The 69792-nt window shown below is 38.2% G+C and overlaps 7 protein-coding genes and 1 long non-coding RNA gene across 14 annotated transcripts; 4 read left to right on the top strand and 4 right to left on the bottom strand.

Moving 5' to 3' along the window:
• Positions 1-1977: 1977 nt before the first annotated feature.
• On the bottom strand, positions 1978-5268 carry LOC133721506 (probable protein phosphatase 2C 34). 2 transcript variants are annotated; one of them, XM_062148136.1, is made up of 6 exons: positions 4794-5268; positions 3608-3919; positions 3174-3494; positions 2964-3081; positions 2647-2870; positions 1978-2367 (listed from the first exon to the last, which is right to left on the bottom strand). In XM_062148136.1, exons 2-6 carry the CDS (start codon positions 3854-3856, stop codon positions 2155-2157), a joined length of 1125 nt encoding a protein of 374 aa, XP_062004120.1. In that variant the 5' UTR covers positions 3857-3919; positions 4794-5268; the 3' UTR covers positions 1978-2154. The 2 variants fall into 2 exon arrangements, with proteins under 2 accessions (XP_062004120.1, XP_062004121.1); XM_062148137.1 differs by lacking the exon at positions 4794-5268 and adding an exon at positions 4656-4676.
• Positions 5269-8894: 3626 nt separating this feature from the next.
• On the bottom strand, positions 8895-11719 carry LOC133721889 (CST complex subunit TEN1). Its single transcript, XM_062148654.1, has 4 exons — positions 11561-11719; positions 10780-10936; positions 9312-9465; positions 8895-9232 (listed from the first exon to the last, which is right to left on the bottom strand). Exons 2-4 carry the CDS (start codon positions 10881-10883, stop codon positions 9113-9115), a joined length of 378 nt encoding a protein of 125 aa, XP_062004638.1. The 5' UTR covers positions 10884-10936; positions 11561-11719; the 3' UTR covers positions 8895-9112.
• A 13057-nt stretch (positions 11720-24776) lies between these two features.
• Positions 24777-25709, top strand: LOC133722715 (putative F-box protein At3g16210). The gene has a single exon (XM_062149589.1). It carries the CDS (start codon positions 24777-24779, stop codon positions 25707-25709), a length of 933 nt encoding a protein of 310 aa, XP_062005573.1.
• Positions 25710-28538: 2829 nt separating this feature from the next.
• On the top strand, positions 28539-32158 carry LOC133720174 (ABC transporter G family member 11). Its single transcript, XM_062146365.1, has 10 exons — positions 28539-29222; positions 29332-29621; positions 29942-30113; positions 30224-30346; positions 30442-30570; positions 30658-30852; positions 30944-31030; positions 31116-31388; positions 31482-31589; positions 31673-32158. The coding sequence occupies exons 1-10, from the start codon at positions 28824-28826 to the stop codon at positions 32015-32017; spliced, it is 2121 nt and encodes a 706-aa protein (XP_062002349.1). The 5' UTR covers positions 28539-28823; the 3' UTR covers positions 32018-32158.
• A 167-nt stretch (positions 32159-32325) lies between these two features.
• On the bottom strand, positions 32326-39404 carry LOC133720173 (phospholipase D zeta 1-like). Of its 3 annotated transcripts, none has more exons than XM_062146363.1 (20): positions 39060-39403; positions 38525-38629; positions 38196-38311; positions 37976-38117; positions 37725-37895; positions 37374-37544; positions 36872-37114; positions 36661-36777; positions 36421-36560; positions 36146-36295; positions 35773-35929; positions 35155-35688; positions 34799-34909; positions 34102-34248; positions 33793-33990; positions 33591-33692; positions 33239-33370; positions 33043-33108; positions 32877-32938; positions 32326-32791 (listed from the first exon to the last, which is right to left on the bottom strand). In XM_062146363.1, exons 1-20 carry the CDS (start codon positions 39240-39242, stop codon positions 32542-32544), a joined length of 3297 nt encoding a protein of 1098 aa, XP_062002347.1. In that variant the 5' UTR covers positions 39243-39403; the 3' UTR covers positions 32326-32541. The 3 variants fall into 3 exon arrangements, 2 of the variants coding, with proteins under 2 accessions (XP_062002347.1, XP_062002348.1); XM_062146364.1 differs by having other exon boundaries at positions 38525-38626; positions 39060-39402; XR_009851719.1 differs by lacking the exons at positions 32326-32791; positions 32877-32938 and having other exon boundaries at positions 33042-33108; positions 33239-33360; positions 39060-39404.
• A 1741-nt stretch (positions 39405-41145) lies between these two features.
• Positions 41146-43304, top strand: LOC133723498 (uncharacterized). Its single transcript, XR_009853076.1, has 3 exons — positions 41146-41544; positions 42002-42102; positions 43074-43304. It is a non-coding gene; the product is annotated as an uncharacterized LOC133723498 (long non-coding RNA).
• A 753-nt stretch (positions 43305-44057) lies between these two features.
• Positions 44058-46577, bottom strand: LOC133723798 (protein-tyrosine-phosphatase PTP1-like). Of its 2 annotated transcripts, none has more exons than XM_062150663.1 (2): positions 45433-46577; positions 44058-45327 (listed from the first exon to the last, which is right to left on the bottom strand). In XM_062150663.1, exon 2 carries the CDS (start codon positions 45270-45272, stop codon positions 44211-44213), a length of 1062 nt encoding a protein of 353 aa, XP_062006647.1. In that variant the 5' UTR covers positions 45273-45327; positions 45433-46577; the 3' UTR covers positions 44058-44210. The 2 variants fall into 2 exon arrangements, with proteins under 2 accessions (XP_062006647.1, XP_062006648.1); XM_062150664.1 differs by having other exon boundaries at positions 44058-45320.
• A 3691-nt stretch (positions 46578-50268) lies between these two features.
• LOC133719900 (uncharacterized) lies at positions 50269-58929 on the top strand. Of its 3 annotated transcripts, none has more exons than XM_062146091.1 (8): positions 53294-55943; positions 56076-56130; positions 56427-56491; positions 56986-57379; positions 57496-57726; positions 57808-57900; positions 57998-58102; positions 58193-58929. In XM_062146091.1, the coding sequence occupies exons 4-8, from the start codon at positions 56987-56989 to the stop codon at positions 58718-58720; spliced, it is 1350 nt and encodes a 449-aa protein (XP_062002075.1). In that variant the 5' UTR covers positions 53294-55943; positions 56076-56130; positions 56427-56491; position 56986; the 3' UTR covers positions 58721-58929. The 3 variants fall into 3 exon arrangements, 2 of the variants coding, with proteins under 2 accessions (XP_062002075.1, XP_062002074.1); XM_062146090.1 differs by having other exon boundaries at positions 53295-55943; positions 56427-56462; XR_009851535.1 differs by lacking the exons at positions 56986-57379; positions 57496-57726; positions 57808-57900; positions 57998-58102; positions 58193-58929 and having other exon boundaries at positions 50269-55943; positions 56427-56463.
• Positions 58930-69792: the final 10863 nt, after the last annotated feature.

Genomic DNA, 69792 nt, shown 5'->3' with positions numbered 1-69792 from the left:
ACTCATCCTGAAAGAGAACAAGAAATTAGGGTTAGTTTCGGAGCGTGAAAGGCTACCACGAAAACATATAAAATTTCTGAGTGTAGTCGCTTCCAAGAAATTAGGAATTTCCAAGCGTAGTCGCTTCCAAGAAAATCCGATTCCAAGAGGGGTTTTGGATTAGATCGAAACAATGATGTATGTGGTCGATCTTTTTTCTTCTCAACAAACTCTAAGTTTGGAGGACTCTACAAGCTCCAAGCTTGGAGTGAGCACGAACCCCCACAGTTCGGCTATTGGTCTCCCCTATGAAGAAGAAAGGGGGGTAGAAGAAGGGATGTTGCAAGTCCCCGAGAAAAGAAGAGAAAAAGGAGAAAAACTCAAAAACGGGAACTTTAATCTCAAAGACTTACTTGTTGATTCAGGGCTTGAGAACACGCGCATGTTGGAAAACAGGCTGCGGGGATAGGCTGCTGGTGCTGCAGGGCCGCGGGGGCAGCAGATACAATGCGCGCAGGAGGGAGCAGCAAACGCAGGGGCTTCTAGGAGCTGCTGGGGCAGCGGGTGAGCGTAGGGCTGCGGGGGCAACAAGCGAGCTTAGGGTTGCTGTGGTCGCACGGTCGCGGGCGAGTCACGGGAATGCGGAGTCGCGGGGGTCGTTGCAGATATGCTGCGGGGATGCCGCGAGGCCGCGAGGCAGCGAGGATGCTGCAGGGCTGTCGCGGGGCAGCGAGGAAACTACAGAGATGCAGCGGGGTTGCGAGGACGCTGCGGAGATGCCGCGGGGTCGCTGGTGAGTCGCGGTCGCAAGGGCAGGCGAGTGCGCGCGAAGGTGGAAGGCAAGCAGGGCTTGCGGGTGCTACAGGGGCAGCGAGGCTAACCTGGTAGGGTTAGCGTTGAGTTACGACGCGGGGGCTGCGGGGGCAGTAGTAGCGCAGGCAAGGCTAATCCGGTGGAGCTTGATCAATTTCTGGGGTTTTGGTTTCTAAAGCTAGGGTTAGGGCTCGTGCTGATAACGTGTTGTAGAGAAACTGAAATTGAGAGGAATTTGCTGTGTATTCTCATTGATAATAGGGGCCTCTTTATATAGAGGATTACAATGCATAGAATCTCAATCGTACAAGAAAAGTAATCATACATTGAATAGGAATCTAGATCCTTCTAATTTAACCCTATTACCACTAGGTCAAGTAATGAGTTTGGGCCAAACACAAATAGAGATATCCTTAAACACAACCAAAATTTTTGGTTTTTAATCATAACTACCAAATTCGGTATTTCGGTTTTCGGTATTACCAACTTTAGAACAACTAATTCTTTGTAATTAAAATTAGAACGAACAAAACTTTATTCTTCAATTTATAGTCGTAAACTTTGTACTCATCTCCTAATATTATAGCTTTCTTTTGTATATATGACATCAAGTTTGAGTCATTTTCAATAAACTAGGTTATTTAATCATCTTTGACTAGGTTATTTAAAATACATGTACTATTAATGTAGTATATGTAGTAATGTTCATACTATTATGAAAAAAATTATGTTTATTTCTTAATATACATGTATATGTATTGAAAACCATAGTATATAATATTTAGATAATCGGTAGATTCAGTATTTACCAAAACTAAACCAACTTTTTCGGTAATTTTCGATTTCGGTTTTATCAGTCTCGGTTACCAAAAAGTCGGTTTACCAAACTTAAAAAAATAGCAGCCCTAGAAAAAACCAAAAAGAAGAAGAGTAACGATACGTTACTTTCAATAAAAACCGTTGTTATTTTAGTGAAAATTAAGCACTTTTAATTTGAATTAGTGACTCTTTACTTCTTTAGTGCAAAGGACCAACACTTTCTTTTTTTGTCCGATATGGTATAGGACCAACACTTGTACTGCAACCATTGAAGCTGATTACCATCTTGCCCTTCGTGCAATTCATTGGAGCCTTTTATGCAAAGCATATTAAAAACTCACTTTTTCTATGTGCAAAAGAAAAAAGTTGAACGGAGAATCTGGTACTTTTAGCCAAAAATATGAACACTTTTAATGCATGATATTGCAAATCTATCATGCCAAAAAATCGATAATGCTCCAATCGAACTATGGTCCGTAAATAACAAGTTACAAGATAAACAAGGAGCTCTCGATCAGCTAGCAATAATCTTTGCTCATTAGCCTATTTAAGTGTAATAATGGGGTGAACTTGCTGAGACAAAGAGGAAGAGTGAAAGAAGAGGCAAATAGCGGAAATGTCATCCATTGCATAACCCCTCCTCTTCTTCCTCCATGCTGCAGCTGCACATTCCACCAGTCGCTTGGCACACTTTTCCCTCTCTGCTGTTGAACCCACAATTTCCACTGCTTCTTCGTTTGAAATCACATCCCAAACCTACAAACAACGAACTTGAATCAATAACAACTACTAAGATTGTAGAAGCACTTTTTACAATGCTTTATAGAGAAGTATGTGACAGGTGCTTTCCTAGTTTCCCAGATAGTGTTTTCAAGTGAATTTCCTAGAAGTAGTTTTGACAAACTTGTGAGTTGTAACCAATGCGCTTTGCGCAAGTGTTACTGAACAATGCCAAAGGGAACTCGATCACAATTCACAAGTAGCTAGCTGCCTTTCTCAAATTGCAAAGTATTATTAGTTCTGTTTTGTTCATACCCCATCAGTTGCTAGCACAACAAATTGATCTCTGCTTGTAATGTTTCTGTGAGTAACTTCAGGCTCGGAAATAAGTCCAAAATCCTTGACACAGTAGTCTCCGAATGCCCTAGACATTGCTAGTCCTGGTGATTCTTCATAAGGTAGCCACAACCTATGAACTCCTGTTTCATCATCTAAACTGAAAACTCTCCCATTTCTTTGAGTTATTCTCTCAGCCTCCTCTGCATATATACACAAAAGTACAAGAAACACGTGTAAAAGTAAGTATCAATTTGCTATATTTCTCATTTCTCATAAAAGAGATAGACACTGACCAGGTAAATTGGGCTTGAAATCAACAGTAAGCTGAACTGCCGCCAAGCTTCCATCTTCTAAAGTTGTACCCAAAACAGCTCGAGAATCACCAACATTTGCTATGACAATAAGATCACCCTAAATCCAAGCAAAAGAACAGGATATACTTTTATTGATGCATGCTAAATTGTCAATAGTGATGAAAATAACAAGAGCAAATGAATTAGTACCTGTCTGACAATGGTGAGACCAGTGGTACCGCTGTAAAAGGAATTGATTTTGCGATCTTGCTCAAGCTCTTGATCAACAGCCGCACAAGTTTTTATATAGGAGTGCTTCCATATGTTAAACCTCTGATCATACTTTTTATCCGGTTCCAAGTCCAACTCTTTCAAGTCTGGATCTAGTGAAATTTGAGCTAGTGTCTCTTGCCAATTACACAACAACGAGGGCGGCATTGTGTCTCTGATCCTTTTCGCCACAAAATGTCCCCATTGTCCATGCCCATCAAAGATCCCACAAAACATCATGTCTTGTTGGCACCCAAATTCCTAAGATCAACCAAAACAAATAGTTCAGTGGGGTTTAGTGAGCAAATTGTAAGGTGTCAATAGCCACGTCCAACGAATGATTCAGGTGATCAGTGCTTAGTTAGTATGCTTACCTCCCACACAATGCAGCAGTCCTGGTTGACTCCTTTGTTGCCTCTCTTGCTAAAAACTGAAGCCAAATTATTTGAGCCATCAACATTGACAGTTCCAGAAGTTCGGAGTATCAAGTCATTTTTCTTCGCCTCCTTTGCCATTGCATCTGCAGCTTCTCTTACATTACATGTACATCCAGAACTATTCTTCCCCTTCTTCAATGATAGTGATCTCGCAAATCCACTGAACATGGATGATAAGTGCCCCATTATAACTAGTACTCAATTCCACGCCAACCCAATACCCAATTGACCAAATTGTCGATTCAAAATCTGAACAACATTCAACATTAATTACTTTATAAGCATGTATAGATCTTAGAAAGAGGAAGAAGAAGGCCAGAAAATGCTTCAAATACATTTCATATTTGTAGCCTTTTAGTTTATTTCCATGTATATATTATATAACATTCTTGAGGCACTCATTTCACCTTGAATTGAGTGATAGATAGATAACACTGTGAGGACACATGATCTAGCTGACTCGGAAAGGTGAAAGAATCTCATAATTGCAGAGAATATTCATGCTTATATGGAATTCCAGCATTGGATCGATTCAGAATGTACTTTATAAATTTTTAATAAAAAAACAAACCATATCCACAAGAGCTTGAATGCTACTTTTACTAATCAAATCTTTGGCTGCTAAACTGCTAAGATCCACTAATATAATGGGGAAAGAATTTGTCTTTTCACTTTTTTTTTTTTTTTAATAAATTCCACCATATGCAAACTGTGAAGTGAAGAAAAAGCTCAGCTGACCCAATTGCTTTTTGGCTGAGAAAGCTAACAAAAAATACAAGAAAATAAGATAAACTGAGAATATACGTAGACTCATCTAAACTTGGAAAGCAAAAAGGAAAAAGAAAAATGAAAAATCTCATTTTTGTCATTTTCACTCTTTCCTTAAGAATTCTATGAAAAACTCAGATCAAAATTTTATCAAACAAAATTCAACAAAAACAAGTTTGGCTTGAACCTTCTTTTCCAGCTCAAATTCCTCACTTACCAAACAAACCTAGATATGAAACACAAAGAACTCAATTTGAACTTCTCAACTACCCAAAGAACAAAACTTCTTTCATTTTCTCCTGTCCAAAATACAGAATAAAACAAAAAAAAACCAAACAAAGTTGACGTTAAAAACCTTGATATTCCAGCCAAGTTGGGAGTCTTGGACCACAAAATCGGAGACTAAGCTAGAAACCTTCTGGAACCTGACGCAGTTGCCGGAAAACAGGTTTCACCGACCGGAACTTGGAGCAATTCCGACAAGCCCAGCTGAGACTTTGAGGAAATGAAGATAGAGATCGATCAGAATCCATAGCTGTACCCACCGTGAGCCGCTCTCTCCTTAACCTTGTGAATGATTGTGTTTTTGTTTGGTACTGAAATATGGATGATGATATTTACCGAAGGAGAAGAAAACAAAGCACACAAGGAGCTAGAAGATTTTATACAAATAATGCTCGATACAAACTCTTACGTCCTGTGAGTCTCTGCTAGTTTTGCTTTATGCGCTCCCAAAACTACTTGAGCTTCTTTCCCCATTTATATATGCAAAGGAGAAGTGTTGTGATTTGTACTTCGGTTATGAAATACAAAGAAGTGAATAGTGTACACTGTTACCCTTTTGTTTTGTGTGCTATTGATCTATAATTCAAGAACCGTGGGTGGAAAATCGTATAATCATTTAAATTGTACAAACTAGAACAATCGCGTGATGATAAAGTTAAATGAAAATAATGATAATCTACGTGTCACACTATTTTTATCTCAAATGCTTCTTTGGTAGGAATTATTTGTGAAAGAAGATATAAAATAAGAAAAATATTGTGTTATACTAACGTATCGATACATTAAATGTAGAGTAATTCTTTATCGTAGTAAATCAGCTCCTTATAGTCGTAGACTGACTCGAGATTAGGCTAAATTTGTCTATTAGTGTATGGAGCTAGACTATCTCTATATTAAACTGATTTACTTGACATATAACTACATTAATGTACCGTAAATAAATCTATTAAAATGATTTCCATCATCACTAGTAGATAGAGGTCGAAACGATCTAAATCCTCCTTCATAATATATACATGTATATACATGTGCATGTAATACATTGTTCTTTTTTGGTGTTTATAACTTTATATGCATGGTTCACATGTTATTTAGGTATATATGTTTTCCATATGATCAGACAGACTGTTGAATGATTCTTTTCTGGGTCTAACATAGTTCTAGAGGTTGAGTTCAAGGCAGTCAACGATTTGTGGCCAGAATGAAATATCTACTAAAAAACAGAGGTGCAATAATACCCTAATATATACGAGCTAGTAGCCACAAAATTGGAAACAAGATGAAGAAGCAAAATGTTTAATCAGTTCTATAGAATTCAGCCACAGTTTTGCAGATTATAAAACTGAATTAGGGTTAATTAACTGTAGAATCCTTCAAACTTCAACTTCGGAGCATGTCACATTCCCTAAAATACTAACATGAAAAGTTATATTGAAAATTAAATTTGTTGTCCACTTAATACCGTACACCTGGCTTTGTAGTGACCATCTGCTAATTCCAAATTTCCAATACATTGAAAATGCTAGTCTAAACCATGCATCGGTCCTAATCATTTTACTTAATCTATTCTAAACCCCATACCATAGGCCCCGTACAAGTAATTCATATAAAAATGAACGAGTAGTTAGATGGTTATGGAATATGATTATTTTATTAGTTCAAGAAACGAGAAATCATTATATATTAAATTATTTTTCATTTGATGTATATAATTTCCGTAATTACAAATTTATGGTATAAATTGATAATTATTCACTAAGAGCAATTCCAATAGCATATTTTAATTTTTCTTTATTTTAGGGAAAAATGAACATGTTTTGCCTAAACAGATTCTCTATAACTATCTACATTTTAGGAATAGTGGGGAAATAGAAAACTAAATTTTCTAAATTTACAGCAATCTCTAAAAAAATTTAAAGAATAATTATGGAGATTTTAGAGATTGCTGCACTATTGGAGTTGGAGAAAAAAAAGAGGCTAAAACTTTGATTTTTGCTTGCCTATAATACAGAAATTATAAGAAAGTTGTTAGAGTTGCTCTAAGTTTATATGGTGTTTTGACAATTAAACCCAACGTTAATATTTTAGTGGGCGTCTTCTTATACATAATTAGTATATTGAAAATAACGGAGGATGCTATGTCACCTAAATTCTTTAAATTTCTATGAATATCATTCGTAATAAACAACTAAAACAACATGGTTCTTGAGATATTAAAATTGTTCATCAAACTTAAAGAACTAAGAAGCTTATTATTAAATTTGAAATGATAATCTAGTTTAGAACCAGCATGAACAGGTCCAATTTGAACTCTATTATTAATGCATATTCTCTTATTAGCAAGTAGCTAGAAATTCTGTGTTAACTTAGCTCCCAACCGAACACAATCAAGTCATATTTACACTCAATTTATATGATGTTTCGTATTTTAAACTATTATAATAAAATAGAAACTATTATAATCAATGATAAAATTTAAAATTAAAATAATATTGACAACTTTCCACTCTAAATTTCTCTTTTCCAGTAGAATCATGCGTTATTCCATTGTTTTCCCGATCTGGTAAAGGTCCAACTTGAGAGATTCTGATAGTCTTTTACTCCCATTTGGGTGTGCACGGGTATGTAAAAACAAGCAGAAGTCTCCACAGAAGAAAGCTATTAAAATCAAGCAAGGCTGTAAAGCCTAGGAATGTGGCAGTGGAGAGCAATCATACGTTTGATTACCAAACGGGAAAAAGTTAACAAAGAACACACAGCAATAGCTTATCGCACGCATCAACTCACCTAAACCCCCAAGTCTAAGCACCAGCAGATGAAATGTAATCTAAATCTAGCTATCATGTCCTTAAAAAGTAAAAGGTGAAGGGTCTACCATTACAATGATTCATTGAACTTATACCCGTTATATATGTGTTAGAGCTCAAATGAAGAAAGACTACTGATATCAGACAAGAGAAAAGTGACATTATTACATAACATTTCCGCTCCACCAATTAGTTTTAAGAAACTATCACATTTAAAACACTTCATGCTTCTATAAAAAAAGCATTATTCGAAATATTTTTACTTTCATGTAATTTATATATGCGGCGATAATCTATTAGATAACAGAACAAATTTATTGATCCGACCACGCGATGAAAGCATATATCCAGAAAAAGCTAATATGATTGTGCCTTTGAGTTTGACCATGTGGTTATGTCGGTCCAAGATGATGATTTAGTCATTTAGTCCATGGTTTTTATGATATGACTCATACACATAGAATCCTCCAGTCGGCAAGACTAATCTCCACCACAGAAAATTCTGTGACCAAAAGGTTTTTTTTTACAGTACCAACTTCTGTGACTAGTGGCCCCAAGCTGAGTCAGTGGGTAGTCACCTAATCAGTAAAATCTTCTTTACATTTCCCAAAAAAGGGTAAATCCTCTTTACACAAGGGATATTTTTACCAAAAGTGTGAAAACAGTTAGTCCGTGTGATATTTTGGTGGTACGGACCTAGTCAGTAGAAATTTCGTTTCAATATTTTTGGTAAAAAAGTGTGAAAACAGTTAATCAGGAGATATTTATTGTGTAACACGTGATGTACACGGATCAAGTACTCCGCACCGTTCTGACCACATGATATGAGGACGGCGAGTAAAGTTGGGAAGTGATTACATGGGTCCAGCACCGCGTGTATTTGGACCAATGGATCGGTGCCACGTAGGACACAGCAATCTGGTGCGGGGCGGTGCCCCTGATAAGGACAATAGGAAACGTTAAGGGTAGGTGATGACTTGGGATAGGGCATGCATGAATGGACCTGGGAACAATCCAGGCCAACATTATTGAATTTGCCAATTTGGTTTACTATGAAGGGAAATTACGTTGTTGAGTTGTTTGATGGGTGAGGGTGTGACGGAAAATCGGAATATAATGATGAGTGTATACACTCATTTCATTACGTGACCTAATAATTTTGTGCATCACGGTAGCAACAAAGAGAAGGTGTATACACAACACTATCTAAGTTTATCCATTCTCTCTAAATATGGTAATTTTTTATGCGTTTTGACATTTTGGGAATGGAAAGTGGGTTGATAAGGGTAGAGAGTGGGTTGATGAGATTACAACATTATGGAGATTGTTGCTTGTAAAGAGATGTATGTCACGTCAGTCAACAATGCCACAAAGCTAGTGCAGCTCCTTTTGGTTCCCATGGTTCTTTTAAGTCATGAATGAAGTCTGATTAGAATATTACAATCTTCAAGAGCATGATTCTTCTGGTTACTAAGTCACAAAGTAGCTCAGGCAACACTAGAGCAAATTGATATGAATTTCACTCACTAGTTACTACAATACCTTTGAATCTCCACAAAAGCCTTCTCAAACTAGAACTGTGTTAAGCTGTTGGGTTCTTCAGATGATTGGCTTGAAATTGTCTTAGCAATTGCAGAGACTGATAATAGAGCTTGAGGTCAATGCCATCAACATTTCTACCCACACGTGCTTGCAAGACTGCCTGAAAAATAACAAGCAGACTAGAGCTTATACCATTTCATTTGTTGTAACTTGTAACTGGATTTTTGTATATCGCTTACCTCATTATTGGGTTCAATATGCAGTTCGCCGATGAACTGGTACATGGATCCAACCCGAATGTTAAGCTCTCTGAGGAGTTTGGTGTCGATCTTTAAGCTGTCATTTCCATCAACTACTGTGGCGATAGCTGTCTCAACAGAATACCCTTGTAACCTGCCAAAGAGACAAAGGATGTTAAGATTCCTAATGATATTGCAGAATCCAACTCAGAAATGAAACTATAATTTAACGCTGCAACCAACCAGCAACCATTGTTTGAATCAGTTGACCTATTTCCAATTATTAGTGACATGTTTCTAATTATTAAGCTCAATTAAGTCTAAGATGTGTATCATTTATTACAATTAGCATTAAGAAATGAAAAACGCCTGTCTGCATGGGCACATGGAGATATAGAAGATCATATTTTGTTGGTACCAACCAAGATATTCCCCAGGTCAGCAAAATAATCTTTTAACTGTAGCTTATGACATGAACTACTGTTCTTTAAACTTCTTTAGAGTACAGTACGCCCAGATAACTCACTAGACTCGGAGTTGATAGGGGATTGCATTACATAGTCACAGGCACACAGCTGGACCCTAATGCATAAACTCATATACATTTAGTTAGCTGCTTTTATTTTTCTCTTGTTTCCTGCACCACTGAAATCATCATTCTATATGTATCAGTGGTTCCAGGAGACTTTGAATCTCTTAAAGAACAAGATGTACAAGTCTCGACATTTAGTCAGGACCTGCAAAGTCCAAGTTTTCTTCATTGACACCTTTACTAAAAAACTTCTAGCGAAACTACTACCTCATCATGCAACCACCATAACCAAATCTATATAATGTTGCTCCAAACCTCTGTCAGTGCTACGGTTACAATCACTAGTGTGCAACCATTACCACTAAAGCTGCTGCCTCCATATCATCTACTCATTCAACCATACACCAAAGATATCATCATACATTGCCATCAACTCAAGATACCACATTTACCCTGAGAATATGGTATTGGCCAGTATCTCATTAATCTAATTCATCAAGTCCCCCCCTTATCTGCCAACACTCTACTGTCATGACTAGTATCTCACAAATCACTAAACAACTATCATTATCTGATTGTTACCGGTGCCTAAATAGGCAAAACCCATCACATCTCCAATGCTTCAATTTTACCTCGACTTTATCTTTCTTCTGCCCCATCATCTCCACTAGCTCTGTCACCATTAAGGATGCATCAAATGCTCCTAAGATGAACACAGCCAGCCATAATATGAACTCTTTTACCCAATCTGCCACTACAAATACAATTTGGAGAACGACCTTCCAAGTTTAATCCTAGGAAAATGTCATAATTGAAGGTCCTAATACCAGGGAGGTTATTTATCGCTGATGATCAAAAAGAAACTAAAAGAAAAACACTATGAACATTTATCTAAATTGAAAAGACCACTTAACATCGGAAGAACGGAAGTCTTACTTTCCGGTTACTCTTAGTGAAGCCCCTTGCTTAAAGTATGGTGAAAATGGATGTAGGTCTTGCAATAAAACCAATGCCCCAGATTCCATTGGAGACGATGCCATCAAGTACACTCGCTAACCTTTATTCCAAATCTTTCCTGGAATTCGAGAAGTGCCTGCAGTTGATTACCAAAAAGTACTAGCATCACTGTAATGGTGAGGCAGTCCAAAATGAAAACATAGGTAGAATGTATAGCGAAAGATATGTCCTATGAAATTGAGGTCACACACACGGATAGAGGCGTATTGCAATTAAAGTGCTAGTTACTCACAAAGTTGGTGAAGTTATTTGGGCCAGTCAGATTACTCAAGGCATTGTTTTCAAACCCAGTAAGGATAAGCCACTTGAACTATAACCCAGACCTTTAACAACAAGAACTAACAAAAAAAACCAAAATGGGGTTGTTGCTAATTCATATATTTCATTACTTACAAAACACATTAAACACAGATCAGAAAGCTTATTTCTACACCTTACATTCCCACAACTTAGAGTTCAACAAAACTAAGAATCAATGTCCCAAAGTGTCAGCAAGTTAAAGGTGCATTTAGCTCTTTGGCTTACCATTCTGATATATAAAAGAGTTCACATTTTTCTCCTTGAATGCATTCACCCAGTTCAAATTAACATAAGATACAGTTATAGAATGATTGACATGAGCAAGTTGACCATAACCAAACACCAAAATTCACAGAGCAGTAAAAAGATTGAAACTTTAACCATAGCAACTGATATATACCTTAATTTCTCCGAGTTTGATTTAAAAGGTGGAAGCTGGGTGCGCTGGCAGGGTGGCTTCCAGGGTGGTTCGATGTGACGGCAGCTTCGGAGCTTGTTAGTGGCGACAGACGGGTGGAATTGGCGTCAAGCGACCAGCGTGTTGCTTCGTCGGTGTTCTAGGCTAGTTCTTTGTGGTTGGGCTTAGGTGATTGGGCCATGTTTTTAGGCCAGGCCTTTCGGTCTAAGAGCAAGTGCACCCGTAGTCAAGAAAAAGCAAAGTCAAGAAGTCGAGAATTCGACCAGTCAAGTTACTATTCACTGCCACTGGACATGGGTTTACACCCGTTGTTTTTCTTGCCCGGTCAACACTGTTCATTATTATATAATTTTAGGGGGGTCTCGAAAATCGACTTTTTACACATACATAATTTGGGAAAACTTTCTTCATGAAAATTATAGAGATCGTCGATACGAGTTCGTGCATATGTGGAATGCAAAAATCGGAGTTCGTATGAATTAGTTATAAATTTTTGAAAATTTGAAAATTTTCTATAAATATCAAAAATTTATGATCCTTTTTCATAAAGACAGATTTTTCCTCTTTTCTTCACTTTCACCCCTGAAACTCTCTCTTCTCTCTCCTCCGCGTCTCCTCAGACCTGTCGAGTCCCGACCGACCAGACCCGAGTTTTCCGGCGTCGTCGTGAGTCCTCCAGCAACGGACCCGGGCCATACGGGCTCGGCTTGGCCCGCTCGTCCTCCCCACAGTGTTGCCTCACCTCACCACTCAGCCCAGAAGGAGATCGAAGGCCTCCCACAGCCGTGCAACATGACCCGGCTGGAATTCCAGTTTTCCTGCATCCTCTCGGCGACTGGGCGTCAAATCCTGCCTAATTGCGGCGCCACGCGTCAGCGTCTCGTCCTCCACTGCCTTACTTCAGCGCGTCGACTTCTCCATTTCTGTAGATAATGTGGGTGACGCCATCAGTTGGCCGAGCTGGCAGATGCTTTGGCTGGTCAAGAAAAATGTCAGCCCGTTGCCTTTTTTCTTGGCTTCGGTCAAGGAAGTCATCTTCTTGCCCGGTCAAAAAATCACCGGTGGAAGCATCAGAATCCATCTCAAGGTCATATAGTCAGATTTTTCTTGACTATGCCCAGTCAAGAACTTACCAGTGGACTTGCTCTAATTGGGTTGGGTCTCTTTATTTTCAAGTTGTTTTTTTTTTTTTAATTTTCAATAAGTTCCAACCATTGCTGGTGAGATTTAGTGGATTTCTGTCCCAGTCTTTGCATTCTGTGTGTTTTTTTTTTTTAACTTTTCTTTTTTGAGGAAAACTCATCATGCATTGAAAAAAAACAAGGTAAAATACAAAATAAATTATGTTTAGCTTTTCACAGTATAGCTGATTATTTTACATTTTTTGTTTTTGGTTAAAAGGCTGAAATGGAAAGAATCGTTGATCATTCATTGTTATTTAAACGTGAAGCTTTGGGGATGACAAATCCAATCGTTTTTAGGGAAAAAAAAAAGGGATAATGACCACTTACCCAGAAAATACCAAATACCACCCCATACACTCCACCAACTTATTTTAAACCCCATTCACACAAAATTTTTCTCTTTTTCTCCCAACTATTCCTTTCACTTAAATGTTTATCCCGTAAGTACCCCTCTCTCTTATTCCAAATATTGCTTTTACTATTATTTTCCTTTGATGAAACGTGGTGGGCCCATCTTGAATTTATTTGTCTAAATCATAATTGCAGCTAAATTTCATCCTCTATCTCGAAGGTAAACAGTTAGTTTTACTATTCATAATTTCGATCGTTGACAGACTTGAATTAAATGCTATTTGTAAAAGCACTAGCAAAGAATTGAAAAAAGAAAGAGAAAAGTTGGAAAAATTGAAAGACTATAAAGAACGTCTTAACAGAGAAACTCCCAACTATTGGGATATTATTTATAGACTCCAAACCAGGATCTATAAATTAGAAGAAGATATTGATAATCTTCTATATGTACTTGAAGAGGAACAAAAACCTCTTGACTACCTGAGCATTGGTTAGATCCGCAATTCACTGGTATCAGAGCTTGTAAAATAGCTCAGCAGGGGAATCCCCAATGGGGACAATGTCTGATTTAATAATAGAGAGACTGAATTCTCTATTAAAATCTTCTGATGAAAAATATCAGATCCTGCAGCAAGAAATATCTAGATATCAAGAACATCTAGAAAAAATTCCTGTTATAATCCACCAGTTAGAAAAACTGGAAAACAAACTGGATTATATCAAAGATCTTCCAAAAACGGAAGAAGAAAAGCTAACAAGTGTTAGTAAAAAAATCAATGAACAGCAAAAAACGCTGGATTCTATGAAGACTATACTGAAGGACAAGAAAGTGCCTACAGTAAAAAAGAAAACTAATGGATTCAAACCATTAGAAAGACCAGAGAATCCTGTTCCAAACTTGATTTTTCTGGATCCCTCAACTAGTTCTACTAGTATTCGGTATGAAAACCCGAAAGAAACTCGAAATGTCAATATGATGAGCATCTTCGGGAAAAAGAAAGGAGTACAACTCCTAAATTCTGAAGAATTTGAATACAATGAAATCGAGCATGAGGTAAAAAACGCCTCAATTCCAAAGCTAGATTTCAAACAAATATACAAAAGGGGAACATTTGACCTGATGGACAGCCATCATTTCAAATTGCTGGAATTTACAACCCCCTCTACAACAGGAGAAACAGATCTACTGATGATCACTCCAGATGAAGTCGCCAGAGCCAGATCAAAAAAATATCAATTTATGCATATTGGAGCAGTCCAAGTAGGCATAAAGCTTCTAGCTCGTGAAGGAATAAACTGTTCAGTTCTATGTGTCTTACAAGACAATAGACTGGAAGATTTTCAAGCTAGTCTTTTGGGAACCCTTGAAGCATCTCTGTGCAACCAAGTAGCATATTTCAACTGCTTCCCCAACTTCTCTACCAGCTTGAAAGATGCAGCTCACTGTCTCAGACTGAGAGTCAAGACAGATGACATATCTATGAAAAAGGATATGCAAGAATTGGCAATAGTATACAGGATATACTATAAACTGATGAGTACTACAGTAGAGCCAAAGACAAGGATATCAAACATCCCTGGTCTTACTACTGGATTCCTCACCAGTCAGAAGAACCATTCACAACAGATCCACAAGGTTACTTGGAATGAAGTAACGTTTCCTATTGAATGGAAATTATCTGGTCCGAAGCTACCAGCAGAAAGTGCAAAAGCTAAAATTTATGAAAGCAGAAAGACTGGAGAAATCAGTCTAAATTTTGACAATCACAGAAAAAGTGATGTCTGTCCTGAGAATATCAGGATAAACAAAAATCTTCTCAGAAGATGCTACAGCACTAGAGAAGCTAGTACGCACAAAATCCACTATTGAAGATCCAATTACTGAAGAAGACCTTGAAGCTGATCTAAACAGACCAGTCAACATGCTTAGAGCACAAAAGCTCTATGATCTGTATGAAGAAGCTGAGAATTGTGAAAATCCAGAACGATTAGAAAAACTAATCGAAGAAATGAAAAATTTCAATCCAGGAAAGGAAAGAAAACTCCTTCCTTACCAGGATGTTGAAATGGAAGAAGGAGAAAGCTCCAAAACTTCCATCACCAGAGAAAAGGGAAAGGTAAAGCTCCCTATACAGAAGGCCCCTACGGGCAGAAATGGAGAAAGAAATTCTCAAAGATTTGTCCCAGAGGACAAGATACCCAGTGTACCAATTACCAATTTTGGTATCTGGTTAGATCTGGATAAAACTCTAGACAAGAGAAAAACTCTTGACCAATGGGTAGACAGCCTGATGATGGCATCTGCTCTCACCTTTGGAAAATTCGAAGCTCCTGATCTTCAGATGTACTTTGAAACTACTCTCACAGGAGTAGCCAAGAAATATTATTTCTCTTTCAAAGAAACGGCCAGAGGAAAAGAATGGCTTGAAGATATCAAAGCTTCAAAATCTCCGTATGATTTTGCAGTACCCCTGTACGATCAGTTCTGTGGAGATTCTGCAAATATGAGTGAAAAGGCCAGAGAAACGGCCAAATCAAATATCTATGCTCTCAAAATTTGTGACATGAGATATTTTGAAGAATACTTGAATGAATTTCAAGAATATTACTGTACAATTGGTGAACTAGAAAGCACTGATCTAGTCAATCTGTTGCACAGGAAACTCCCTGAACCATGGAGAACAGCTGTGCGAGAAAGCATAGCAGAAAAACCAATTGAAAGATTTTCAGTTGGAGGAATTTCCGACAGAATCCGGCAATTACTGAAAGAACAATGCAAAGCCAATCTTAGAGCTAAGATGGCCAAGAAACAACTCAAAGGAGTTGAAAATTTCTGTTACGGAATACTGGATATGCCAACCAACTGGGGATGTCATGAATCCAAGTTCCACAGAAAGAAGAAAGGAAAATATTACTCTAAAAAGTTCAAAAAGAGTAATCAAAAAAAGAATTGGAAATTCAAGAAAAGTACCAATTATAAGAAACAACAAAATGAAGATCCAAAAAAGAAATTCTTCAAGAAAAAGAAGAATACTCATCAACATAAACAACCAAGCAAGAAAGCTTGCAGATGTTGGTTATGTAAAGCTGAAGGGCACTACGCCAATGAATGCCCGGAAAAGGGTAAAAGATCTTCTACTAAGGCTCTCTTTGAAGAATATGAGCACATAGTAGAATCTGCAAATATGAAAGGCTACGAAATAGCTTATTCTGATGATGAAGAAGACGACAGGTCAGTTTACTCTGCCTGGTCTGAAGAAGAAGATTCATATGAGTCTGAGACAGATTCTGAAGTAGAGTACTTCGAATCCAGACAAATGAATGTTTTGAGAATCAAAAACTGGGAAGAAAGCAAGACAGAATCCTTAATGTCTTCTTATCAGGTGAACCCTGGTACATTCGTTTGCGACTACTGCTTATGTCATGAAAAGAATGGTCTCCCTATGTTTTGTGAAGAGTCAAAAAAGACTTATCACAAAGAATGCTTCATAGCTGAAGCAAGAAGAAAAACCAAGAATGGGCTTGTCAGCCAACTGGTTGAACAAGAATATGAAGAATATTTCTCTGAGAAAAAAGAGAAAGAAGTAGAAACTTTGTTCCAGGAAACCATGGAACAACCATCTTCCTCGAAAAAGGAAGACATCATCGAAGAAAAAATCAATGACAACTTTGAACTGGTTGAAACACCAGAAAATATAGAACTGGTGAAACCACCAGAAACTGTTCATCTCTTAGCAAAGCAAGAAGCAGCTATAACAGTTATTGAAACATGGGATCTACTTGGCCAACCTTCGGGCAAGTATGATTATAAAGTCAGATATGACCCTCCGTCATGGTTCAGTAATCCAGATAGCAAAGAGATAATTCCTACAGACTGGGATGATACAAAACCTTCTAGTTTTGATAAATCTCCCACTCAGAACAAGGTTCCAGAAGAATGTAAACCATTCATTCCAAAGGAACAAGCTCAAGAAAAGGAGCTTCAGCAATCGAAAGTCGTCTCTACAAGTAGATACAGCAACTACATAGAGATTGGACTAAAATTCCCTGATTATAAAAAATATCATCTACATGCCTTTGTAGATAATGGATCAGGATTTACAGTTGCAAAAAGATTTGCAATTCCAGAAAAACTCTGGAAAGAAGAAAAGAAAACAGCTACTGGTGTTACTTTTGATGGAAGCCATCTCACCATGAATAAAGTAGCAAAAAATGTTCATATCACCATTGGTGGAGGAACATTTACCATCCATAATGTCTGGCAATCTGAAGGCCAAGGTGCAGATTTCTTGTTGGGTAATGATTTCATTCTCCAACAGAGATTTATTCAGGATGAAGAAGCAATCGGCTTCAGAAAGGGAGAACGGGTGTTCTGGGCAGATAGGCTTACTCAAGCCAAAAGTGTGGTAGGACCAAACTTCACTACCCAATATCAGAGATCGCAACAGAATAGTGGTGATCTTACCCCCTACAAACCCAAGTTTGAACCCATACTCCAAATCAAACAACAAGAAGAATTACTTGTTGAAGAATCTTCTGAAGAAGAAGAAGAAGAAACTAGTGAAGAAGAAGAAGCTAGTTTCATCCATGAGCATAACCTCAAGCACTTTCAGAATAAGCTTGAATCTCAGAAAATTCTCACTCTTGAGAAAATCAAGAAACTACTCGAGCAGAACATCGATGAAGATCCTCAAAAGTTTTGGGAAAAAGACCCAGTGGTCTGTGAATTAAGATTGCATGACATGAATGCTATCTGTCATGTCAAAGCCATTCCTCAATACAAAGAGGAAGACCAAAAAGAATTCAGAAAAGATATTGAAGATCTCCTGAACAAGAGATTAATTCAACCTTCCACTAGCCCTCATCATGCTCCAGCATTCTACGTGAGAAATCATGCAGAAAATCTAAGAGGAAAAGCTAGAATGGTGATTGACTACAGAGATGTCAACAAAAAGACTGTCAAAGACGGTTATCAAATTGCTCAAGTAAGAGTGCTGATCAACCAGCTCAGAGGAGCGAAAGTCTTTTCGAAATTCGACGCAAAGTCGGGTTTCTGGCAGGTCAAGATGCATCCTGAGAGTGTGCCTCTCACTGCATTTGGAACACCTCAAGGACATTACGAATGGTTAGTAATGCCTTTTGGTCTGAAGCAAGCTCCCTCCATCTTCCAGAGAAAAATGGATAATATCTTTAAACATGTTGCGGAGTTCTGCGTCGTCTATATAGATGACATTCTTGTCTTCTCCAAAAACAGAGAAGAACACATGAAACACCTCCATGAGGTTGTAAAGCTGATAGTTCAGCATGGAATTATCCTAGGTGAAAAGAAAATCTTCTTTATCCTTGATGAAGTTGATTTCCTAGGAATAAATATCAAGAATGGAGTGATAAAACTCCAACCTCACATCCTTGAGAAAATCTGGAAATTCCCAGATAGAATTCCTGATGCCAAAAGTCTAGAGAGATTCCTTGGTGTCATAAATTATGGAAGAGATTTCATCCCAAAAATATCAGGGTTAACAGCAATGTTATCACCTAAAACGAGTTCCAAAAGAAAATGGAACTTCACAGAAGATGATGAAAAAACTGTAAAGCAGATAAAAAATCTTTGCAAAAACCTCCCTCCTCTTCAACAACCTGAAGAGAATGACGAGATTATCCTCCAAACAGATGCGAGCGATAATTACTGGTCCGGTGTAGTTCTGGCGAAAGCGCCTGGAACTAACATTAAAAAGATCTGTCAATTTTGTAGTGGCAAGTTTAGCCCTGCAGAACTAAATTATCCCACAGGGGAAAAAGAAATTTTGGCTGTTAAGAAAACTATTTTAAATTCTCCAGCTTTCCTTGGAAAACCCTTTACTGTCCGCACCGATTGTGCCAGAGTAAAGAATTTCAAAAATTTCAAACTTGATAAAGCTGCTGATAGAGGAAGACTAGCTAACTGGCAATTATTCCTTAACCAATATGATTATGTTGTTGAATTAATTGCAGGAAACAAGAACTATCTTCCAGACGCCTTAACAAGGGAATTAGCCATGTTCAGTAAAAGAAATGATGACGACGACGAAGGTCGCAATCCCAGAAGCAGAAGAGCTGGGAAAGAACATGAAACCGATGAGGATCCCAAAGAAAAAATCCTCAAGAGGTTCCTGCTAAGTTCAAAAGGCTTAGCCACAACTGATCAATCCCAGGGTAAAGGATTGACTAGCCCGTCTCAAACGGCAGACGGTAAAGGCTCATCAAGACCGTTGACGGCTGTTGCTTTGCCAAAAAGCAAACCTACTCCAACTGGAGTCCTAAATGTCTTTAACTATGAACTTCGAACGTTCAATACTCCTGTGTTCAGAACTGGCAGGAGATTAGCTTACCACCAAAAGGCAATTCTGGATAATCTTTTATTTGCCTTTCAGGAAAGAAGCAGTGGTCTAATGTTTCCAGCTCTCTTTGCATTAGCTGAAGAACTATACGAGAATGCAAGACCACAGTTCGAAGAAATACAGCAGAGTGCTGTTAAGAAAGAAAAAATTAACTTCCTTGAACATCTAGAAAGTGCTAGGGTCCCTATCATGGCACTCAATGAATCAGATTGGCATGATTTCCACAATCTGATAGGAAGACACAATTCAGAAGACCTTGTTCCTCCAACCCTCTTCATTGTCTCAGGATCATACGTTGGAAGATACTTGGTTAATGTTCAGAGTGAACATCCTCAAGAACACAAGCTTTGGCTTGTTGAAAATGGTTTTGTCCATAATCTATGGAGCAAAACAAATGATGATCTAAAAGGATTGCCGCCCATCATTGTCAACACAGTCAAAAATATCAGAAAAAATGACTGTACACTTCGACTGAAGTTCAGATCCACTCCTCCAGAATGGATTAGAAAGGCAAACGGTGAGGTTGAATACATTTCTCCATATCATTATGTGAGAATTATTCAAAGAAAATATCTACAACCTGCCTGTGTTGGGTACAACGGACAACCAAATTCAAGCATCCCATGGATGAAAGCCATGGCCCTGGAATATATGAAGAAGATCATCTCTGAAGATATCAACAATACCTTCCTGGCAGCAGGAGAAAAAACTATTATCACTGCCTATGATCATCCTGACGTAGTCAGCAGTGACCTGTTTCTATCTCTCACCAGAAAATAGATAGACTCAACGATGGCATGCATGCAGTGGATAGAACGTCTTGAAAATGACAACCACTACAAGATGTATGTTGATACAGACGTTGAAGATAATGCCACAACGGATAGAATGGCCCAAGCCGACAACAACTCCTTTGTCTTAGGCCATAATTCTGAAACAGACGAGAACATGTGAAGCAGCAGGTGTAGAAAACACCGAAAGTACTTTTGGACTCTTCCCAAAAGCTACTTTTGCTTTTCAAAAAAGAAAGGTGAAAAACATTTCACCCAAAAAGGAACCTGCCTTTTCCTTGTCCGACCTCCACCAACAGGAGCACTCAGGAAAGCAGGAAATCACGGAGTTGAACTGTATATTTGCTGTTTTGAATTTAAGTTTGGAGTCCGCTCTCTATATAAGGAGCTTGCATTTCATTTGTAGAGGCATCGAAAAAACCACACACATCAAAAACTTCCACAATCTGTAAAATAGTTTAAGAACTTGAGCAGAAGAGTCTTCTCTCAAGAAGTAGCAGTGTGATCTTTCTTTCCTGTCTAGTGTGAAGTGTGCTTCCAGTTACAAGTAAGTACTGTAATCATTCTTATGGATAGCTAAATAGCTTTTTAGCTGTTTACCTGAGAATGAGGCTCTGGATTCTTAGGTTGTAATCATGTTTATATAAATAATTTCAGTGTGTTCACCCACTTCATCAAATTTTTATTTCAACAAAGTTATCCGTTATCTGTTGTTTTACTACTTGTGATCTGCCATTATCATATACTCTCTTTAGGCTCAGATTTCCTTTAGCTTAGTAAAACTTTGCCACAGTTTTGGATAGAAACAAGCAGCAGTGATTCCGCCTGTTAAAGTAACCGTTAGGCAGGAAGCCGTTAGGTGAAAAACTTAGGCATGTTGAAGGCTAGTTTTGTTTTTCTCAAAAATTGGAACAGGGTTTTCTAAGAAAAAGTGAATTTTGAACCCAAAAGTCAGCATAGGATATACTAGGCACTACTTTAGAAAGGACTACCCTTATGAGTATTTTCCCCTAAAAGTTGTGTAATTGGGCAAAATACCTAGATGTTGGATCAAATGGGCAAAATACCATGAGTTTTTGGGCATACGGGCTTAACCCCAAAAAAAAAACACAAGGAATATGGAGATGCTATAGTCAGATCATTAAACCACATGTTCCTGCTTGCCTACAGGAGTAATCAGATTGATACCCCATTTCCAGGTAAGTAAGAGGCATTTTCTTCGTCAGGCTCCAATTCTGAGATTTCGGATTTTAAGCCTTTTTTTTTTTTTTGAGAAATAGATAACTTCATTACTTATCCATTATCAGAAGACACATACATCATAAGTAGTCTCATGCCAAAAGTTTTAGATGGCACAAGCTTCCTAACAAATGACAAGTAACCCTCATTGCAAACAAAATGAGCTCACTTATTCTAAACAAGCAACTAGCAGGAGAAGCTCGTAACCTAGTGAATATTACATGACTCGAAACAACTAGACTAGTAAGTTCGCCTAGAGACCTCAATTGGTGTACAAAAGTACTAGTAAATTGCAAAGAGCCTCCCACGAATGTAAGATCCAAAGGGTCACGAAATGCAGTAGGCCAAAAACAATTCCAAGCCACCAGTCCACTGCCTTGAACCTGCAATTGAATAGCCCACATTTGAACTAAGGCCCTACGACCCAAGCCCCAACTTCTCCTCCTTGTCCTTGAATATGGTCGGAGACTACTCTCTCGGTGATGGAGACACCACTAAAATCCGGCATAGCAGAGATGCAGATCACTAATACTTGGGTCCCAAACCCAGATCTTCCACAGGTCTCGGGATTGCACCACTTCAAGCCCATCAATTGGGCTTAGATTTGGCCTCAACACTTGGCCACTACCATCACCAGGCGCGGAACTACATGGAAGGCTATACGGGCTATAGCCTAGACAACATTTTGGCCCAAAAACCCCTAAGTATATGTCCCTTCAGCCCATACCAGCATACTCCCAGTCTCCCACAGGCCGCAGCAGGTCACTACTCAATAGGTCAGTTGAAGTGAACCCACAAACCGTCGCCGGAAATCGCAGTGAACCCACAATCCAATTTGGGGATCCCTGCTTCACAGGTACAATTACTCTATCTTTCATCTTCATGGAGATTTAAATTTCAATTTGGGGAAATCCCATGAATCTACTCTAAATTTCTGGGTTTGTGGTTTGCTGGTTTTGTAGGCAGACCTGCTTGTGCATTTGGATGGAGGTCAGTGGCTGACTTGCTGGCTTGCTGCTGCATGCTTGCGTGAGATTGTTTGATTTGGACTTTGGAGAATTGGAGTTGGCGAGCGAGTTGCTGCTGTACGTGAATCTGTGTGATTCTGGATTTCTGGGTATTAAATCTCTTACTCTATTAACTTTTTTTTATTCCAAAGACTTGCCGACTTGATTAGTTGATTTGTTTCCTTCTTATGTCTCTGTGACTCTGTGCTCTTCATATTTGCTCTATTAGTCTATTATTGCTTATTTGGTTTCATGGTTTAATTTTTTTTTTTTTTGAAAGTAATGATTTCATTCATAGCAAACACATGCTAGAATGGCCCAATACATAGTTTCCACCTGGGGAATAGGTGCCATTACACTTGAAATAATTCCGTTCATTTTGCAGGAGCCTAGCAGAATAACATAATTCTAAACTAAGAATAATAGCAGACAAAGTTCTCGGTGCCAGTGCGCTCAATTGCGGTACACCAAAGAATTTTGCACCTAGATGTGTAGAATCACCGATCATTCTGTAGGCAAAGTACATAGAGTGTTCCTAATACAAGGATCTTTATTATAATTAGACTAAACTAAAAACATAGCGATGAGTTGAGAGCAAAACCCTAGCCCAATTGAAAGCCCAAAGAGCAGCCCGAAGAGAAGTCACAACCCAAAGCCTAGCAAGTTGATGAGCACCTGGTCCCACTCTCCCCCTCCTTCACGCCTTTGCAGCACGTACAGCAGGCCTCCCTGCCGTCAGTCGAGGCCGCCACGACCACGTCGCCTGCATCACGCCGCCATGACCATCGCCACGACCACGTTGCCTGCACCATGCCGCCTTGACCATCGCCACACCCATGACGCCAGCACCACGCCGCCATGTCCATCAACACCACGACGACGCCGCCACGACCATCAACCGCCCAAGCTCCACCTCTGTACATCACCACCGCCGCGCATTGAAGGCTTCAAATCAGAACCCCGCTGCCCCAACAAACCTGTCAGAGCATCAAGCGGCGACACCTTTCCAGACCACCTAAGCAATAGCCTCAAGACATTCCCGTCCGGCGTACTCACCACACAGCGATGAAGCCGGAGGCTTGCCACGGGCGGGAGCCGCAGGACGAGCAACGAGATGGAACCGGAAAAAAACCTAGTTTTTGTTAGGGTTTCGCTTCGAGAGAGATTGACAAATTTCCCTGAATTAATTAACTTATTGATATCATTTGTTTAATTGCTTTTTTGTTTTTTTATCAGGTAGTTAGTTGTTAGTAACTCACACATCTATGCAGTGGTATCCCAGCGCCAAGACACCTGCACCGACATTGCGGCGGAAGCCAGACTAATCCACTACACCGCAGACGCACGAATCCAAAGGATCCCTCAAATCTGCTGGCCACGGGATGGAGCTGAGATTCGAAAGCTAGACCTGGGGGTTCCAGACTAGGCCGTTCGACCAACACACCACACCACGTTGTTTGTTTAATTGCTTATTTGGTTTCATGGTTTCATTGTTTAATTACTCTGTGACTTGCCGACTTGAATACTCTGTTATGTCTGAAATATAGATATATATAATTTTAATGGTGGTATCTATATAATATTATAGGTATTGAATATAATGACGGATCACCGGAAATCCAAGAGGTACAAAAATCTTCTGTCATGGTTTGCAAATGATACTCCATCTTATGTCCCATTCGTTGTATGTTTTGATTAAAAATTATAAAGGCGTGAGGATGAGCCTCCCACTGGGTTCCAAACCTCCAAAAAAAAAATAAAAAAAATTGGGCACTTCTAATTAGCCTAGACAAGTCTAGGATCCTGGATCCGCTACTGACCATCACTGACGTTCGCTGCAGCCCTGACCATGGTAAACATCAAGGCCGGAACCTGCCAGGGCACAACGCCGTCACCGATAGGAGATGGCCAACCGTTCTGCCGCCAAACCTCGCCATCACCATCGATCATATAAACAAAGTCGTCATCGAAGGTCAGCCAATCCCGATTGTGAAGCCATGCCTTCCACACATCAAACCCCGAAGAAAAGGAGATCAGAAGTATCAAGAGAGCGAGCTTCCTAATTGCCGCCAAGCGTTGAATAAATAGTCGAGGATGTCCACGGTAGATTGGTGGGAAACACCAGTAGGGGGAGGGGGAGGGCGGCCAGAGCCGCATAGGGTTTTTTTTATTTTTTTTATTAAGCCTTCCTTTATATACGTACTATTTGTATTTAATCTAATTTTGTACAACGTCAGGTGCATGCAGAGATGTCAGAGCTTTCCAAATTTGCCGAAGAGATTATGGTGGAAATCATGTCAAGGTTGCATCCCAAATCTCTGATGCGGTTCAAGTGTGTCCGTAGGTCATGGAATGATTTGATCAATAATCCCAACTTTGCAGCCAAACACCTTTCTTCTTCGAAGCGCACCGAGCTCTCATCATCCTCCACCACCATCCTTTTTAGCCATTTTCTCATTGCAGACCTCAACCCTGTCGAGATGGAAATGGTATTGTCATTGTTCAATTTTCGCAACGATTTTGATGGTTGCTTTCTTGAAGATATCCATTTTCCGCATTCGATGGGTTTAGAGTGCAGGGGTGAATTTAAAGATGCTGGTTCTACTTTTCAAATGTCATGTCATTGTGATGGGATTATATGTCTTGCTGGACTATGGAGTATGGACAAAAACCTGCCATTGTTTTATGCAATCCAGCTATCAAGGAATTCAAGCTTCTTCCCGAGTCGCAGCTTGCCCTCTCTAGCTTCCCCGGAATTTTTCCCTACAGCTGCCGTGGGTTTTGGTTGTGATCTCAAGTCGAATAATTACAAAGTTGTTAGACTTATACATAGTGGACGGGATCATAATGATCAAGTAGACTATAACGTTATAGTTATTCCTCCTCCCAAAGCTGAAGTGTACAACCTTCTTACAAATTCTTGGAAAGAAATCAAGAGTGATGGTTTAGTAAAGGAAAATACTATCGTTTTTCCTGATTCGAATGCTCAAACCAAGAGAATATACTTCAAAGGAACTTTTTACTGGTGTGCAGTGGAACAAGAGAAGGTTTTAAAAGTTGCCTACACTGGTGATGATGAGCAAAATGAAACTGAATTAATGAATGCACACATCATTTCGTTTGATATAGGTGATGAAACATTTCATGTTACACATATTGGCTCATATGATGATTGTTTTTAAGTTGGTGGTGTGCTTGGATTGTGGAAAGAATCAATTGCTCTTTGTGTTCGTAGCTGGACTACCCTAGACATATGGGTGATGGATGACTTTGGTGGTGGTAAGGGTTCTTGGACAAAATACTTGGCGTTCGAGCCGCTAGTAAAGATCACATCTCAATTTGCATTATTTGGAAAAAGCGATGAGCAGTTTGTTTTGGTTGCCTGTGATTATTCTGTAGTAATCTTCTACGACATTTGTACCAACAAGTTTAACTATATTCCTCTGAATGGCGCGCTTCTGCATTGCACTCGAGTTGTTGAATATGTGAGTAGTAATGTAGTATAGTATCAGTCAAAGAAGGAAATAAGCTTGATATGGGAGCACAATGGGCATTTATGACACAATGGACTAGTCGTTTTCCAACAGTTCATAGACCTTGATGTTTTGGTTTTGTTACCCATCTATTGGATTCTAAGCGTATTTTAGTTCTTGCTGTATTTTGCATCTAGTTTATTTGAATTTTATTTTCTTGTACTGGTCCTTGGCTGGGTGCCGTCTCCCGAACAATATTGTAGTATCATTTTCTTCTACCGTTCTTTTTCTAAGGAACATAGTTTGACAATTTAGTTTCTGATTCTATCTCTTGTGACGAAGCGTAATGTAAAATTTGGTTGAAAGTTATGATTTATAAAATTGTTCTTTAGTCTTTTTGGATACTAACTATTCTCTAGCACATGCTTAGAGCAAACTAGCAAATTGATCCGCGCGATGCTGCGAGTTTGTTTTTTTTTTTTTTTTCCAAGTTTCATATGTAATAGACGAATACTCGCAATCTAAGAAACATCGGCGCTACTTAGAATATGATTTGTTTTGTTGTTAATAATAGATTAGCAACAAATGGGATCCAACACAAAATAAACTTTTTACATGATTTGTAGAAATTTACAAATACAAAACAAAATTGTTCTCTCTTAAAAAAAAAAAAAAAGATATAGCAGAACTGTAATTTCAGTCAGAAGTCGGGGCAAAATCGTCATTTCCTATCCCGAGTGAACATTGTTCTCTCTTAAAAAAAAGGGAATTAAAAGAATATGGCAAAATTGTAAATTCAGTCAGAAGTCGAGGGCAAAACCATCATTTCCTATCCCGAGTGAGCAGTTGTGAATAGTAAACTCAGCTTTAGTTATATGTATAATTATCAATCTCATGTGTGGAAGCTTCTCCCACCCATCTTTGTTGTGTATGACAAATTTTGATGATTAAGATTAATTAATTATTGATTTGAAAACTTTGCAGGGTAGCGATTAGGACTGGTCAGTGCCAATGAAGCGCACATGTTCTATCAATTCACATTTGGTAATTACCAAGACAAGTTCAATGTCTTTGGAAGCAAGCTTTTGAGGATCCCGAACGAAACCCTAACTTGTTTGAGAGCCTAAGAGCATCTCCAACAGCTTCCCTATAATTTCTCTATTATAGGGAAGCAAAGATTAAAATCTCCAAAAAAATTTCTGCTTCAACTCCAACAGATTCTCTATTTTACAGATTCCATAATTCTTCCCTAAAATTTTACAGATTGCTGTAAATATAGATAATTTTATTTTCTCTTTCATCACTATCTCTATTTTAGGGATAATTATAGGGAATCTATTGGAGCAAAACAACCAAATTTTTCCCTAAAATAGAGAAAAATCAAGATATGGAGAAGCTGTTGGAGTTGCTCTAACAAAACACCCTTTAGTAGACGTCATAGCCGCTTCCTCCACTTGGCCCACAAAACCTGACTCCACTTCAAACTAAATCAAACATACTCACTCCTGTGAGGCCTTCAAAATTATATTCAATTTTCGAATGAATTTTTGCCAATAAGAATTTGACATTGCGATTGAAGTTAAAGGAATCGATTTTGGATGTCATTGTGCAGTCGAGACATAAGAAATGACTGAATTTTTTTTCCAGTGTTCCAATTCTGCGAACCAAACGAGACATAAGAGTATTAACGATACTTTTTCTTTAACCTTACATTAATTTAATAGATATTTCGGCCTCCTTTGTGTGTTAATTGAAAAATAATTTAAAGCATAACTAACATGTTCTACTTTCCTTTTTCCTTTTCTTTGCACCAAAAGTTCTATCATATCTTAGGAGTCCTACTATGAATCTAAAATGGAACTCCATGAGAGGTTGGATTTACATCTATACGACAAGTCCACAGTTGCACAGCACATTTGCACTCTCAACTCGAATAGCGATGAACACCCATTTGTATAAATAGACTGCACGAAGACGCGGTTATATATATGTGACCAATTAACCCTACATTTGAAGCATGAACATTTGTAAAAGGGCTGACTCAAAGGCAAAACTAGACTTGGGGATCACCTCAATTGCCTCAACCACCGGAGTAATTAGTGATTGCAGTGCTAACTGCTAGTGTTTATGATGTGGAAGGGCGGCCAAATGGAGCTGCCCAAGTGCCCATAACACTATACTCCTCTCTAGGTAGAGATGACAGCTCAAGCCTCGAGTATTAACTATTGGGCGGTATGATAGGCATTTCACATATATTCATGGCCATGCCTACATTCATCAACTACTTCTATTAACTGATAGTTGACCCTAGAGTAGATGACTGTTTAAGCCTCCTTTTCAATTATCATGTCCATTTTCCATATTGTGAATCCACCCTAAACATGAAAAATTGGTTGTCGGTTGGACTCGTCACTGCTGTAGCCATCCCAAGCGATTGGGGTCATGTTGGTATTAGTTTTGGTATTAAATGCTCCCACCAATCTCAACCAGAACCCATTAATTGTTGGATAGCAATGGGAGCAGATCATGTTCTACACCACCTCTCTTTTCTTCTTCAAATTGGTTTGTTTCAGATTCAAAGCTCTCTAGCAAGTAATGGAAAACAAGCACCAAATAAATTAGTGGTTTTTTTTCTTTCCAAAACACAAAAAGATTCAAACGTGAGGAGGCGCATTTTGCATGGGATTGGTATAATATTGCCTCTCCTGACCTCTCTCAGTCAATTTCACGCAAACCCCATTTCTTCACTCACGTCTCTCATTCCACACCTTCCTTCTTAAACACAATCACAACCCAGAAAAATTCAGAGAATTTTGAGTACTAATGACGGAGAAGAGAAACCCAGCAGCAGAAAATGCTATGATGGAGATAGAGAGCAGCAAGGCCTCTGGAAATGGGATTGTGGCTGGTGGACTTAGTCCTCTGAGTGAGACTCTATGGAGGGAGAAGGCCAGTGTGGAAATAGTAGGGGATGTGTCGGCGAGGCTGACGTGGAAGGATCTGACGGTGATGGTGACTCTGAGCAACGGTGAGACTCAGACGGTTTTGGAGGGTTTAACTGGTTATGCAGAGCCTGGAAGCTTCACAGCTCTGATGGGCCCTTCTGGTTCCGGCAAATCAACCTTGCTTGATGCTCTCTCTAGCCGTTTGGCTTCCAATGCCTTCCTTTCTGGCTCTGTTTTACTCAATGGCCGCAGAAGAAAGCTCTCTTTCGGCACTGCTGTGAGTCCATCTCTGTTTCTCCTCTGTTTTATGCCTTGCATTTCCTCTGTTTTTGCTCTGTTCTTGATTCATGTGTGTCGTTTATGTGTTGTGGTGGAAATTGGTTTAGGCATATGTGACCCAAGATGACAATTTGATTGGGACTCTGACTGTAAGAGAGACGATATCGTACTCGGCTAGATTGAGGCTGCCGGATAAGATGGGGAGGTCGGAGAAGCGAGCACTGGTGGAGAGGACAATCATAGAAATGGGTCTGCAGGATTGCGCCGATACAGTTATTGGGAATTGGCATTTGCGTGGGATCAGTGGGGGAGAAAAGAGAAGGGTCAGCATTGCTGTGGAGATCTTGATGAGGCCTAGATTGCTCTTTCTTGATGAGCCAACCAGTGGACTAGATAGGTATATATTATATCATGTGCTCTTGTTTTTTAATTACTGGATAAAGTAATACTATTAGTATCTAGTACTTTGTCTATATGCTGTTCTTCAAAAAATTTATGCTTAAAATGTTTTGTCTATATGCTGTTCTTCGTAATTTATATGCTTAAAATATTTTGTAACTAGTATGCTCAGATTGTGAGTATGACTTCCATCTCTGCAAAAAGCTATGTGATTTTTTTTTTGTTATCATAAATTTAGAATTGGTTTCCAGTATATACTGCATTGTTCTGTTATAGGGTGAGTCTGCTAATGACCATTTGGGCTTTAATTCATCGCAGTGCTTCAGCATTTTTCGTAACACAGACACTACGTGCTCTATCACGAGATGGAAGGACTGTGATAGCTTCAATTCACCAGCCAAGCAGTGAAGTCTTTGAACTATTTGATCAACTGTACTTGCTTTCTGGTGGCAAAACAGTTTACTTTGGTCAGGCCTCTGAGGCATATGAGGTGAGTATCCTGATCAGTCTTTACGATCCATCACTAATTAATTTGGTTCATGAAATTATGATTAATTGTGAGGAGCTCTTAGTTACATATTCATTGCAACATGTTTGCAGTTCTTTTCACAAGCTGGTTTTCCCTGCCCTGCTTTGAGGAATCCATCTGATCATTTTCTTAGATGTGTAAACTCTGACTTTGATAAAGTAAAGGCCACACTGAAAGGGTCCATGAAACTCAGGGTACGTACATATAGAACTTTTTCCTTCTCATCTTTCTGTCATACGTAATTTTCACTTTTGATAAAACTCGATACTGGTATCTTATCTACTACCAGTTTGAGGCAAGCGATGATCCTGTGGAGAAGATTACCACCGCTGAAGCTATAAGAGTCCTTGTTGATTCCTATCGTAGCTCGCAATACTCTTATGCAGCTACAGAAAAAGTTGCAGAGATATCCAAAGTTGTAAGTGTTTATGTTAATAAAGTGGGATTTGTGTACTGATACTTGTTAGTTACTACAAAGATTTGACGATTTTGTCATATGCTGCAGAAAGGGACTGTTTTAGACTCTGGAGGAAGTCAGGCTAGTTTCCTAAGGCAGACCTTCACATTGACAAAGCGTTCATTTGTCAACATGTCAAGGGACTTTGGCTATTACTGGCTTAGGCTTGCCATTTACATTGTTGTTGTAGTTTGTATCGGAACCATCTATCTGAATATTGGAACTGGTTACGCTTCGATTCTGGTATGCTATTTGCTGAGTGCCTGAGTAATTAAAATCATATCTATATGTGGAATCTCAAATTCATTCAGGTTTGTCATTTTTGTGACTGCAGGCAAGGGGTTCATGTGCATCTTTTGTTTTTGGTTTTGTCACTTTCATGTCAATTGGCGGGTTTCCTTCATTTGTAGAGGATATGAAGGTATGTCTCTTTATTTGAGACCTAATGTCTACTTTGACGTCATGATAGTATACATAATTTCTGATCACCACGTTAATTTTACCAGGTTTTCCAAAGAGAGAGGTTGAATGGTCACTATGGTGTCACTGCCTTTGTCCTCAGCAACACATTCTCTGCAATGCCATTCCTGATACTGATTACCTTTCTGGCCGGAACTATCTGTTACTTCATGGTCGGTCTCCATCCAGGCTTCGAGCATTACTTCTTCTTTGTGGCGTGCCTCTATGCATGTGTCACTGTTGTTGAGAGCTTGATGATGGCGATAGCGAGCGTTATTCCTAACTTCCTCATGGGTATCATCATAGGGGCCGGAATTCAGGTCAATATCAGAAAAGAATTATCATTTTGGAGTATATTTGTTTTAAGCGTCGAACCATATTGATGAATGTTTGTGGTTTTCTTCATATTTCAGGGCATATTCATGCTAGTCTCCGGCTACTTCAGGCTACCAAATGACATCCCTAAGCCAGTCTGGCGTTACCCGATGTCATACATCAGCTTCCACTTCTGGGCTCTACAGGTAAAACAGCTGTCTTTTGTTGAATATCACTTGCTGATAAATTTGTCTCGAAGAATTGGAACTAAAACATGTTTGAATCTCAGGGTCAATATCAGAATGACTTGGCCGGCTTACTGTTTGACAACGAGACACCGGATCAAATTAAGATACCAGGTGACTACATCCTAGTAAATGTGTTCCAGATTGACACCAGCAGATCAAAATGGATAGACCTTGGTGTTATATTCAGCATGATTGTTGCCTACCGGATCATCTTTTTCGTCATGATCAAGTACAATGAGGATGTCTCACCTTGGATTCGAGGTTATATGGCGAGGAGAAGACTGCAACAGAAAAATGCCATCCAAAACACAAATATTGCCCCTGATGGTCTCACACAGTCCCCTTCTTTGAGGACCTATGCAACTGGTAAAAGATTGACGAGGTAGACAAGATCTTCTGGATACAATTCCACAAAGTTGAAACACTTGCAATATAAACAATGTAGCAAATGCTACAAGATAGAATTATGTACACATTTTAACACTGTTCTGTTATGTAATTTAGTATCCGTATGCTTTATTTCTAAATATGATGATGGATTTGCCAAAATTGTGATGGATGCATTAGGGACTGAGATCGTTTTCTCAATTGCATAAAATAAGCAATTCCGAAAACATTTACGGATTTACCGAGGAAAGAAACATAAAGATACTTCAATAAAAATTAAAAATATTTTAAAAAAAAAAAGAAGAAGAAAAGAAATGTACATTTACATTTTACAACTAGAAATTAATTCTTTACAATATATAAATGCGAACAAGGCGTGAATTTGGTCACTTTCTTTAATTTCTGTTACTATTGTTCTGTTCTGTCATTGTTGTGTGGGACTATATACAATTGTAAGTAAAACACATGGTGCCACTATTAATCATACCAAATTTTTGCTGCCTTCTCATGAAATATAACAGACTTACATAAATACTTGAGAAGATGTATAAAATTCACTTTCATTAAACACTGGTCTCAAATCTTCTTGGTTCATAAACTCTAAAGGAAAGGAAACAAGACGTCCCCTTATATGTTTCAATCTTTCCATTGGATCTGTTTCTTTAATCTCTCCATTCTCCCAGGATTCTAGCTTCTTAGGAGCTATTCCCAGATCAATTGTAGTGTGACCGAGCTTCTCTTTCCAAAAAGCGATGGATTCTCTGAGAGCAGCTCTGTAGTTGATGGAGATAATAGAACTTTTAGAGTGCATAGAGCAAAGAAACGAGAGTAGAGAACTTTGGTAGTATAGTATTGTACCTTGAGTTTATAGAGTCATTCGGAATACAAGAAAATACATCTTGGTAGATAATTGAATTTTCCTGCAGAATATTGGAGATACTATAATTAGGTAAGGGAGCATAGAAGAAAAGCAGAAAGCAAAATACGAAAAACATGAACTGGTTATAGATCTTGCAAGTTTCACCTTTGCAGTCGCTAGCCACAGATCTTTGTATGTTGAGTCTGACACAGGATCGCTGATTTGATTTATCTGAATGATTAAAAATAAAAGAGTGTTTACCTTCAAATGAGGAAGACATACATGAATAACAACTAAAAAAATTTAGGTAGCAAAACTTGAGTAACCATAGAATATCTATGATTTATCAAAGGTTACCAACCTCTCCTGCATGAAGACCCAGGTGTTCAGACCACAGGGAGCACCTAAGACTATAAGAAAACTTTCCGGCCTTCCAAGGCTGTCCGGCCATGGACGATTCAAGAAATTCTTTATCTTCTATAACTACACCAATCTAAAACAAATATAAGAAAAGTATATATAATCAATTGAAACATTTTGACAGGTTGTCCATTCATAAAAATCAATCTATGTGAAACGATCTCAAGTACACCGCACCATAGTGTTTCTTCTCCACAACATTTGTGATTACTTGTGGGGTCACAAATAAAGATCTATGAAATACATTAAACATGCTGAAAGCCAACTTACTTGAAGAAAAACACAACCCATACCTCAGAGTCTCTTGATCCAAGTAAACTTCTGTCATTAATATTTGATGATCCAATCAAAGCAACACGGTCATCTACAATCATCACTTTACTGTGTACATATACCTGCATAACAATTAGGATCCATGGTAAACCAAGTTAAAGTTCATGGCTCATATTGGAGTTTGTTTCATATTACCAAGATATGCAGAATGCGAAAAAGTACCTGACTTGTGGATAGAGGGCCATCTTCAAACAGTTTACCATATGTTCTCAGACCATAGAAAGAAATGTAGTCATGTGTCTTAGGACCGAGCAAAACTTTAAGTTTATGGAGTATTGAATACTTCTCCCAGCAAATGGTTCGATACTGCCAATGCATAATGGCTCTAACAGTTGCTGCACCATAATCATCCACGCCACCCTATTACGTGGAGCCCGCCCCATAAGTACATGAAAAGGAAATACTGTTAGAAAAATATTCAGAGAAAAATTGCATGCCTCTGAATAAAGAAAACAGACCAATAATGGCTACCTGAAAGCCAGGCAAGAGTGGCATGACAACAATAACCCTAAAACACTTTTGTTCTTTGTGTGCTAGAACAATACGCCTGTACAATACTTCCAGGATACGGTTCTGTATAATCTCATCCCCTGAAAGACCTGATATGAAAAATTGATTCTGGAAGCAACCAGCGATCAAGATAGCAAGATGATCAGATTAGAACTCGAAATCAGTACTCTGAACAGAACCTAGTCATATTTAAATCACGAGTATTTGTTTGATAATCATGCATGCTACTCCTATGGTCCTACATGAAAGTACATATCTCAAACTTACTTGACAATTTATCTTAGGACCACATCGCTATCCCCTAGCCCCATCCTTGTCTAAAACAGTAGTCTTAACTCTTAAATATGTATATCAAAATCTCCCGGAAAATGCATGATGATATCAAATTCCAGGCTAACACAACTGTCCAGATTTTCCCACATTCTAAAACTGACCCCTCTACTCTTTTTATTTATTAACTTTTTTAATAATTTAGCAAGTAATCATACAACATTGTTCTTTTATAAATGTATACAGTCACCTATTTTTCTTAGAAAGTTTTCAGCTTCTGGACAAAATGTACGAGCAGCCATAATCAGAAGTGTCATACTTTAAGAGAAGGGAGTTGACATATACAGTGAATTAAAGAACGATCCATTCATCAAGAAAGTGGTCTAACCTCAATATACACAAAGTGTTCTGCTTTCTCGATGAGAGAGCAATAAGCATTATGTATGCTTTCTTCAGTTTGGCTAGTTCCAGCAGACCACTGGCTCACACTTCTAATTACCTACACATCACACTTTAATTTGATAGACCAGAAAACAAAATGTACATAAAGTTTGATATTAAAGATTTAAAGGTTTCTTGTGGGATAATAAAGTAACAGAAAAACAGGAAGCCAGATGAAGAAATTTGAAGGTTTGAATAACACCACTCTAGCGTACGTAAGATATCATTACGGACCTAAAGAGCAACTTAACAAATCCTGATATCTTAGAACCCAAATTCAAAGTATTAAGAGGCATTATTGACCTGACATTTGCATGCAGTACGAGGACCTGTTTGTCCACAGTCATCAGCAGCAACAGCATGATCACTTTCCTCTGAACTTTCTGACCATTCATTTGAAGCTGTCAAGCCAGATTGGGCCACTGAGTTTATATTGGTTCCACTTTCAAGATCCATAGAATAAAGATCATCCATCAAACCATTCATCTGCATATCTGGGTCTAAAGCTTCGACTTTGGGCTTCCTGGAAGATAATGAAACACTACCAGATATCCCATTTGGCTGGTCAACAGGATAATGATGCATCTGCTGGGCACTTAACTTTTGATCTACACCAGGATGTTCCAAACCGTCAGCTTCTTGAGGCAAAAGCAACGGGATATTTTGCAAAGGTGTTAGAGAGGAAAATGAGTTCTCTCTCTGGATCCCATTCTGGGTCTCTTCCACTTTCCTTTTCTCAATGTCTATCTCTCTACTTCTTCCCATGTAATGAGGGATGACCATGTGGTGTTGAGGCATAAGCAGTGGAAGTGCTTGTTCATTTGGAGCTTTGTTTCTCTACAAAATGATTTATTAAGTTAACAAACTTACTATATTAACGAAAATATATGACCATGAGAACATCAGTAGCAGAAAATTTACCTTAGCATGGTTCCACCGCTGAACAAAGTGCCTGGCAATGTCACGACAAGGAGGTCCCCAGAGAGCACAGTGGACATCATGCCATGGCATACGCGGAACTTTTTCACGCTCCAATTCGTCTTTCATTACATCTTCCCAAGAATTTGGTTCAGATTCTCTATCCCAACCAAAAAAAGAAAAGAAAATTATTGCTTTGAAATGGTCATAGAAAAAAAAGAAGAAAAAAGAAGAAGAAGGAGTTCTCTATCCAAAAGTCGTCTGGATGAAATATTCTTTAATAAAACTCCAACAGATATAAATCCCCCTTGTTCTAGCCTTTTAGGAAGCTAAACTGACAATTTCTATGGCAAATTAGAGAAGCATAAAGAAATACCTTGGGTTATAATAGTCCTTCCCTGGCCATACAGAAGGAGGGCAGTCACCCACTTTGTGTTCAACCGTGTCATAACGGCCAAAGCACAAATCTAATCCTCCAATGTAGCAAATCTGATAATCAACAATGACAAGTTTTTCATGGTGTGACCTGTACATTTTCATTAATAATCTGTGGGTCATCATTGAGGAAGTAATAACATAAAACTTGCATGCTAAATTCAAGCTTGACATCAGTTCAAACTACGAAGAGGAATAGGTCAAGATAGTGCATACCATAAGTAAATTCCTGTGGGAAAACGGTCGGGGTAGCGCATTACTCTCACATTCTCATGAATACTTGAAAGCTTTTTCTTACTGTATAAGCTGTTGATCTTTAAAGCAAGAGAAACCTCCTTGTAGAGAAGAATGTAAATCTGCAGATCAACAGCATTGTCAAACTCACTGTGCTCATTCCCATGAAGAATAGATTTCATATCCAGAATGTGAAATAAAATTTGTGTTTTTACTTTTTACCTGAACCCCTTGCTTAGCTTTTGCTTCTAGTAAAGCATCAAGCCTAGAAGAAGAGTTGCTACTGAAAGGACGTCTTAGATACAGTTCTGGGCAAAGCCACCAGCCAGTAATGAATATCTGGAAGCATGTATGAATTTAATGTTTGTAATGTTTGAGACCTATAATCAGTAAAAATATCCATTAACTAGTGAAAACAGGGCAAGAAAAAAACCTCTGATTTTGCACCCTCAATAGAGGAAGCAATAGCTTCAAATGCTGCTTCACCATCTATAAACCACTGAGCTTGACTCCCATCATCAGTTAAACCCCTGGGAGGAGCAAAGGAACCGAAGCGATGAGGATGGCACCAACCTTCATGAGGCCTTAGGCCAGCATCATTAATTGCAGTAACCCAATCTTTAACTTTAGCATTGCTAGTGGTTCTTATCCTTAAACTTTGATTTCCAGAAGCAACCTTTTGACAGTTACATATTGATGTGGTTGTTAGAAATTAATTGAAGAAAATTATATATTTGCTGCTTTAAATAGGAAAAAAACTGCATTTAGTGATCTCAAGTCTCAACACTTGTAAGGATGTAATTTAGCTGAATATTCTTAAAGCAACTTCTCTAATGGATTTCAAAACTGTCCTTTTATATAAGACATCCCTTAAGAGCAGCTAGATTCTCAAACCGTAACCAACCTAGATAAAAGTTAAGTAAAACACAGCTCACCCTAAATGTATAACGTAAAGGGTTTCGTTCCTTTATTTGACTTGCCAAATAATTTTCAGATCCTTTTCCATTTGAGGGTGGAAGAGCATTGAAAACGATAATGTCTAGAAGTTCAGTGTCAAAAGGATCATCCAGTAAGGCCAAGAACCCAGGTTTTAAAACAGCCCAGACCTGCAATTGGACAAAGAATAAATGAATACAAAATCCAAGTCACTACGAAGAAACAGAAAACTGAAGGCAAACATGGATTGTAAACAAGCAAATTTTACATTTCAGAACTTTTTAACAGTTTTGCATCTTTTTACATTGTTTATGAAAAGACTATTCATAGAAAGAGTTCATTGAAAAAACCTTTTGCCAATTGTTGCTACAATAACCCAGACAAAAGCCAGCACAAGATGCCACATCAGAATTAGCCCCTGAAAATTTTGGCAGATGCTTCACCATGACATAACCTTCTTTCGATTTTGGTCCATACTCTTGTAAGAAGGACAACTGTGAAACCTCCAAAAATTTGCAGACCTACAAATCCAAACCACTTCTTACAATAATGTAAAAATGAGTATCTAAGAATCACACCATCAATATAAAAAGGAGCATACCTCTCGACAATTCACTAGATCCATGTTTCCCAAAAAATGGTTCAAATAACCCTGCATTGCCACCTTTGCTAGGTCTGAGATGGACTGCTGCCCTCCTAGTGCTGGACGGATGATGGGCAAAGCGGCACGAGATGGAACATATCTGCAAAGAGATTAAGGTAATAAGGTCAAATTCGGTGCCAGCAGTAAAGAGAATGGGGCATATGAAGACAGAAATCACCTGTTTCTAACACTATCTTCATTATGTAAAGGAACAGTCCCATCATCTGGTTCATCATCATCTTCCACTACTGCCGTCTGATCTGCTATTCCTATGCTGTGGAGCCATTCTTTAACCTTTCAAATACAGTTCCAACAAGAGTTACACGAAAGATTATGCCATTTAAAAATAACAAAATCCTCTACTTATCAAAAAGTTATATCCTCAGTTCCTCACTTCAACTATTAGCACATTCCTAGTGCCATATGCAGGCATATGGTGCAGAATATGAATAGAAAAAGCCTAGAGGTTCGTAAATGTTACAAGAAATCAAGAATCATAAGGCAAACCTGCTCTTGTTTCTCATGGAACTCCTCAATTATTGCGCGTTTCTTCAATGCAAAATGTAGATAGAGAACTTGTGATGCTTTCTTCAGTAACCGCCACTTGAACTGCTAAAGCCGAATACATTCAGAACATAAGAATCTACTACTTGCATCGAGAGGAAAATGATGTCTACAAACCATAGTGAAACGATCACAAATTTTTCGGAAGACACTGCACGTGATCATCCCAAATCCTTAACAAACGTACACCGTTTCTACAGCATCCGGAAACTAATGTAACATATAAATGGTTAAGAACACAGTGTCGTAGAACATGTAGTCTAAATTCTACTCCATGCAATATTAGTACCCAGAACAGAACAAAACAAAACAAAAATCCCAGAAGGGCTACAACTCATTTCTCATCCACTTATAATAAACACAAAAATCCCAGGATCTCTAACAGCTGTTTATTAAAACTCAAACACCATGCTAGCTACGATAAATAACCAATTTTTTCACAAAAGCTTAAAAATTTAATCAAAAGAGAGAAGCATGCCTGTTTGTACTGAAACTCAATTGTGTAAGACAAGAGCATGGGGCTGATATCTCCGGTATCGGGGCGCGACACCGATACGATAGTGGCCACCGGCAACTCTTCAAAAATGGGCACCATCTCCCCGCATTGCCGGAACGAGTCGGAGTGTACGGCACCCTTGCCAATGAGCTTCTCCGACGACATCCTCTATCTCTTGCTTCAATTCAAAGACTCCCAATAATAAAGTAAACTCTTGCTCTTGCATATCCTTATAGACTTCTCTTGGAGTTTGGACAATCAGAGAGAGAAAGAGAGAGACAAAGTTTCGACTTTTGTTTTGGAAATTGAGAGAGAAGAAGCTTTGACAGAGAAATGAAGCGGTTTTTATAGTTTTAGTACCGGGAAAATGGGGAGTGGAGGGTGGCGGCTTTGGGTCACCTGTGGTGACATGGAGTTTTCGTGAAGTTTGGTTCTTACGGAAACACGTGTCGTTTTTAAGGTTCTTAACCTAGATGGGAGGGAGTTTTTGTTGGTACCTTTGACGGGTTGACTCGATTCATGTTTGATTCAAGTTGGCAGGATATCTGAACGATATCTACAATGACAATAACAACCCTGCAGACATGAATCCGTTCACAAATTCCTTGTCTATTGTGACTCTGTAAGTAATGTTCTCACAGTCACCTAGATTGTTTTTTTTACTACATACATACTTGATCAATCTGATTTATGTTCTACTCATACAATGTGAGAGTTCTTGGGCAGTTTTTTTTCTGTGATTTCGGGTGTATTTTTGTATAGTATAGTCAAATTCGAATCTCGTTTTTCTTTATCGGTACTTGAAAAGTTTAAATCAAAGTAAATACAAAAGTTAGTTCGAAACTTTGCCTCATTGAAATACTGTATCATATACTCTTACTTAGATGACACTTGATTCCGTACTCAGTCGTACTCAACTATTTTGGATTTAGATTCAAAAGTGAAAAGTAACAAGGCAAATAGAATGAATTTATTTACCTTATTTTTCTCCACCCTTGTAGTTGAATCCAACAGTAACTATGCACAACTGTGTACAAAATAATTGAATACCAAAACTGCAAAACATGACTCATGTATTTTATAAGCTTATAAGCATCATTCCTTTCAAAATGAATATGAAGGCATTTTGGTCAATTTGCATATGAGATATGACGTCATGAAAGGGTTAGTGAACTCACTATTTTGATTGGTTACGGCATATCCCCATAGTAGGATCACTGAAAAAGAATATTCATATTTTGTGCCTACCTCTAAGAATATGCTTGAAATGGGCGTATGATGGCCAAGCTATGTGACAATAATGCCCATGCATATGTGAGAGTATAATATAATTATAGCTAATTAATTAAATATAATTACTAGAATAGGGGATGAATGGTTCTAGTTGGGGATTCCATATTCCACCCGCTAAAGAGAATGATGCTACATGAAATTAAAAAACAACGTCATGTTCCTGTCGAGCATTTTGTCGTGCACGGCTAAATTATGCAGCTCATTGATCGTGATTTAAATCCTACATCAAATTGACAAATTGTGGCTTGGCTAACAATTGCGTAATGGTTTAACTTTGCTTGATATGGCCGACTTTGTGTAATGTTAGCTAAATTCTTGGAATTATGATAAACTTGGTAGAGAGATGTATGACCAGAATAGAGAACTTGATAGTCCTTCTTAATGACTTCATAACAAGTCCTGGAGTCTATTTTTTGTTTTTTGAATAAAGGTGTAATACCCCGAAAAATCCAAATTAAATTCTGTGGATTTTTAGAAATGATTTCACGATAGTGGAAGCGAGTATGAGGCTCGGAGGAATTGTGGAATTAGTTCGAACGATTAATTTTCGAAAAACGAACGTTATTTAGGGGGTCTCAAAAAGTGACTTTTTATACATTGGGAATTTGGGAAAACTTCCTTCATGAAAGTTGTAGAGGACATTAAACCGAGTGCGTGCATGTGTGGTACGTAAAAATCGGAGTTCGTATGCGAAAGTTATAAGCGAAATATGAAAGTTACTGTTTTTGGTAGATTGGTATAAATTTGAAATGTTACTGTAGCCAGGTAACTTTTCTTTCTTTTCTCTCTCCTTCCCCCGTGCTCTCTCAGTTTCTCTCTTCTGCAACTCTCTCTTTCTCTCTTCTGCAACCTCCTCTTTCACCCCCTCTAGACCACCAAATGGCGAGCTGCGAGCATCGATAGACTCGTCTCTTCCTCCTTATCACGCATGTGGGGGTTGTTTACGACGATTTGGCCGGAAATGTGGAGATCGAAGCCAACATTTTTACTGTAGCAAATTAGTCAACGCCGATTTCCGGCCACCTCCAGTCATAAACCCAGGTCCATTAGAAGCGCCTTAAGCCGCTCTTCATGCTCGCCAAGTCTCATAACCTAGATCGAAGCATGGAGGAAGAAAGCATAATTGGAAAATTTCACTGTACATCGGAGTGCTTAATTGTTCGGCTACTTCAAGGTATTTTCTGACTTTGTCACAGTTGAGAAAGTGATTGGAAATGTTGAGATGATGCTGTGGATGAAATTTGGTGGCCAGAGGAGGTGTTGGCCGCCACATGAACAGTGTTTGTCGCATGAATAGTGCGGTGTATGAGCAGTGATTATATTATGTTTTTTTTTAGCTAGTTAAATCCTATAATTTTTGTAGAGGTTGAATATGTCAATTTAGTTGGAATTGGAGAAGTTTTCAATTGATTATGAATTTCTGGGAATTAGGGTTTCGATTATCGATTTACGAGAATCCGACCGTCGGATATCTCTTGGTTCTGACTTGGAACCTTTAAGATAACGAATTGGTATTAGATGTAAGATTTGGGTGGAATTTGAGAAGTAATGGAGATAGGGATTTTCGGGTTTCGTTTAGGTTCGTATTTATTTTATCGGATTGTCGTTTACGGAAATATAATTGTGTACAGGGCAATGTTGCGAGCTACGGCTAGATGAAGGAACTCGTTTTCGTGGTCGCCAACCAGTATTATTTATATTTGGCTTTTAGAAGACGCAGCGGGAATTAGAGGTGAGTAAACCTCACGTGGTTCATATTACGAACCGAATAAATTTAATTACCTTATTTTGTCGTAATTGCGTGAAAATATTTATGGAATAAATATTTGTTTTAAAATCATATGGACTTGATCAACTACGGTCCATGGGTAAGTAAAATGATTTTTACGATACAAATGAATTTCTCGGTTTTATTGCATGTGAACTATAGTTGGTATTAGTGATTATCCCTGAGCGGATAATTACGTATATATATATTTACGTGATTATATGTGAATGGTGTGACATTGAAGAGTGTGGAAATTGGGATGATTAAATTATTATGAATTGACATGTGACTTACCATATTTATATGTGATGAACATGATTGATGAGTTCTTGTTAATATTCATGATTTACATTGGAGGATGTATAAAGTTAGAGAATGTAAGGTTCTGAGGATGAGGTGTCCGAAGTTCGACGGTTAAGGATAACCGGAGTGTTTGTGTGCTGAGGACGGGGATGTCCAAGGTGCGACGGTTTATTATTAACCGAAGTTGTGTGCTGAGGACGGGGATGTCCAAAGCGCGACGGTTTATTATTAACCGAAGTATATGGTGCTGAGGACGGGGATGTCCAAAGCGCGACGGTTATAGTGTTAACCGAAGTATTTTTGCCGTTGCTTGACCCTAGGCCAAGGTGTCAGAGGTAACGAGGCAGTTAGAGCTCTAACGTGTTATTGGGATGGACCAGAGTGGTGTTATGTGGGTTGGGTGTTTGCAGGACCAGTGTGGTGTATTGTGATTTGAGGATTGTGAAAATGTATTCCTTGTGGTTTTCCATGAGTGGTTTGATGTCTCTTTGCAGACGTAATACTGTTGAATTTTACTTGAATTGTAATTTAATAAATCAACAGTTCTTTCTTGTTTACTCATACGAGCTTTGCAAAAAGCTTACCGGGTTTTGTGTTGTTGCAATTCCCGGTACACTATTCACACGGTGTAGCGGGTAATCCTACAGGACAGGAGAATCAGGAAGGTGATCGAGCTGTGTAGAGTAGCTGCTTGTGATACTCTGATTTTATGTTGTGAGGTTCGTTATGCTCGTTTAGAGTTTTACAATTTTACTTTGTAAGAGGGAATTGTAATAATTAACTCGAAGTTTACCGATTTGGAAATTTTGTGTAAGTGGTGGAGTTGTTTCTGAGAAAAGAATTCAGAACGTTTATTTGTTTAAGTTGTTTAATTCATGTTTCGGATTTTGAATGTGTTATTCAAAATTTGGGGCGTGACAAAAGGAATGGTGCAGCTGTCCTCAAACCTTGATTAATGAAACTGTCGAATACAAGGGAGGGACATTAAGCCTAAACCCTTGATTACAATAAGCATCTAGAGAACGCTATGAAAAATTTTACGGTGAATACTGTAGCAGATTTTGCTGACTCTCTTGTTACTGAATGATCATTGGAGAGAGAGTTTCTTTTGATTCCCTCAATGCTTTTAGTTTCGACTTTTTTGGTTTAAGATGTAACAAGGGTTTCAACTTTCAAATTACTAAAAATAAATAAGCTATGAGAGAAAGACATTTAAGATTGGTAGTACTAATTTTGTTGTGGATTAAGTTTGGTGAGCTGGTCTATTTCTGAAAGTGGGAAGCTTTGACGAAAGGTTGGAGACAAGAAAGAAACGTTTATAGGAAAATGATACATCACCAAAAGCGTTATATTTCTTTTAGGCAAAGCTAGGAAAAAAAAAAAAAAGTTTAATAGTAACCGTATAAAAATTTACATTTGCTTTTACTTCACAGAACACCAAACACATGAATCATCCACTAACTTTCACAAAGATTGACTCGGAGCTTGAACCAATACTTCAAGCAAATCTCCAATTTGGACAAACCCCATGTCTGTTTAGAATTGTGAGAATACAAGGCATTCATGCTCATCCTATCAGATAATGAGATAATGCAATGGAATGTTAACATAAAAGATAATGAAAGCACTCATTCGGATATAAACATAACTGATTCATAAATTTTGCTTGAATCAATAAAGAAATTAGCAATGGCTTAAAACCTGTAAAACAAAAATTGTTTACTAGGATAGTAATGACAGTTAGCAATGTAGCATCAACTGATCCAGCACTATTCTTCATCTTGATGATCCGAGATGAGTTCTTCCAATTCATCGATGATCGCAGAATAACAGAACCAATATTGCTTCAGCGTCTGGACCATTCCATCTCGCTGAGACCTGAATGTGGCAACTGTATCAGCAACATCTAAAGCAGACATGTCCCCAGAAAGAATTCTCTTCATCGTATCATGAATTGTGCAGTATGTTCCAGTTCTCCCAATACCTGCACTACAGTGCACCACAATCGGGCCAGCCTCCGGTGGTGCCACTTGATATATCAATCCTTTCAATATTTCGCGAACAGCAACCGTGTCCGTGGGAACTCCATGGTCAGGCCATTCAGGATACTGAATATGCAAAACCGACACTGGTGGCTCCTCAGAGTTCTCCTTATGCTTGACCTCCAAAAGCCGCAACACTAATGGAGAATTAGTGTCACTACTTCTCATCCACTTAGTGACTATACACACATTCCCAAATTCTCTCTCGTCTTCTGCCTGAAAATAATCTCCACATGTATCCATGTCCAAGCAAGTAAGCATAATCACAACAGAGCAACGGTACTGGATCACCATCTCCCAGAAATCCTCATACGTATTCGGAAGTGGACCTTGTGTTGCAATAAACCGAGACGAACTTGTGGTGATGAAGCTGGCATTGATGTAGTCCCTTCCACTTTTGGATGAGTCCTTCAGAACAACCCTGTTTTGGTCATATGGCACAATATTATCGTAGCGGTTCTTCCTCCAATTGACACTGCTGAGAGCCACATTGCAAGTCTTCTCCTTCCTAGTTTCAGCTCTCCCCTTATTTATCTTACGAAACTCCTCTATAATCTGCCGAGGCTCGTCGAGCTTGTCTTGGAAGAATTTGAGAGCCTGGGAGCAATACTTGTACTGATCCCGGGTTAGGACTACTCTCCGCCGAGAATCGGCCAAGAATTCCGAGAATAGGTGGGATTTTTCTGAGGGGCAGCAATCCAGTTTTTGAGATTTTTGTCTTCTCACATCAACAACGTCATGATCATCCTTTCTCCTCTTGCTTCTCTTAGTCCTCTTGATCTTTGGCATCTCTAGATAGTCTTGATTTCTTGTATCGAAAATTAAGAGAAACAGACCCTAAACCCTAAACCCAGGTCAGTAAAGGACTAAAGGTAGGGGTTTTAGTTTCTAGTGAACAAGTATAAGCTTGATTAATCTAGGAAAAGCGAAACACGAACCGAAAATTTACCTCTCTAAAACCTTCAGAGATGGGTAATGTTGATTGAGGTTTTGAACCCGACTCTAGGGTTTGGCGAGGTTTTGGATTTGGGGCAGAAAGAGAGCAGGGGATTTTGATTTGGACGGAACCCCAACTCGAATTTGGGGATTGTGTTCGGGTTGGAATAGCGGGGAATTTTATATAGGGAGACAATAGACTGGAGATTAATAGATGGACTGTCCGACTGTAGTGTTGGCCTTGTTTACATGTGATGTTGGCCCACTTTTTGGGCCTTGGCTAAAGACGTCCATATATATATATATATATATATATATATACTATTATTAAGAGGAGAGAGATTGCTCTTCAAAACTGAAAAATTTGATGAATATAACCCTCTAATATTAAAAAACTTTAGAAATTGAAATAACCAACAGGGACAATAATGTCAATTTAAAAAAAAAATTAAATTCTTTAAAATAAAATAAATAATAGTTATTATTGTAGAAAACTGCTTTGATTAAGAAACTACCCACTTCCTTTGATAAAAAAAAAAAAACACCCACACACATAGAGTGTGGGCACATGCTAGTATATATATATATATCATGCAAGCAATGCTGAGATATATATGTTTTCCCAACTTTTCCACAATCAAGGAACTTTCTCCAAATATTCTCAAAAAAAAAAAAAGGAACTTTCTCCAAAAAAAATAGAAATTGACCGAGATCATCATCTGTGGATTTAGCACGATTTTTTTTTTGTTGAATCTTAAATGTTCTTATTTTGTTCCAAAAATATATCCACTCTTAAATCATGATTTTTACCAAATTCTACAATTGATGAAACTCAAAATTGTCAAATTCTGAATACTGAAAAACTTGTAAAATATAATCGGGTATTGTTCTATTTTTTTCTTTTGTTTTTTGTTTGTTTGTTAAAGAAACGAGAACAGTGGTATAAATCTGTGATCTTACACTCATCCATGATAGCGTTCCCTTTCCGATCAGAATGTCAGAACCAATGATTCGCATAAGAGCTATTGAGCCTATTTGAAAAATCATCATTAATGGAGACACAATTCATTGCTTCAGAGCCTCCAAACAAGCTATTATTTGAATACTTTTATAAACTTTGCTGTGATTAAAATGCTAAGAAATTGTTTCAGAACTCTTATTAAGGCCATCTCCAACCCAAAGGGCTAAAAATGGCCCTGGGGCTAAATTTTAGCCCTAAATTCTGTACTATTCATTGATCTGACATCAACCGTCTCCAACTCGTCAAGGCTAAATTATAGCCCTAAAATATATTTTAACATTTTGGATTGGTTATATATATATATATGTGCTTATTTTTTAAAGTCAATTGACTTATAGTAATTGAAATAAATTATATGATAAAAAATATTTTTTCGGTTGTATTTTTTTTTTTAAAGATAATTAAAAATATCTTTAGCTAATGTTGAAATGAAATAAAACTGCAATAGAATTTTTAATATTTATTTTATTCATGACATAAGCATTTAAAAGTTACACAACAAAGTAAGACAAGGAAAAATTATTAATAAAAGATAAAAGTTACAAGCAAAATTTATTCATAATAAATAAAAGTTACAAGCAAAATTTATTCATAATAAATAAAAGTTACAAGGAATTTTTAATAGATTATAACAATTTATTTGGGCAACATTAATTACTCATCCGAGTCATTGAATGACATTTCCGGGCGGTACTCATTTGACGTCGAACCGGATGACGGAAACAACTCACGGCGCCGAATTTTCTCCATTATCTCCCTTTTCTTTCCGTCATAATACTCTTTACTCAAAGGCTATTATTTTTTTCAAACCAACGGCAAAAAAAAAAAAAAAAAAAAGCAACGGCTAGCTGACGTCAGCAACTAGCCGTCGCTGACGTCATGCATATGTCACACAGCACTACACGGGTGGGCCTCCCATTTCTGATCCATTTGGCCCTAAGGGCTAAAGTGCTATCCTAAAGGCTATATTTAGCCCTTGGGTTGGCCTTTTGGCCCTCAAAAATGGCACTTTACCCCTTAGCCTCATGGGTTGGAGAAAGAAAGGGCTATTTTTTGGCCCTTTGGCACTTTGGCCTCTTGGGTTGGAGAAGGCCTAAGTTCTCAGTCTAGACTTTGTTTAAGGTTTCGTTGGAAGATGAGAGTTTTTGGGTGAGAGAAGGTGGTTTTTGTTTTTTTTTTTTTTGGTTTTCTGGAGGTGTAATGAGTGAATTAGAGGTATAATAAGTAATTTATTTTTTCTGTATATGAGTTATTCATAAGGTTTATTTTTGAAATTCAAAAGAAAGTCTAATGAGCAAAGATTTGTATTTAAAAGCGAAAAGGAGGTGTATAGAGTATGAGAGGTCAGATGAGCAAATTTAAAGGTCCCAATAGAAACTCTCATTCTCTATGAAAAAAAACCCATCAAAGAACTAACAGTACCTATCAACATTGTAAAGTGACTGCCCCCTTCGCCAAAGATTGGATAACAACCATTAACCAACAATCAATATCCCAAACTCACCACAAACAAATATCCCATAACTAAATTGATTCTCATGCCTTTTGGCGAGGATCAAGCTCAAATGCCTCGTCAAATTCTGCTACATGCCCTGCAACATCACCCTTGACAATAACAAAGCTTTTAACTTTCAATTCCAAAACAAAGTTATGAACTTTAGTTTACAACACTGACTTCAATCCAAGAATGCACAAAGACACAAAACCTTATGAAATGTAGTGCAATTAACTATGATGTAGCTTGGAGAATCAGTTGAAGCATGTTTGCATTTCAATCGACAGACTCTTCACTCGAACAATGAAACAACTCTAGCTTAAACCTACTACTCCAGATTTTGTATTAGGAATACTAAAATACAACATGCGGCGTATCGCCAAGCATAAAACAACACTCTTTCTGTACGGGTACATCGGAAACAGAGCTTCCTACTTGAAGCAGTTCAGACTCGGCCATGCCGAGATGCGCCCTCAAACAGAGCTTCTTTATGCTAGTGTATTATATTTGACAAGTAACCATCATCTACCGCACTAAATCAATCAGCAAGCACGGACCCCCGTCCGCCCGATCACCTTCTCTACTAACCCTGAGCTAAGCAGTAATAGACATTTCTCTTTGTTCGTTGGATAAGATCATGACTCGATGTAAGTCCACTAGATTCACTCTTTATCCGCCAAATTTCGCTACATATGTGGAATCAGTGCTCTGGATTAATCTGCGAGATTTATAATTTAGGTTCGATTTGAAACATGTTCCTAAAGAAAATCTTAGAGAAGGGAGGAGAAGGCAGACACTATCTCTCGAGAGTTCTCTCTTCTTCTCTACTCGTGTTGTCGCCTTTGCGACACATATGTCGGGCCACTGGTCGATTTAGGTGCCCATAGTTTTTGTCGAAGTGGTGATCTGATTTTGATGTGGTTCTTCTACGCAATCACCCATGACAGAGGTTTCAGTAATGTTACGCTCATCCATGATAATGTTCCATTTCCAATCAGAATGTCAGAACCAATGATTCGCATAAGAGCTATTGAACCTATTTGAAAAATCGTCATTAATGGAGACAATTGATTGCTTCAGAGCCTCCAAACAAGGTATTATTTGAATACTTGTATGAACTTTGCTGTTGATTAAAATGCTAAGAAATTGTTTCAGAACTCTTATTAAAGTTCTTAGTCTAGATCTTTAAGGTTTGGTCGATGGATGAGAGTTTTTGGGTGGGAGAAGTTCTTTTTTTTTTTTTTTTTTTTTTGTATTCTGGATGTGTAGTGAGTGATTAGAGGTATAGTGAGTAATTTATTGTTCCGTACGATCAGCAAGGGAACTAGACTTATAATAGTGTAATGTTTATGAAGCAAGGATATAAAGTTGTCTTTCATCAGGTTTGTTCTGCAAATATTGCTGAAAGCTTGATAGTCAGCAATCACACATACAAAAACTTGGTTTCGGCCAGTAATCTCCCAGCATTTGCTCATCATCGAAAGTTTCAAAGTTTCAAACCAGGGTTTAATAACTGTACTGACTAAAAAATTTGCAAATCTTCATTTTGTTAGAAGATTAATTTTGTATCCTTGAAGTGTCTTATTGAGGAAAATGTTCTGAAGTTTCTTAAACGGTTCTGCACCTTGTATAGTAAAAGAATATATATATATACACACACACACACACACACACGAGTACATAAACAACGTTGAGCGATTCCAATCAAAATCCTGTAGAAATTTAAAAATGATCTAAAAGCATGAGTTTTTCAACATGAAAACATGAAGCAGGAGGTTTGCAGTCAATTATTGGACTCAACATTGTGAACCACACGTCCACACAACTAGCTCAGACAAGAAATTGTTTATCTCGCCATAAGTTTTATGAATGACCAGTCGTTGATCTCGGTCAACCTGCATACATTTACTGTGTAGGTTGTCCGAGATCAATGACCGGTTATTCATAAAGCCTATGGCGTCATGGTAATGTTGCATTTTAACCAAAAACTAATTGTCAAGAACTCCGCAGATTGGCATGCCTTTGGGCAAGAAATTCTCATAGTCAACATACATGTGTTCTTGATCGCTTTCACCACCCACCGTCTAAACTAGGAGCTTTTTAATGGCCTTGCTCAACCAATTCAGGACGCCGAGTCGCCTTCTACAAGTTGGCCAGAGTTTTTATGGCCCCCAAGATGAAGACTCGATCGGTGTTTCGAACTGGTTAAGCATGGCCATCTGAAATTAGAGTTCAGTCGGATAGGATCATACCAAGAGGCAGTGAGGGCGATCAAGGACAACACGTGCGAGTTGATGAAGAGGCTGAGGGGATGATTCTTCAACTGACACTACTAGAAATATGGCTACTAGCCACCCCCCTTTTGGATACACTTTGTTAGCCGTGTCATTTGATATAGCAAATGACACCCTTTTGTATTTGTGGTATTATTTGTTTTATGAGTACTGATAACTGTGACAAAATAAAAAAGCATAATCGACAAAATGCTTTACAAAAAATACAAATTTGGATAAACACAAATATCCGTATTCATTGCTAAATAAAGAGCTAAATTAATGTATTATTATTTAATATTCAGATAAACATTTTATATACATACGGTTAAGGGTGTGAAGTAATGTTAACAAACCACTCTTTTACATTTAATTTATTCAAATTTACAAATTAATCATCCCTTGTTTGCAACAGTATTGGAAATACGCCAAAATATATTATTTTTTAACATTTTTTCTATTTATTAGAGCTTTTCCTATTAATAATTAATTTATCCAAATTTACAAGCTAATCATTCCTTGTTTGCAGCAGTATTGGAAATACGCCAACAATAATATTTTCTATTTAAAATTTTATTAAAGCTTTTCCTATTATTAATTTAATACACATACTTGGAAATTAACTACACATATATATAGGTACTCAATGCACTACCATTTTTTGCACACTAGTATCCGTATTCATAGTTCATTAGCCATGGATTTATGTATGAAGGCATAGCAAAATCTAGTTGACTTTTTGTGCCGTTTTAAGACAATAAATTTACATTTATATATGTTCCATATATAAGAATTAAACATATCCAATATGAAACCGTAGTTGATGTTGATGTTGATAAGAATTAATAAGAATTAAACACGGAAACCGTAGTTGATGTTGATTAACACATAAAACAGTATCGAATATGATTTCTATTTACGTATGAAAAGGATTTCAATATCCAACGTGTTAAGGAGTTCTTTTATCATTCTTCTATTTGCAGAACTAATATTTAAGCAACTAAAAAGAAGTATTTTCACTATTCAGAATACAATTGAGTTGAAAAGAAGAACTCCCATCAGCAGGTATTTTTTCTAGTATCGATCGTCTTCAAGTTTTTACTATTCTATATATATATATATCCCCTGATACTTAATTTTTTTGTTGAACAGTATGGACAAGGAATGGATATTTTCAGATAAAAACAGTGACGAATACAATACTGGGTTGCGTGCATTCATCAATCATGCCTTACAACATGCTTCTTTTAAGGGTCAAATCAAGTGCCCATGTAGTAAATGTCATAATACCTACTACAAATCTCCTGCAGTTGTTGAAGAGCATCTCTTTATGGATGGCATGGATCCGAAATATGTGAACAATCCTTGGACCGAGCACGGTGAACGCTTACCAGTTGCAGTTGATCCTAATTTGCCAGGATCTTCAGAACCTCAACCAGATTTTAATCCATCAGGACCGTCATCATCTCAGGCAAATTTTGATGTGCAAGATATGTTGCATGATATATTTGGCGTGTATGAAGAAGAAGATAATTGGGAAGCACCAGGGCCTACTGAAGGTCCATCCATGCCCCATGGCCCTAGCCCCGATGTAGAAAGATTCTACCGGCTTATAGATGATGCTGATACTGAATTATACCCGGGTGCAGGGAAGAAGATGTTTGATTTCTTGATAAAGTTGTATCAGTTAAAAGCATTGCATAGTTGGAGTGATGTGTCGTTCACAAAGTTGCTTGAATTGTTAAAAGCCTATTTGCCTCCGGGGGAAACTCTTCCTGCTTCGTTTTATTTGACAAAAAAAATTTATTAAAGATCTCGGGCTGACATACCAAAAGATCGATGCATGTCCTAATGATTGTATGTTATATCGAAAAGATCATGCTTCAGACACAGTTTGTCATGTGTGTGGAACTAGTAGGTATAAAAAGGACACATCTGCTGACGCGACATCCAGTAAGAAGACAGCTGCTAAGATTCTGCGTTACTTTCCATTAGGGCCAAGACTTCAAAGGCTGTATATGTCTCGCCACACCTCAGAATTTATGGTTTGGCATTCCGAAAAGAGACCACGAGATGGGGTCCTCCGCCATCCAGCTGATTCTCTTGCTTGGGCAGAATTAGACAAAATTGACTATGATTTTGGCTCAGAGGGTCGAAATGTTCGTTTGGGTCTAGCCAGTGATGGATTCAACCCTTTTGGTATGATGAGCTTGTCCCATAGTACCTGGCCTGTTATAGTTACTGTTTACAATCTTCCTCCTTGGTTATGCATGAAAAGACCGTACATGATGTTATCTCTGCTTATACCAGGCCCTAAAAGTCCTGGAGTTGACATAGATGTGTACCTGCAACCGTTGGTAGACGAATTGAAAGAGTTATGGACAGAAGGAATTCCTACATATGACGCATATAAGAAAGAGATTTTTCAGATGAGGGCTGCATTATTGTGGACTATAAATGATTTTCCTGCATATGCCATGTTGTCTGGATATAGCACAAAGGGGTCAAAAGCTTGCTCGACTTGTGGTGAGGAGACTGATTATTTGACGTTGCATCATGGAAAGAAAGAAATCTACATGGGGCATCGAAAGTGGCTTCCGAATGACCATATTTTTCGTACATGGCGCAGTAACTTCAATGGATCAACTGAATATCGTAGACCACCCAAACCAATGACTGGGTTAGATTGCTTGGAGGCAACTAATACATTGACATTCCAACTTGGAAAGGGAAAGGAAAACGGGTCCACTCGTAAAAGAAAACGAGTTCAAAATAATGATAACACAGAGTACACAGGGCCGTGGAGGAAGCAAAGTGTTTTCTTTCAGCTGCCTTATTGGAAGAACTTATTACTGCGTCATAATTTAGATGTCATGCATGTTGAGAAGAATGTTACAGATAGTGTCATTGGGACTTTATTAGGAATTGATGGGAAAAACAAAGACAGCTTAAAGGCCCGCCTTGACATGGTTCTAATAGGTATTAAGCATTCACTACATCCTCAGCCACGTGGTGGCCGAACATGGTTGCCTCCAGCGAAATACACCTTATCCAATGATGAGAAGACATTAATATGCAAAATATTTGAATCGGTTCGGGTTTCTGATGGATTTTCATCAAATATTCGTAGATGTGTAAGAATCGCTGAAAGAAAATTAGTTGGTCTTAAAAGTCATGATTGTCACATAATCATGCAATATCTACTTCCAGTGGCTATTCGTCATGCTCTACAACCAGACATAGCTAAGGTGTTATTGGAGCTCAGTGCATTTTTCAGGCAATTATGCACTAAAGTTGGTACAGTAGACCATTTTCGTGATTTGTCCAATCGGATTGCTGAAACACTTTGCAAATTAGAGATGTTAATGCCACCATCTTTTTTTGACATCATGGTACACCTTCTGATACACTTGGCAGATGAAGCAGCAATTGCAGGGCCTGTACAATTTCGATGGATGTACCCAATTGAAAGGTATGTCTGATATTTTATTTAAATTAATTAATTAAACGTTTATCTATTATTATTGTCGATTTTTTTTTGTTTAATAATTATTGTCGTTGTTGTCTACTTACATGATTGTACAATCATTCGTTTGTACAAGTAGTTATATAAGAGGAAAAGGAATTAAACAATGACTCCTAATCTTGTCTTCATTCGTTTGTACAAGTAGTTACATAAGAGGAAAAGGAATTAAACAATGACTCCTAATCTTATACAGGGAAAAACTCCTTCTCCTTTTATATAACTAATTTATATATAAAATAATTAAACAATGACTACGTACACCATTAATATTGTCTGTGCTTGTTAATCAAAGAAAATCATTTCATGATTACATCATTAATTATATTTTTGAAGATTTTTGTTAGACTATCTTTAAAGTTATATTCATTATATGGTATAGTTAACCACGACTCATGTTGATATTATCAATGGAAATTTTTTGAGCCAGGTACCTACATGACTTAAAAAAATATGTACGCAATCGGAGTCAGCCTGAGGGAAGCATTGCAGAGGGTTACATAATTGAGGAATGTCTATCATTTTGTACTATGTATTTGTCAGATGGGGTCGAGTCAAAGAGAACGAGGATTGGTCGTAATGCTGATGACCCGGATATTGTTCCTCATGTAGGGTTACCATTATTTTTTAAAAGGGGACGGTCAATAGAATCTGGACATGAGTTTAGACTCCCTGATGCTGAATGGATACGTCTGCACACACACGTGTTAATCAATTGCCCTCAGATCAAGCAACATCTACAGTAAGTCATTTTTTCATTCTTGTGATGATGTCACTAATAAATTTCTTTCATATATCACTAATCGACGACGTATGTTTGAAATTGTTAGGGATCATGTAGCAAAGACTCAACGAACTAGGCATAGACGTACATCTTTGATGGAGGCCGAAAAACAAGCGAACGAGTCATTTTGGAAATATTTTCAAGACTTGGTAGGATTTTGTCCAATTAATATATCTCTTTTTATCACTTATTTCATGTCTGACATATAAACCATCATATGTCAATGGTACAGATAGAGGAAAAAGTACAACGAAAAGAAGATGTCGATCCAGACATTCGAGCTTTAGCTATAGGACCAAGTAAAGATGCAAGGCGATTTAACAAGTACATCATGAATGGTTTTCGCTTTTTTGTCAAATCTATTGACGCAAAATCAAAGACTCAAAACTGTGGTGTTTTTGTTAAAGCTGAGGTCAGTAGCTATGCTAGAGCAGGAGATCACAGACCAAGGGACGGTGTAAAAGACTACTATGGTGTACTGACAGACATTATTGAGCTAGACTACCACCATGGTCGAAAAGTCTTATTATTTGATTGTGATTGGGCAGATAATAGAGTCCGCAATAGAGCTGTTAAAATGGATGAATATGGCTTCATTTTGGTAAACTTTGATCATCTACTTCCTAAGCCAGACACTCTCATTCTTGCTTCACAAGCCGTGCAATTTTTCTATATTCAAGACCCAACTCAACCGGCTTGGCACACGGTGATTCGAACCCGACCCAGAGATTTGTTTGATATGGGCACAGACATAGAACCCGAGCCGTATGACGCCCAAAATTTGGTTAATAACGATGACGGAATAACAAGAACAGATGTTGATGGTGTTTTAGTGGATGGGGTGATCGAATAAATTCGAAATCATTGTTTTATTTTATATTCATAAATTTTTTGTTTTTCTTTTTGCTTGTATTAGCTGAACCACACATTAATATTTTGTTTATTTTCTTTTGGTTATAATATTTTGTTTAATTTCTTACGGTGGCCTAATTTCTTACGGTGCCCTAGTTTTTTGCTTATATTAGTTTGTTAATTGTCATCCTATACTATGATTCTATCCAATAAATTTTATTCTCAATTAAAAAAAAAAACTCTTTACGGTGGCTTTAGAATAAAAATTCTATTTTATTTAATCATCCAATGACTTTATATATATAATCATATTAATTCCAGATTGAATTATCCATAGTATCGATCAGCATGTGAACTGGAGTAGTCCTTATCAACTTCTGTTTCTTCTATTTCCCGCTTGTACGCCCAAAATGAAAAAAAAGAAAAAACAAGAACACGAAGGAGAGTGGGAATACAAGGAATTTAGGCGGGACGATTGGCGCCTGATAAGAGCCCCAATCCCTCAAACCTCGCTAATCGATTAGATTAAAAGGGCGTTCTTCTCTTCACTGACCAAGGAAGCAGCGGGAAGTAGAGGTTTGGCTACTGCTCTTCTCTTAAACCCGAATTTGTTCATGTTCCCTCTCGTGCACTTGTCTTCCTTTTTTGACTGATTTTGGGTATGTCTTGCGCTTAATCGCTTATGATCAATCTTTGTTTGTTTTGCAGGGTTTGCGGAATCGACACGGCTGGGTTTTTAGGAAGCGGGTTCATGTGCTTTTAGGTAGTATTTTTTACTTCCAAGTGCCAATTTTGGTCTTATCGTGCTTGGGAATAACGTCTTTGGGTCCTCTACATGTGGGTTGTTCTTGCTTGGTTTTTTCTTCTTGCTATTCTTAGCATTTACGGGTTTTCATGAAAATGCATGTGCTTGTTTTGTATGAGATAGTTTTCTATGTTGTTTGAGACTATTTTTTGGGGTTATGTTCTTGTACTGAGATTTTCAATTCCATTTTTAGACTTGGAAATCTTGGTAGGAGCTATAGTGTTCTTAAGCAATTTATTCTGTTGTCTTTGCAGGCATCGAATTAAAAGACAAAATCACCTACTTAGCAGGTATGAACCTTGCTTTGATCTTTGTAAAGGTATTTTTTCATGCCAGAGATTTGAAAGCATCTTTTAATACAAATAAGTTGTACAGTATAAGGAGTTAATTTGCGTGTTTGAGGGGGAAAAGTCAGTAACTTATGATTAAATAGTATGCTTGATTTCAGCATATCAAATTGTTCGGTTTATGGTTTAGTAGTTTATGTACTCTGATAATATCTAAATTCGAATGAATTAGTGCCAAAGCAATATGCTTTGTTCTAGCTAGAAGTAATTTATGGTTCGATTCTGATTTGTTCAATTCTTTAACGTCTTGCAACTTAACTATATTACTATTTTCATGGTATATGTTTCTGCTATGACATAAATAGCAAGGTTATGCGTCCCCATTACTCTCGTTGTCCCATCACTCTCAGATTTGATGATTTGGGGTTCTGTTCTTGATAGGAGTTATAGTGTTCTTAATCAATTTATTCTCTCGTCTTTTCAGTTCATTCCTTGATATTTATTCTAATGCAAGATTAAATGTCAGGATGAGTTACTTTATTGATAGTGGAGGTGACCACGAAGAAAACACTGGGTATGACGACGAAAATATTGGGTATGACGATAGTGAGACACAAGATATCGGCGGTATGTTTCAACAGCAAGCAATGTCTCCCAACAATGACAATGGTTTATCAGAGACCCCTACGATAACAAAGAGACAAAGAGGCCCAAACCAAAAAAATTGGGCATTGGAGGGACCAGAAAAATTGTTGTGGAACCGCTTTGGGCTTCCTAAGGGTCCGCGGAAAAAGGTAGCAAGATTTTCCAGATATTTGGGCATTTTAGCAAAAGATTGTTCATTATTTCCAATTAGCGAACCTGATTTTCGCAAGTTCAACAAAAGTGACAACTATGAAAGGGCTTGGAATCGCGTAAAGGTAAATATAAAATGTTTCAAATTTTCTCATTCCATTGCTCGCATGTGCATTATTATGTTTTAGTTCTCCTTATATTGTCATGATGTTTGAGAAATTATTGTTAACAATTTTTGTAGGAAACTCTTGACTTGACACACCCACGAGTTGCTTGTTTGGAAAGTAAAATCAGGGAAAAGGTCAGGAGTAAGTTGAATGAACGCTGGAAGCATTGGAAGTCTGAGTTGAGCCAGAAATGGTATAAACCATTCAAGAATAGTCCCCTTAGGTTTCGCAAACCTGATGATGATCGTGTTGATGAGGACCAATGGAAAGTGTTTGTTGCAAACAACGACAAGAAGAAGCATCAGGTAATGAAAATATTGCTTTTCTTATTACCTTATTTAATTGCTTTATTCCTAATTAATGATTTTCATTTATGGATCACACAGAGGATGGTGACCATCAACAAGAGGAACCGGTCTCAAAAGAGAATGAATCAGTCAACAGGGACACGAACCTATGCTAGTGTGGCTCATGAATATGTAAGTTAGCCTATACTTTTACTCATTTTCCATTTTATTGACTACAAATTTTGATGTGTTATCTTTATATAATAAGTACCACCTTTGAATTGCACAGGAACTTCTACATGGTAAAGAGCCAGATAGATGGGAGTTGTTCAAATTAACACACCGAAAGGCAGGAACTCAAGAGCCAATTGATGCAGCAAGTGCAAAAGCAATTGTAAGCGCTATATGAAATATTAATGTTTATTTAACAAATACGAGACTAGTGTGATTCTTGAATTTATAATATAATATTTACATTTTGTAGGCGGATTTTGAAGAAGCCGAACAAAAGAGGCTAAGCATGAATGTTGACATCACTGCTCCAGAAATCCGTGAAGAGATGTATGCTGAGGTTCTTGGTAAGGAGAAGGGAAACCGAGTAAGGGGTCTTGGAGCTGGGGTCACTTGGGATGAAGTTCCTGGAATTCATGTGGAAGAGCGAGGTGTTTCAAAGGAAGTGCAACTCTTGCGAGAGCGATTAGAAGCACAAACCAAAGAGGCACAAGAGAGGGAAGCACGTCTGATGGATGAATTACAAAGGAAAATGGCCGAACAAACAAAAAAAATGGAAGAAATGTTTGAAGTAAGGTGTGTAGGCATGGCGGTCCAAAAAATGGGAGAGTTGTTTAAACAGTGTGGAATATCGGTGGATTCACAAGAAGATATGGAGCAAACAATGTCTCAATTTGCTCAGACCATTTCTCAAAGGCCGTCAAATGTGATTTTTTCCCCAAATGATGATGTTTACCGCCCCACATTGCCATTTGAATGTTCTGATATGCAGACGGATTGAAGACATTGCTTGAAGATTGTGGTCGCTCGTTCAACTCTATCGAAATTAGTTTGATATTACAATAAAGATTTTCGTATTAGTATTTCCATTTTCTAGTCATTTGAGATTTCGGACTAATTTTAACTCTTGTCTTTTGTTGGTTTAAAGTTTAAACTTTGTAGATTTTATTATAAATATATATTTTTTAGAATATTAATGTTTATGCCTCATTGTTAATATTATTTTTTAAATTCCGTGAAAATTAGAATTATTTGGATAGAATTTATTTATATTAAAATTAATGATTTTCATAATACTTTTTTAAATATAAAATTTAAACGATACCGATGTCGTAGTGTACCCATTTCTTAATACACATGGATAATTATCCGTAATTATCTATAAATTAATATTATACAAAAAATATAAATATTAAATAAAGTATAACATATTTTGTATACGTATAAAAGTATTTATGTATTTTGGTAAATATGAAAATAGAAAATAAAAGAAAATGAGGAGAGAGAAAGAAAATAAAAATTTATGCAGTAAAAAAGAAAAGAAAAATGGGAGATACTGAAGTCTTAAGCGTGGCTTTTGGTTAGTGGAACCTGCAATAGAGAATACCATTTTTCATTCCGTGGCTGCACCGTACCCAATGAGTTTTAGATACCCTTATTTGTATCATTTGAAGCAAAAGATACAGAAAAAAATCTGTATTCTATGAGCCTTTTGCTAGTAGTGTGAGGGGCGGTGAGTATAAATAGGAAGTTGGAGATGAATAAATAGACAAGCTAATCCTATTTTTTCTCAAGAGAAATGAAATTGATAGAGAGAGGGGGAGAGACGAGGACCATGATCTCGTGCATGGGAGTCAATTCCCTGCCCATACCATACCAAAAAAAAAAGTGAGAATTGATTCCCATACTTGTTTCAACTTTGGCCCATACTCTTGTACAAAGGAGCTTCAAAACCTCCAAAATTGTACAGACCACTACAATCTTCTTCATATAGCATGTGATGTGCAGACAGTACTCCGATCCATTGTCTCCTTCATCACTGCTAAGTAGTCAAAGCACTCCTACTCTCCTAGTACAACCAGGCATGGGAATTGTACTTGGCGTTTGAATTGGTCCAAGACGGTCCATAAACTGTATGGTAGCTCTCTAGGGTTTAAAAGATTATGTATCAGAACGTACCTTAGGAAATCTCAGGCCCATAAAAGAAAGCAGATTTGATGAGCTTTCTGCAATGAAAATAATTGTTGTTTTCTAGTGAACTGGATTTCAAAGTATGTCATCAAAGCTCTAAAAGAGGCATCCAAGAACAGAGATCGAGCAGAGGTTTGGTGCATGCATGAATGAATTTTATTTGCTTAATTATTTACTAATCATGAAGAGTTTCTACTTTAATCCAAACATTGGATTTGACTGTTAAAATTAGAGGCAGTATAACTTAATTTGCTTGTGAAATTGATATCAAGCTATAAGAATCTTATAGGAAAATGAGTATATTGCCAAGGCTAGCTTTCATTTGTTCTGGGCATAGCTATGTCATAATATGTCGATTACAACAATATGAGATCGATTCCTTCCTCCTTCTTCACCTCGACAATGAAGGTCTATAACGGTACATGAACATCAGAATACATGATGAACCAACTTTTGTCTAAGAATGACCGAGAGCTTCAATCGGAACTCCAATTTCAACAAAGACACTGAACTTTGGCAAGAGAGGCCATGTAATCATCAGATCTGAAATGAGAAGCGAAACTAGGTTTATAAAAAATCTGAACCGTTAATTGCTTTACTGAAGGGTTAATCTGTGGAAACAAAAGGTCTTCTGTCTCCTCTATTATTGAAATTGATGCTGTTGGTTGACAGCCATCTCATATGCAATTTACTAGCATCCTGTTGAACTTTTCACCTTCTATTTGCATATGCAAATCAGTCATGTAGTTTTTGGACTCGTGCATTTGGGAATAATTCAGCGGAACTTAAAACCCACAAAATATTTTGTTAATCCCTGAAATATCATTATTGGCAAAACTTTCCAACAAAAAAATCAATATATTTTAACGTGTCTGAAATATTTTGACTCGTGCATTTGGGAATAATTCAGCGGAACTTAAAACCCACAAAATGTTTTGTTAATCCATGAACTATCATTATTGGCAAAGCTTTCCAACAAAAAAATCAATATATTTTGACGTGTCTGAATTTGTAATATGATATTAGGGTAAAATAAGTAATTCAATAATCAACCAACTGTGTGGTATAGAGAACTGTACATGGGGTGCAAACAGTCAGCAGTCCATCTTAGTGTCAAATGACTCGAGCTAGTTGCCTCCCACGAAGGAAACTATACTATTCAAACAAGCAAGAATTTGAAAATAATATGGGTATACGATATGAAAGGGAAGAGGCTTAATCTTTTTGGTGTTGAGGCTGTATGAAATTAAACATTCATTTGGGCCATCCATTATAGTTTCATCACTCTTCCAAAATTCTAACGTCCCCTGAATGGTCACAACATAGGGTTCAAAGTCTAACTGTTTTTTCCAAAAAATATTCACACCATCGATATCGTCCATCACCCATATTCCAATGGACAGATACCCAGGTCTTCTACCTATGTTATAGTAGCCGAAAAGAACAATTAATTCTTTCCAAACTGCAAGGTGCATTTTATCATGAAATGCTACTGGCCCGTATAAAATATCGGGAAGCAATATATGATGAAATGCCTCGCCACCCGTATCATAAAATACAATTATTCCTCTTCACCCTTATCATAGCAATCTAGAAATTCCTTTCTTTGCTCATGACCCATCCAATAAAAAATTCCCTTAAAATAAAACGGATAATCCTGGGGCCAAAAGATAGTAGTTTCGGTCTCTAAATAATTAGTACCGATCTCTTCCCAACAATCGGTACCTATGGTATACACTCCAGCTTTGGGAGGAAAAATAAAGAGACGGCCATCAGGATTTGTTTCGTCCTCACCACAAGATACAATTCTGAAAAGTTTGTAAAAAGGCTGCTGCTTCTCCTTCTCCTTTACTCTAACAAGTAAGCTTAGCATATTTGGGATCACAACCAAGTCCGACAGCACAGTTGGTTGAAGAATGCGGGGGAGAGAGAAGAAGGCATGACTCTGGGACAAGCTTGAATTCCTTGGTCGCTAAATTGCACAAAAGAAGACTGTTTCTAGGCCCAGACAGAAATTAATAATCCCATCGCAATGACATAACAAAGACCCAGATTCTAGAATCTCCAGCTCAAGATTTTGGCCCGTCATCTTTAGCTACATAGAAAGGGGAGCACTAAGGACATCCTCAACAGTATAAAAATTGTTATGTTCGTCAAAATCCATATCATGGTAAAATTCCAGCTTTGAGAATATTTCCCTGTTAATCTCTGTATTATCACATATATCGTATACAAAACGCTTGAAAAGGACGTATGATGGGAAGAGTTTGTTGTTGGCCGTGGAAATGGAGAGGTGCATGGCTACGAACTTGGAATTTTCTATTACAGTATGCCACGATTTGTGAATGCACTTGAATCGCATCAAAGACTTGGGTGGTAGCCTTGATAAGATTTGCACCACCATGTCATCTCGAATCTTGCAAAGCTCTGTCATAGACTCATAGTGTCATACCTTCTGCTATATCGTCATTCGTCAATCACCTTTTTATCGTCAATCACCTTTTGTTCTGCTACCTCTTTTCAATGATCTATATTCGCGTATGTACGTCCATTACGCGGTGCGTAGATAAAAGGGAGAAACAAAAAAAAAACAAAACAACACTGAAAAAACAAACAAAACAAAAGGGCAGTTTGGTCAGAGTACAAAGTAACCTGCTCCTGGCCTGTGTTTTTGCTTGATTGTGAAAGATCTCATCAGTAATCAGTATATATACGAACTTAGAGCAACTCCAACAGATTCTCCATATTTTGATTTTTCTCTATTTTAGGGAAAAATAAGCCTCTTTTGCTCCAATAGATTCTCTATAACTATCCATATTTTAGGGAAAGTGAGGAAAGAGAAAATCAAATTCCCTATATTTACAGCAAACTCTAAAATTTTAAGAAAGCATATGGAGATTTTAGAGATTGTTGTAAAATAGGGAATCTGTTGGAGTTAGAGAAGAAAAAAAGGCTAAGAGCAACTCCAACAGCTTCCTTATAATTTTTGTATCATAGGGAAGCAAAAGTCAAAGCTTTAGCCTCTTTTTCTTCTCCAACTCCAACAGATTCCTTATTTTACAACAATCTCTAAAATCTCCATATTCTTCCTTAAAATTTTGGAGTTTGCTGTAAATATAGGGAATTTGGTTTTCTCTTTCCTCACTTTCCCTAAAATAGGGATAGTTATAGGGAATCTGTTGGAGCAAAAGAGACTTATTTTTCCCTAAAGTAGAGAAAAATCAAAATATGAGGAATCTGTTGGAGTTGCTCTAAAAGTTTGACTTTTGCTTCCCTATAATACAGAAATTATAGGGAAGCTGTTGGAGTTGCTCTTACGAAGTACGAGTGTAACCGTTTCCTGACAGATGGTTGGGAGAGTCCCTTTGGGTGGTATGGTTTTTTAAGGTTGCTGGTAAATTGGATGGGACAACTATTTGCATGGGGTAGAATTAGTCTTGGACAAATGCATTTTCCTTGAATAGAGAGTAAAAAAATTTGAAGACCAAGTTTCTTCTCGGGTCATGATGGCAGTTTATGTGGTTGTTGTGTTGTCGAATTCTTTTAGGGGAGTGAAATTTGCACTCCTTTTTCTGTAAACCACACACCCTTTTTTGTCTATTCCAAAAACACCCCTTATTAGCTCTCTCTCTCTCAACTTGAGCTATACACACCTGAAAGTGTCTGGCGGTGCAGAAGATAGATTGCAGATGATGCATACGGCGTCTTCGAAACTCGAAAGGGACACAAGAAATCATGATGATAACAACCAATTGAAACAACGATTTCCTCACTAATTCCATTTCATATTGGGGATACTGGAATATAGCCCCTGTGTTTGATAATTAAGAAAGTATAATAACAATTAAGCATATGAAGAACAAGGAAAAATATTACAAAGAAGAAGAAGAGGAACTTAAGCTAACTTGGCCACCAGAAATCAAGAATCTCAAGAGCCTCAATGTTCAAGCTTATCTATCATCGTGCACTTTGTGTACAACTCAAGCCTAGGTATATATGATATTACAATTATATACTAGAAAAAAAAACAACACGCGCTTTAGAATGCGCCTAGAGAAAAAAGAAGAGCGAGGGTGAGACTGTGCTCTCTCCCGGTTTGGACGTTGTCGATGCTCTCACCGCAGCGCTCCGATCCGGGAGAGGAGGGTCCTTGCCTCCTTGGTGCGACCGTCGTTTTTGGCTTCAACCGGTGCTGCTCTCCTTGGGATGTGGTAGTGCAGAAAGATGGTGGTGCTAGACTGAGTGAGTCTGCTGATCAAGCAATGGGGTCGTGGTTTCAGATCCGATGACTGCAGGGAGAAAGGGGGATGTTTTGGGGGTTGTTAATCCTGATCCGGTATCCAGTTGTTCTAATCGGGCAGTTTGGGCGGCCATTGAATAGATCGGATATCCTCTTTGTTTTGGATCTCGATCTGTGTCGATGACTTGTCCCATTGGTGTTTGCATCATGCAGAGAGGATGCGGGTCTACTATGGTCCATCGACGGGGATGTCGGCTCTTGTTCGGGGATCGGAAGGCTAGCGGCAAAGGTTGGAGGAAGGTGATGGCAAATCCGGACTGCAGCAGGGGTTTGAAGCGAGTTTGGGTCGATGTTTGGGTTGGGATTAAGCTGATTTTGGATCTGGACCCTTCTCTGGGTTTGGTTGCTGGAATTGGCTTGGCTCTGATCTAGCTTGGGTCTGGACCTGACGTGTGCAATTTGTTTCTTCAGTTTTTTTTTTTTTTCAGTTCTAATTTAGTTTAGTGTTCTGTCTGTTGTTTGTGCTTGACCCTCTTTGGGTCCTGTTGTGCTTCAAATGATTTCTTCACACCAACGCCTATCGTGATGTCGATTTTTAGAACAGTATCTATCACTTGTATTCACTAGCCGACGAGGCGGAGATGACTGGTGCGCATTATTCCTTCTTGGGTTTGAGCCATGACTCAGTTGGTATGTTGGCGCTGGTTTGAACCATGTTGTGGCTTGTTTGCCAGATTATGGTCATATGTAGCCTCATTGGTGTTTTGGAGAGTTTAGCTCCATTTTTTGTTTTTTAGAGTTTGGAAGGTATGTTCAGATCAGATTATCGGACTACATTTTTTAGAAGTAGGTCTTTTGGCTGTTGTACTACATTGTTTCCCTGCTTGTAACTTTCCTTCTGCTGGAATGAAGTTTGGATGATGATTAGATCAAAAAAAAAAAAAAAAGCTTATCTATCATCGTGTTTTGTTTTTGTTTTTTGGGTACAACTTATCTATCATCGATTTGCTCTTTATGTATTCCATTTCTAATAAACACTTGAATAATTTCAAGTGGGTTTTGCTCAATTTCATCTGGGTTCTGTGATCTTACAACTCTTATTTGGGTTGTAATCAGCTAAGAGCTTTCAGCTATGGCAGTAGCCTGCATTCAGTCTATGTTTTTGAAAGAAGATAGAGGATTAGCTTCAGAGCCTTTCATACAAAATATAGCAAATCTTAGTATAATCATAACAGAGAATCTGAGTCCTTGAAGATGATCTGGGAAGAGAGAGAAGATGATAGAGAAAGAGGAGCGCTAGTTGTCATGTGAAAGTGAAAGTGTGAAACGGAATGAGTCACAAGGAAAATATAAGAAGATCATAGGGGCAATTTGGGAAGTTTAATGAACAAAATAGAAAATGGGAGTGTAGTTTACAAAAAGGGGAGTGCAAATTTCACTCCCCTTCTTTTATTATTATGGACTAAATTCAGTTTACCCCCTCCAACTTAGGGGTAAACATCAAGTCAGTCCCTAAATTTTTTTTTTAATCAATATCGTCCCTGAAGTTCTGTTTTTCATCATCCGCGTCCAAATCTCAAAATTCTCTCCGATCGTGAAGTCACTTGCTGAGTTGGCCCCGACATGGGGCCCCACTTTTCAGTTTTTGGGCCTCAATTTAGATGAAATGTCGAAATTACCCTCTCCTCTACCCTATACTATTTTCCTCGTCTCTCTTCCTCGGTTCCTCCTCTTCTTCTTCTTTTTCTTCTTCTTCTCACTTCGCCGTCTCCACCCATTCGTAGAGCTCATAGTCCCCGTCGCCATCCCACTTGGCCTCCACCTCTACTACCTCCTATATCCGCAAGCACAAGCTCGCATCTAAGGACCACACGCCTCCCTTTCCTCCCTCATCCTTCTCCGCTGCCATGCTCGACGACGATCTGACCTCCAGCGACGACCTCGAAACCATCTCAGCACGCTGCAGCGGCCCCGATTCCGACTCATACAATCCCGATTCCAACTCATACAATCCATTCCTAAACTTCAAGTTCGAGTTTGTCTTCAGTGGAGACGACGTGGAGGAGATGGGTTCCGGCGAGCTGGGCATGGGCCAGGCTATGTTCGATGAGTAGGATTTTGTTGTTTGGGGTGGTGGTGTAGGCAGCCATGGTTGTAAAGCACAAGAAGACAAAAACGAAGATGATGAAGATGAAGGTCTCAGATTCGAGCAGCCCCATTTGGCCTTCCACTGACGGGATACCGGCCTCAAAAACTCCCTTAATCAATTTTCCAAGGTAACCCATTTCTAAAGCTTTGATCTTTCTCTTCTGGGTTTCTTTCATTTTGGCTAAAGTTTCAATCTTTGGTTCTAGGCTTTTATTTTTTGTGTAGGTTTGCTCAGCTATGGAATCTGGGTTCTGAATCAGATCACTAAGTATCAGAATTCTTATTTGTTTTGTGTTTCTGTTGGTGGAATATAGTTTCCAGGTGGTTTCTTAAGCACGGGTTTGTTTTTGATGGTGGAATATAGTGCAGCGCGTTGCTTCTTGGAGGTAGAGCAGAAATCTGGTTTTAATGGTAAAGGCGAATTGAATTATGGTTTTGATGATTTGGGTGGCGAAGGTGAAGTGAAATCTGGTTTTATGGTTTGGGTGGTGGGGGGATGCCTCAGAGAGTGGGTTTGGGGAGATTGGGAGATGAGGGAGAGGAGAGAGTGTGTAGTCGGAGACTGATTTTGATGGTGAATAGATTGAGAGCGGGAAGTGAGGTAGGAGAGGAGGGTTGTGTTGCGCTCATGGTGGCGGTTGAGCGGAGCTGCGAAGGGATTTGTGTAACCCCAAAGGGGGTTGTGGGATGTAGTAGAGGAGGAGGGAGGAGAGGATCAGAGGAAGAGAGACGAATGACATGAATAAGAAATTATACAAGATGAGAGGAGAGGGTAATTTCGACATTTCATCTAAATTGAGGCCCAAAAACTGAAAAGTGGGGCCCCATGTCGGGGCCAACTCAGCAAGTGACGTCATGATCGGAGAGAATTTTGAGATTTGGACGCGGATGATGAAAAACATAACTTCAGGGACGATCTTGATTAAAAAAAAAATTTAGGGACTGACTTGATGTTTACCCCTAAGTTGGAGGGGGTAAACTGAATTTAGTCCTATTATTATCTATGGATGAGTTTATTCAGACATTCAAATTTGTGTTTAGACTTCTTCTAATTTTGAACAAATTAACTTAATCCCTAAAACGAAAAGAAAAGAAAAAGATTGCCCATATCGTTCATCGTTGTTAATCCACCCTTCCTGCCCAAAAGTGTTCAAGTGGAAGAACAAATTTGTTCTCACCTTTTCTCTTTCTATACATGAATTGATAGTAGTAAGAGCAAGTTCACCCGTTGGGTCACCGGGTCACCTACTATTCATTGCTTTTTAGTGTATATTTTCATTCTCTGGGTCACGAAATACACTGTGCCCGTGACCCAGGGCACGAAATACACTGTGCAGGTCACCGTGGTGACCCAGAACACTGTACAGGGTGACCCAGGGTACGAAATACATTGTGCTCGTGACTCAGAGGGTGAAATTAACACTAAAAAACAGTGAATAGTGGGTGACCTGGTGACCCAACGAGTGAACTTGCTCTAAGCATTTGAAGAGCTATTTAGATCATACTGTAAATAAATCATGAAAGCAGAGAAGATTTATGAGAAGAAGGAATTCACAACGAGCAGTTTGATTATTTCACTTCCAACTCCATTTCTCAATTGATTTCAAGTCGATAAAATGAAATTCCATAGTTATACCTCTGGGTTACAATAAAGAAGAAATCAAGTACAATTACCTCTGGGTTACTAGTTATACCTCTCACTTGCAAAAGGCCTTATTGCATGTCCAAGAATTTGATGAGAGGTCATAATCAATCAAAATGTCATTTTCCTTAGGTCACTGTATGAGGATGTTGAAAACGGCTGGCCTTATGTTGCCGGAGACGTGGAGATGGAGGTAGAGATGGGTGATGTGGAGAACTGGAGATAAAAGGAGGGGCATATACGAAAGTTTCATGTTAGAAGTTTAAAGCGGTGCTCTAAATACAAAATTTGGAAGTCTGAATAGCACCACTCATTATCAATATATATAGATTGGTGGTTTTCACCAAAAATAAAATAAAAATAAAAATAAAAAATAAAAACTTGTTGTAGAGAAACTGAATTTGAGAGGAATTTGCTGTATATTCTCATTGATAATAGGGGCCTCTTTATATAGAGGATTACAATGCATAGAATCTCAATCATACAAGGAAAGTAATTCTACATTGATTAGGATTCTAGATCCTTCTAATTAAATCCTATTACCACTAGGTCAAGTAACCTAGAGTTTGGGCTAAACACAAATTAGGTTTTCCTTGAACACTCCCCCTTGTGTTGCCCAAACGCGGTGCTTCTCTCGTTGCCTCGTTAAAAACCTTGCCGAGTAACAAAAACCCAGTGGGACAAAAATAACCTCGGTCGAAGGGGAAAAAGAGCACAACACACCCTTCACGTTTCGAGACCATACATGTAGACATCTCCCCCTGATGTCTGCATCTCCCCCTGATGACTACGGTCATGGGAGTTCGGATAACTTTCGTAAACGATGCTACCAACATGTTTCTCGAAAGTGGAATTTAGGCAATGACTTAGTGAGCAAGTCTGCCACACTGTCCTCAGATTGAACCTAGTTCATTTTGATCTTGAGGAGAGTCTGTTGTTGCTGATTAAGCTTGGTGTTGTCGCTTTGATGTAGCCTTGCTTCATTTGTTCAAAACAAGCTGCATTATCCTAAATGCTCGTAGGCTCATCTATGGTAGACTTCAAACCACAATTGTTCGAACATGCGTAATTATGGATCCAATCCATATACATTCACGAATCTCTTCGTGAAGAGCAATAGTCTCTGCATTGTTCGAAGATATAGCGACTATGGTCTATTATGTAGACCTCCAAGATATCACAGTCTTTACCCATGGTGAACACTTAACCAGTTTGGGAATGACATTTGTGTGGGTCAGAGAGATACCCAGCATCAGCAAAACCTTCCAAAACGCTAACTTCGTTTTGGGATGGGGAGAGGGGACGCAGGCCAATGTTGGCGGCGTTCCTGGTGTGTGATGGGTCCGAATCCATCATCTCTCTGTAGGGATAGAACAAGCCCATATCAATCGTACATCTCAAGTATCGAAAGATATCTTTTATACCAATCCAATGGCGTCGCGTTGGCGCAGAGCTATATCTAGCTAACAAGTTCATTGTAAACGAGATTTCCGGTCTTGTGCATTTAGCTAAGTACAACAATGCGCCTATTGTACTTATGTAAGGCACTTCCGCCTTTAGCACATCTTCGTCATCATCCTTTGGACGAAGAAGATCCTTTTCAGGATCAAGACTACGGACGATCATGGGTGTGCTTGAAGGTTTGACCTTGTCAAAATGCCTAAGCATCTATCAACACGATGCTCAAGTTCCAAACCGAGACATAATCGTGTTCTCCCAAAATCCTTCATCTCAAAATCGGATTTCAAGTGTTCAGCGGTTTCCCTTAACTCTTTAAGGGCTTCTAATGAAGATCATGTCCAACATGAACCGCGATAGAATCCGAAACTTGTTATGGAAACGCGTGGGCATA

The sequence above is a fragment of the Rosa rugosa genome, chromosome 7 (assembly GCF_958449725.1).
Source record: "Rosa rugosa chromosome 7, drRosRugo1.1, whole genome shotgun sequence".
NCBI classification, from domain to species: domain Eukaryota; kingdom Viridiplantae; phylum Streptophyta; class Magnoliopsida; order Rosales; family Rosaceae; genus Rosa; species Rosa rugosa.
The sequence above is the reverse complement of the archived record's forward strand: the minus strand, read 5'-3'. Positions and strand labels throughout refer to the sequence as shown.

Excerpts from the sequence above, each read along its gene's own strand:
- LOC133721506 (XM_062148136.1), bottom strand. The coding sequence starts at position 3,856 with ATGGGGCACTTATCATCCATGTTCAGTGGATTTGCGAGATCACTATCA. Across the intron at positions 3,082-3,173 it reads GTCTCACCATTGTCAGACAG|GGTGATCTTATTGTCATAGC; the intron begins GTACTAATTCAT and ends GCTTGGATTTAG. Across the intron at positions 2,368-2,646 it reads TTGTGCTAGCAACTGATGGG|GTTTGGGATGTGATTTCAAA; the intron begins GTATGAACAAAA and ends CGTTGTTTGTAG.
- LOC133721889 (XM_062148654.1), bottom strand. The coding sequence starts at position 10,883 with ATGGCATCGTCTCCAATGGAATCTGGGGCATTGGTTTTATTGCAAGAC. Across the intron at positions 9,466-10,779 it reads TCACTAAGAGTAACCGGAAA|GTTACAAGGGTATTCTGTTG; the intron begins GTAAGACTTCCG and ends TCTCTTTGGCAG. Across the intron at positions 9,233-9,311 it reads ATATTGAACCCAATAATGAG|GCAGTCTTGCAAGCACGTGT; the intron begins GTAAGCGATATA and ends GTTATTTTTCAG.
- LOC133722715 (XM_062149589.1), top strand. The coding sequence starts at position 24,777 with ATGTCAGAGCTTTCCAAATTTGCCGAAGAGATTATGGTGGAAATCATG.
- LOC133720174 (XM_062146365.1), top strand. The coding sequence starts at position 28,824 with ATGACGGAGAAGAGAAACCCAGCAGCAGAAAATGCTATGATGGAGATA. Across the intron at positions 31,031-31,115 it reads CATTTGTAGAGGATATGAAG|GTTTTCCAAAGAGAGAGGTT; the intron begins GTATGTCTCTTT and ends TAATTTTACCAG. Across the intron at positions 31,590-31,672 it reads TCCACTTCTGGGCTCTACAG|GGTCAATATCAGAATGACTT; the intron begins GTAAAACAGCTG and ends TTTGAATCTCAG.
- LOC133720173 (XM_062146363.1), bottom strand. The coding sequence starts at position 39,242 with ATGTCGTCGGAGAAGCTCATTGGCAAGGGTGCCGTACACTCCGACTCG. Across the intron at positions 38,630-39,059 it reads TTGAGTTTCAGTACAAACAG|CAGTTCAAGTGGCGGTTACT; the intron begins GCATGCTTCTCT and ends ATTCGGCTTTAG. Across the intron at positions 33,109-33,238 it reads TGGGTCTTCATGCAGGAGAG|ATAAATCAAATCAGCGATCC; the intron begins GTTGGTAACCTT and ends TTAATCATTCAG.
- LOC133723798 (XM_062150663.1), bottom strand. The coding sequence starts at position 45,272 with ATGCCAAAGATCAAGAGGACTAAGAGAAGCAAGAGGAGAAAGGATGAT.
- LOC133719900 (XM_062146091.1), top strand. The coding sequence starts at position 56,987 with ATGAGTTACTTTATTGATAGTGGAGGTGACCACGAAGAAAACACTGGG. Across the intron at positions 57,727-57,807 it reads ACGACAAGAAGAAGCATCAG|AGGATGGTGACCATCAACAA; the intron begins GTAATGAAAATA and ends TGGATCACACAG. Across the intron at positions 58,103-58,192 it reads CAGCAAGTGCAAAAGCAATT|GCGGATTTTGAAGAAGCCGA; the intron begins GTAAGCGCTATA and ends TACATTTTGTAG.